This window comes from Antechinus flavipes, chromosome 6, assembly GCF_016432865.1.
Source record: "Antechinus flavipes isolate AdamAnt ecotype Samford, QLD, Australia chromosome 6, AdamAnt_v2, whole genome shotgun sequence".
NCBI classification, from domain to species: Eukaryota; Metazoa; Chordata; class Mammalia; order Dasyuromorphia; family Dasyuridae; genus Antechinus; species Antechinus flavipes.
The window spans coordinates 113,726,838-113,798,926 of NC_067403.1; the positions used below are offsets into that span (position 1 = coordinate 113,726,838).

At 32.8% G+C, this 72,089-nt stretch overlaps 1 pseudogene; it reads right to left on the bottom strand.

Annotated features, from left to right (window-relative positions):
* Positions 1-3,249: 3,249 nt before the first annotated feature.
* LOC127541430 (R3H domain-containing protein 2-like) lies at positions 3,250-35,881 on the bottom strand (annotated as a pseudogene).
* Positions 35,882-72,089: the final 36,208 nt, after the last annotated feature.

A 72,089-nucleotide genomic window follows, 5' to 3' on the forward strand; every position in this document is an offset into this window, starting at 1 on the left:
CGCAATGGAGACCAAACTTATAATGGAAATGTCTCCATGTTATCCACAAGCAAAAGGGAGTTAGTTGTTGAATTTTATTGGGGTAATAAATAATCGATGCTTCAAGGCACTATTGTGTCACAAACATTAAAAGGAAATATTGGACACCAGTGTGATTTTAGATAAATTGAAATATGAGAATTTTGTGAAGTATTTTCAAGAGAGTATACTCAATGTAAAATATAATATACAAGCTATTCAAAATAAATTATTTGTAACCAATATAATATAAAATATAAATGAAATTTATGTAAATTCGTTAACTTTTCAGGGAATTTAAGTATACTTTTGGACTTCAGAATTATTTAGTTTATTAAATCCAGATTTATGATTTTGTGTTATGTTGGGGATTCCCTTTACAAATGCAGATATCACACCATCTTTGCAATTTATAGCATTGGAAAGCTACTTGGGGTACTCAGAAGTTAAGTTACTTGTCCAAAGCCATATAGTTGGCTTCTGTCAGAGTCATGACTTTGTTGGAGTTCAAATGTTGGAGTTCTTGTTCTTCTCAAAGCACAGCCGATTTAGAGGCTTAGAGCCCTTTGGATGTCTCCAAATCCAAAGGTTCTGTCCTTCAGCCTCTGCCTCTGCTTTCTTCTGTCTCCAACCAACACAGAGATGGAGTGTCTCTCTTGACTCCTTCTGGGGAGCCCAGCCACCAACTACAGTGGTGTGAGATGAAGATGAATCTGGTTGTCCACTGAACTCTCCACTCGTAGCTTTATCCTCTGAAAACCCTTCGTCTGCCACCAGAGTCTCTCCTCTCGAGTCCAGCTGAACTTTCTTCTGCGACCAGCCAGCCAAGAGGAAATAATGTATTCTGCCATAGATCCCTCATTGCTGGCCTTTTATCTGACTCTTCTGAGAGAATGGGATTATGGGTTTTCTCCCATAGTGCTCTCTGGCCCAACGAGCTTTAAGGAAGGTGTGGACTCCCTTGAAGTTAGAAAGTGTACTTTGTGAAGCTTTCATACTTGTAGACTCCAATGAGTAAAGGTGTGAACACAAGCCTTGTATTAATTAGTTCTACTTAGTACCTTGTTTCAGGTTCTGCCCAAAACATCTTCTTGTAAGATTAGATCAACTCTAATTAGTTAGCAGTTAGTAAGGATTCCAACATGACTTGACTAAGATCTTTTGGTTTCTATGACCAACTCTAATCAATATACCATTTTTCCTCTTTTTTTGGTCAAAAATATCACACAACTATTTATTCAATTGGCATGGATGTACAAATTATAAATACTATCTCATCATTTAGAAATATAAACAGTTCAAACTTAATGAATTTCATCTGGTGACTCGAATTATTTCATTTTATTTATTTTATCTTTTTAAAAATGTTTCCTTTCAGTCTTGTATTTGGAGATCGATATTTTTATTCAGCTCTGATCTTTTATTTAGGAATCCTTGAAACTCCTCTATTTCATTAAATGTCTACTTTCTACTGAAAATTTATATTCACTTTTACTATATAAGTGATTTTTGGTTGTAATCCTAATTCCTTTGCCTTTCAGTATATCATATTTCAAGACCTCTGATATTGTAATGAGGAAGCTGTCAAATTTTGTATAATAGTGACTGTATATCCAAAAGTATTTGAATTGTTTCTTTTAGCTGCTTGGAGTACTTCAAAAGTTTGTGAGCTCTAGAATTTGGGTACAATGTTCCTGGAAATTTTCATTTTAATATCTTTTATAAGCAGTGATCAGTGATTTTTTTGAATTTTTATTTTGTTCTCCAGTTTTAATCAAATTAATATTTATTTAATATTAGGGTAGTTTTCTTTTATAATTTCTTGAAAGTTGTTGGCCACGAGTTGTTTTTTTTGGGGGGAAAGGGTGTGAGGAGTGTGTATCATGGCTTTCAGATATTCCAATAATTCTTATCTTTCCTGTATCTATTTTCTAGGTCATTTGTTTTTTCAATGAGGAATTTCACATTTCTTCCTCCTACTACTATTTTGATTTTCGTATTATCATATCTTGATGTTTCAAAGAGTCATTAGTTTCCACTTGCTCAATTCTAACATTTAAGAAATTATTTTCTTCATTGAGTTTTTGTACTTCCTTCTCTTTTGAATCGATTTTATTTTCTTATGGAGTTTTATTTTTCTCAGAAAATTTTTGTCTATGTTTCGCCATACTATTGATCCTTTTTTCCCCCATGATTCTTTTTCATTACTCTCATTTATTTTCCCAATTTTCTTCTACTCTTCTCTTTTGAGTCGATTTTATTTTCTTATGGAGTTTTATTTTTCTCAGAAAATTTTTGTCTATGTTTCGCCATACTATTGATCCTTTTTTCCTCCATGATTCTTTTTCATTACTCTCATTTATTTTCCCAATTTTCTTCTACTCTTCTCTTTTGAGTCGATTTTATTTTCTTATGGAGTTTTATTTTTCTCAGAAAATTTTTGTCTATGTTTCGCCATACTATTGATCCTTTTTTCCCCCATGATTCTTTTTCATTACTCTCATTTCTTTCCCCAATTTTCTTCTACTCTAATTTGCTTTTTAAAACTTTTCAAAGCTTTCCAGGAATTCTTTTTCAAACTGATACCAAATTACATTTTTCTTTAAGCCTTCCCATGGAGTCATTTTGACATGATTCTCCTCTTCTAAATTTATGCCTTGATTCTCCCTGTCACAATAGAAAATTTCGTTACTCAAATTCTTTGAAACTGTTGTTTCTTACTCATTTTTTCTTGCCTTTCCTCGTGATTTAGTGTTTTTATGTGAGACATGGACTCCAGGCCTGCACTATCCCAAGCTTTTTGCACTGGAGCTTCGGAACTTAATACTGGTTTTCATGACTGAGCTCTTTGATTTCCCTGGAGCGTAGACCTCTCTTGTTTATAATGGGGAGATGGGGCCTTCCTGTAGGCCTTCCCTGGTGTCTGGTTAACTGCTAGTGTCCCAGGGGTAGAATTTTTCTGTTGGATTTCTACTGTAACAGAATCTTTCAGATTGCTGACTGTAAAGGAGTGATTTTGTTACTCGTTTGCCCTAGGTTGGAACACAGTGTTGCTGCATTGCTAGAGAAAACAGAATCTCTCTGCTGGCAAAACCCAGGAGAGGGTTTTTGCTAATTGGACAGCCCTACCATGGGCTTCACTATTTTCCCACAATGGGTTCAAGACCTGGATGGTAATTTGTGCTGGGGATAGTGTATGGGGGTGGGAACTTATTGTGCTGCACAAAATGTTCACTTGCCTAGGAGGCTGTTGGGCTTAGATCTTTGCTGCAGTCCTCCAGGTGTAAGGCTGAATATTGCTGCTACTGCTGCTGTTCTTGCACCTTCCTCTGCTCCCATCCCAATGAGACAAATTTTTCCTACAATCCTGGTAAGCTGCTTCTCTACTCCTAGATCAAGTCTGAAGTGGTTTTTAGAAAGAAAATTCAGAAGAAAAACAGTGAAGTTCTTTTAAATTATATGCGCTAATTTTAAAAAGTATACTCATAAAGTATGATGAGGATACACATACATTTCACTAAGAAAAGAGTATGTTTCATTCCTATGAAACACAAAGAAGAAACATGATGGTTTCTTAGTCAATGCAATGTGAAGGGAGAAACCAAAAATACTTGAATTCTTCCCATCTTTTATTTAGATATTACAAATGAAAATACCTATATTTTTCATTTATTCTTCATTTATTTTACACTAATTTTCACTTGTTCATCCCTTATTTTTAGTAAGGCTCAGGAATGTCTCAATGAGAATATAAAAGAGTAAGTGAATGAAATAATAACAACCATAATGATAATATGGGGCAAACCATCAATCCTTTATGAAAAGGACAAAATCCATACCCTAAAAATATTTACATATGAATATATACAAGAATATTTGTGTATGTGTGCATTTGATCAAATATTAAAATTTTCTTGTGAAATTCCAATGGAAAAACCTCTCCTAATGAAGATAAGTGCACTTGATTTGCATCTTATAGTCTTATAAATTGGTTTAAAGAGGATGAGGAGGAGGAGGAGGATGAAGATGATGACTATGATGATGATTTTTTTTCTAACAGAATTGCAAGGTATATAGTAGCCTTCCAAATCTACCAAATGAAGAGGTCCAGGAAAATGCAAAAAGCCCTGAAAGAGAAACCAAGTGACCCTGTCATAGTAAGACCAGAAATAATGATTTAAATATAAATTAGCCACTAATTTTCTCACCACTATCTCCAGTCCCTAAGTAGATTCCTTGCTTCTTTTGACCCCAAATCTGATGTTGTTTGACATATAAAAATCCTAAAGAAACCTATTTCATTTTACCCATGCTAAACATGGGTACTTGACTTCACTGAGAATTTTAGAGGATAGCTCTGGAACATTCATTTTGATCACCCCATTCATCTTGTCAGTGTGTCCTTTCAATAAAGTTAGCTTCTTTTTTATACACAGCCTATTTTGTGCTGACTTTTATGTTATTCACTATGCCAATTTCTCATTTATGCCAGTTCTCTCATAAGAAGCATGAGTTACCATCTAAGGTTGTAACTGAGAATTCAACAGCCTTATCTGTATGAAAAATTTTGTTTTGTTTTATTTTGCTTTAAAACTAGAAATCAAGGACTGAATAAAATCTCTCATATCTTTGCAGCCTCTCCCTGACCACACATCCATAATTAGGAACACACCCTTATTACATACTACTTGAACTTTTATCTTGAACTATATATTACCATAAATAGTAGATACTGGTTCTCTCTATGGGACATTGGTGTCAAGAAAAATTATTATTAAATAACTCATTGCTAATATTAGAGAGAAATTAGATTCATCTTTATCTGAAACCTTATTTTCCACTGGGCCAAATCAGTGTCTGAAGGACTTCACTAATAATCAGATTTGACTGATTTTTTTTTTCCTAAATCTTGTTCAGACCCTATCACTTAGGGAAGTCCATTGTGTTCTATTCTGGTTTGGGTGGGGATAAATTCTTTAATTAGATTGTCATAGGTTAGAAGTGATTTGGAAATAAATAATATGATCAAAAACTCCAACCTCTAATTAGAATAGGTCCACTTCTCTTTATAATATTCATTCTCTCTCATTACTTGTTAGCCATAGTAGATTGCCTTCCTCAGGAACACCCACTTATTCAAAGGCATATAAACATTAGATTGTATGAGAGATCTTTGACATTCAAAAGTATCACTGACCACTTTAATTAATAATATACTACATTAATAATACAATGATTAATTTCACAGAAATTATGTCTCTTGAACCTTTTCTACATTTACAGTATTCTAAACCTGAGTTGGAATTGACAGATTAAAGTATGAAAAGCACTTTGAAATTATCTCATGTGATTCTAAGAACAGTGTTCAAGCAACTAATGAGAACATTTTATTTAAACACTATATGTCAAAAATAGTGCGGGGTGCTAGTACTATGTAGATAAAAAAGGATTCAAAACCACTTGTAGAAAGGGCTATTATTTCTCTATTATTTTAAAGCTTGAGAAACTGAGACTCAGAGATATTGATTTGCATTAGATCATAGCCTACAATAAGTGTCCAAGGAGGTCTTTGAAGGCATATTTCTTTGACAGTTTAGGTTCAAGACATTAACTAGCTAGTTTTTCACTATAGCAAATAAAAATGCATATAACATAATATAAATAAATAAATATAAATGGTCCCTTCATGCTTTTGATCTATAAACCTTGATATTAACCTATGAAATCACACACAGTCCAGCTCCAAAGTTAAATTTATTTAAATGCATTCTGTGTGTCAGTACATCATTGTTTAAACACTTTTATTTGCTATTTTAAAGCCATTTAAAGTTATTGAAATTTTTTGTCTCCATTTAAAATTTGTCAGCATTTTCCCAATAAGCATCAATATGATCCTCAAAATAATTAAAAGACAATATTAAATACAAAATGAGAGTTTTGCCAAAGAATTATAGAATAAATAAAGTATTTTAAGAAGCTATTACAATACCCACATATACACATTTACATAAGATATTCAAAGACCATTAGTTAGTATCATTCAATTATATGACAATTTTCCTTTTCCTTTCCCAGGAATAATGACTTATATTTATTCTAAAACAAATACACATATACACAGTCTCATTTTTGAAATGAGATTTTAGATTTAGTACCAATGTAATTAATTTTACTTTAAAATAGAATTCAAAAAAAGTTGAGATGAAGCCTTGAATTAAAGCTGCATTGCTCCAGTGAGTGACAGATGACATGAAGTAGGCAAATGTAAATTAATTGGAGAACCAGAGCAGTAGCATTTGGAGAAATTGGGAAAGATTTCATGTAGAAAATGGTGAATTTTTTCAGGGAAAAAGATGAATATTCAATGAAATAAGGGACTTTCAGTTTTTCCTGATGAAAAGACCAGAGCTGAACAGAAAATTTGATTTTTAGATACAAGACTCAAGAAAAAGAAAAAACAAATGCTATTCAATAAGGTTAGACTTGAGATATAATATTCCAATATAATGGAAATAACATGGAAAGATGAAGCATGAAACTCGAGAATTGTATCTTTTTCTTTTTTAGCACAGTTAAAAGATTAAAAGGGTTATGCATAGACAGAAAGAGAAAGAGTGGGTTTGAATTGATTTTGATATGATGATATAAAAAATTTAAGAATGAAAAAAGAATTGTACTGGGAAAAGAGAAAAGGGGAGGAAAAATAAGGTAAATTACATCACATGAAGAGGCACAAAAGACCTACTACAGTATAAAAAAAGAAGGGAGGGGGTGAGTATCATTTTAACCTTATTCTCATTGGATTTGGCTCAAAGAGGAAATAATATACACAGTTAGCAAAAGGTATCCTAGACAATGAAGTCATCAATACTAAATATATATGCACAAAAAGGTTTGACATTCAGATTCTTAGAGGAAAAGTTAAAGTCAGAGTATAGGAAGAAATACACAGCAAAACTATGCTAGTGGGAGATCTTAACCTCCCTTTCTCAGACCTAGATAAAACTAAACAAAAAATAAACAAGAAAGGAGTTAAAGAGGTGAATAGAATTTTAGAAAGGTTATATATGGTAAACCTCTGAAGAATACTGAATAGGAATAAAAAGAATAATACATGACAACTCAAATTCAAAAACAACAGAAATATTAAATACATGTTTTTCAGATCATGAAACAATATAAATTACATGTAATAAGGAGCCAAGGAAAGATATCTTTAAAATATTTGACAAAAAGAAAAAAGCATATAGACACCCATTCTTTTTTCTTTTTCTGACCTATTAATAGATATTAACACAGTACATTCTTATATGTTATAAAGGCTGAGAATCCAAATGTAGAATTAAAATTCCTCTTGAACTCAAGGGGTTTACAATTTATCCATGGAAGACAAAAGAATAGGAAGATGCAGACAAGTCTCTTAAGTCCATGTTATGCAAATTCTATTCCCCTGTGGTCTGCAGGAACTTGTGCTCAGGCTTTAAGAAGTAGTTGACAAGGACCAAGCTAGGGATCCTAGGCTGCAGTTATTCTATAGAATCAAAAAAGAACAAGACCAGATAGAATCCCAAGGAAATAGTGAGGTCTGTTGGAATGGTCCACTTAAGGGAGTATAAGATAGGTTCATAATATCACTTTGGGGAGGTAAGACAATAGCTTTTCTATTGAGATGATACTTAAATCCATCTTGACCAGAAGCTAGTGATTTGGATAGGCAAAGTTAAAGAAAGTACATTTCAAGTATGGGGGACAATGAGAGCAAAGACAAATATGTAGGCAATTCTAGGAACAAAATTTGGTTGGATCACTGTGTGAAAGAGAGTGATGTGTAATAAAGCTGAAAAAGTAAGTTGGGGCACAACTGAGAAAGGCTATAAATGCTAGGCAGTGGAGTTTATGTCTGATCCTAAAAATAACATGGAGCTCCTTAAGGTTCCTGAGCAGGGGAGTGACAATTTCAGATCTGTGCCTTAGTGAAATTGAGGTTTGGATTCCCTTGATTCCTGGTCAGGGAACCAAATGATGATGTTTGGTGCAGGGAAGAGAGTTATGAGAACCCCTTCTGGTTGGTGCAGGTCCTTCATAAAATAATTTATGAACCCAAAAAGTTAGAATGGCAAAAAAAAAAAAAAAATTATTGGCACTGAAAAGTCAGCTTTTGCTAGGAGGTTGACTTCCTCAGTGGCAAGGTCTTGACAGAGAAGTAAAGGTCTAGCAGAGAAATCCTGGCAGAGAGATAAAGAGGGGTTAACTCTGAGAAAAAAGGATGTCTCCTCAGTGGGCAGGAGGTCCTCACAGGTACCTATGCCAAGGACAGGTCTCTTGGCCTGACATGTTCCTGCTTTACACCTCTGCAAAGAAATGAGCCCCCAAATTGCTCTTTTAAAAGATATTTGAGACTGAAGTTCCAATTGAATGAAATTACTGCCCCTAGGCCTAGATTTCCAGCAGAATAAGATAATTTACTGGGAGTGGTCGGGAGCCAATCTTCAGCTCAATAAGGGTCCATAGAAATATAGATATCCAGTTAAATGAGATTACTTAAATTTGAGCTAAGTAGCCAGTGGTACTGGACTCAACTAGCCCCACCAAGATAAAAGAATAAACCACTTTATCTTGATTCCCTGAGGCAAGTCTCTTCCAGGAGAATTTCTTCCCTTCAAGGGAAGCTTTAACTCCAAAATCAGAATGGTTTCAGAGTTCCACCTGTCAAAATCACTTTGGCAGCTCTGTGAGGAAATTTGAATGGGGGAAAAATTACCAAATAACCAAAAAAAAAAAAATTAAATCAATGAATAAGGGGGCAAATGAAAGGCAAACAGAGCCTTCAGGTTCCCTAGCTAAGAAATTGGCTTGATCATGAGACTCTGAGACCTCCAGTTATCTGAATAAATAAATCTATCTTTACTTGAGTCTAAGGCTTTAGGACTAGAATTAATCTGCAAATAGATTCCATTTACACTTTAATCAAATATGATCTCTCTTAATCAGGTGGAGCTTTGGACAAAATTGGAAAGAATGTTCCTGAAGGATTTGGTCAATCTCATCATTATTACCTCTTTCCTTCAGAAACTGATATACAAGGGCTGTTACTTGAATAAAGAAATAGATGGGAAGGAAGGAGAGAGGGAGGAAAGAAAAGGAAAGAAAGAAAGAAAGAAAGAAAGAAAGAAAGAAAGAAAGAAAGAAAGAAAGAAAGAAAGAAAGAAAGAAAGAAAGAAAGAAAGAAAGAAAGAAAGAAAGAAAGAAAAAAGAAAAAGAAAGGAGGGAGGGAAGGAAGGAGGGAAAGAGAGAAGGAGGGAGGGAGGGAAGGAGGGAAGAAGAGAGGAAGAGAGAAAGGAAGAGAGGGAGGAAGGGAGAGAAGAAGGGAGGAAGGAAGGGAGGGAGGAAGGGAGGAAGAAAAAAAAAACTCAGTCTTAATTTTGTTATTAATATAATTCAAAAATAGCCATTTTTTTTCTTGTTTTCTTTCTTTGAGTCTTCTTCAGGCACAGCTCTACTAACTCTGTGGACTTTTTTCTCCTTAGTTCTTCTCCAATCTTCACGTCTCAGCTTGATTTTAATGTTATCTTGTCTTTCCCTACTAGACTGTAAGGTCCTTGAGAAAAGAAACTGTCTTTGTTTTTATATTGCTAATATTTATTGTTCTTGCATTTCCAGCACTTACGTTGAAGTCTAAAACTTAATAAATGCTTAACAAATGCTTGTTGAATTAACAACTTTTGGAATAGTTTGGCCTGCATATAATAAATAACTTATTTTTTCTCCTTCCAAATTTTTGTGTAAGCTGTCTCAAGCATGTTAGATCAATGTATTCATCTTGCCAAACAAACTACACTCCTATTTAAACATAAATTTTACATGAAAGACAATAGCTTTCACACACACACACACACACACACACACACACACACACACACACATATGTATGTATCTTGGCCTCTTTTTCCTCATCAGTACAATAAGTTCAATGGATTATATGATTTCTAAATTATGATTTCAGAAACTATGAAAATCAGGGATTTTTCCTTGCCTTCAACTTCAGAATGGTGTTTAATTGACTAACATCACTAAGGATTATGATTTTCTTAATGGTCTATCAGTGATGTCAAACTAAAATAAAAACTGAGGGCACTAATTCATATAAAGTATCCCTACTGACCATTTAATGATTTATTCCTCAAAAAACAATTATCTGTATTTTATTGTATTTATTTTATTAACTATTTCCTTTTAAATTTTAGTTTGATTTAGCTTGCACTTGGGGGGCCATATTAAATGTGTCTGAACTGTATTATTGGCTAATATATATACAGTGTGTTTGTGTGTGTGTGTATGTGTGTAAGAGAGAGAGAGAGAAAGAGAGGAAATACTTTTTTCTCTAAACAATGTATTTCAGAAAAAAAAATCTAGTCCACTGGGCTATTGTCTCCTTGGCAGAATTTGTCAAATAGGTCCAATTCCACTGACTCTTTTGTAGGTATCTATCATATGAGTCATAATCAAGAAGTGTTGAAGGAAAAATAAGATTTTGTGATATAGAATCAAACTCTTCTAAAAATTAAAATATGAAATGTCACTTATATTTTCTGGAATATTGACACTAGGCTTTGGTAGAAGTTGTGAAAGTTTTGAATTTTTTTATGCACTACTTTAGTTACTGACAAACATTCATTTCTCTTGCATACTATTTACTTCACAAGGAAAAAATATGGATCAGAGCCTTGACTTGGGGTTTAATAATTCTGAGTTCTAAAAAGCCATCTAATCTACTATTTCATTTTTTTTTCTACAAAAGAAGTTGCTATCTGATACATAGCAAAAAAAAAAAAGTGTAGATTCCTTTTTAACCCTAAAAAGTGCTCAATTATGGCTGTTTTTATCTTTATTGCAGGTAGTGGATTCCAAAGACTACTGGACTTTTTGAGTTTCTTTTCTGCTCTGTTGCTTCAAGTTAATTAAAAAAAAAATTGTTTTTTACTTGTTTGGTCTGAATAACAGCATTATCTATAATCAACTCTTTAAAGCATTCTAACTTTAATCTACTTTTGCATAAGACATATATAATATTTCATACAAAGGAAAAATAAACCCTAGACAGGATACTTTTCTAAAGTAAAAACAGAACATTATATGAAAAAAGAATGGAACTGAGTTTCCAATCTTTCCCTGGCTAAGAAAATGTAGACTGCTTAAATTTAAATAGGTCCAATACAGAACAATGAAATCTACATATTAGAATAATATGACGCTTCACTTTTATGTTTCATTATTATGTTTCTTTGGTATATCCATATATATATATATATATATATATATATAAATTTACGAGAACTGATTATCTTTTCAGAAAAGCAGACTACAAGTTCTTAATACCATACTACATCAATGATTCAGTCAAAACCTAGGTGACTTTCTTAAAAGAGACAGAAGCCTTGCTGATTATAATTTATTTCCTTCTTTTTGAGTTTCTTCACTATTATAGACTGTGTAAGAAAAATGTTAATTTCTCTTTTAAATTCACATATAAATTCCTTCCAATTTTAAATTCCCCAAAGAAATGTTTCTTCTGAAAGCAATTGGTGTCAGACCAGAGGAAATGCCTTTTAAGCCATACCAATTCAAAGAAATAAGATTTATTTTGTAGTCTCTACTAATTAATGTAGCCTTGTGGAACTGTTTTTGGTTTACAAACCTTTCTTTTTTCAGTTTGAACACTCAGTTTTATCTTACTGTTTAAGGAGAAAATGATAGAAAAAGTAATATTAGCTTTGAGCTTTCAATATGAATGTACTATAAGTCCTTTTCCCTAAAGTAAAATAGTTCAATTCCCCTTGAAAATTCACTCTGAGAAGTCATTCTCCAATTGATCAATGGTCAAAGGATATGAACAGACAATTTTCAGATGATGAAATTGAAACTATTACCACTCATATGAAAGAGTGTTCCAAATCACTATTGATCAGAGAAATGCAAATTAAGACAACTCTGAGATACCACGACACACCTGTCAGATTGGCTAAGATGACAGGAAAAAATAATGATGAATATTGGAGGGGAAATGGGAAAACTGGGACACTGATGTATTGTTGGTGGAGTTGCGAACGAATCCAACCATTCTGGAGAGCAATCTGGAATTATGCTCAAAAAGTTATCAAACTGTGCATACCCTTTGATCCAGCAGTGTTACTTCTGGGCTTATATCCCAAAGAAATACTAAAGATGGGAAAGGGACCTGTATGTGCCAAAATGTTTGTGGCAGTCCTGTTTGTAATGTCTAGAAACTGGAAATTGAATGGATGCCCATCAATTGGAGAATGGCTGGGTAAATAAAGGTGTGTCGAGAATGGCTGGGTAAAACATATGAATGTTATGGAATATTATTGTTCTGTAAGAAATGACCAACAGGATGAATACAGAGAAGCTTGGAGAGACTTACATGAACTGATGAAATGAGCAGAACCAGGAGATCATTATACATTTCAACAACGATATTGTATGAGGATGTATTCTGATGGAAGTGGATTTCTTTGACAAAGAGACCTAACTCAGTTTCAGTTGATCAAGGATGGACAGAAGCAGCTACACCCAAAGAAAGAACACTGGGAAATGAATGTAAGCTATTTCCATTTTTGTTTTTCTTCCCGGGTTATTTTTACCTTCTGAATCCAATTCTCCCTGTGCAACAAGAAAACTGTTCGGTTCTGCAAACATATATTGTATCTAGGATATGCTGCAACATATTTAACATATATAGGACTGCTTGCCATCTAGGGGAGAGGGTGGAAGGAGGGAGGGGAAAAATCGGAACAGAAGCAAGTGCAAGGGATAATGTTGTAAAAAAAAAAAAATTATCCTGGCATGGGTTCTGTCAATAAAAAGTTACTATAAAATAAAATTTAAAAAAAAAGAAAAAGAAAAAGAAAATTCACTCTGAGGAAAAAATAAGAAAGAAAGAAAATAACATTTAATCTGGTTTGAATAACTGGATAATATTTAATAAAAAAAATGAAAATCAGGTCACTAGTTCAGGGTCAGATGGTTCTTGTTTTAGACCCTCATTATCTTTCTTCACTTTGGCTGATGTCTGCCTTTGAGAGGCACCCGTTTTTCCAAAGTCATTTAAGCATTAACCTCTGAGAGAGATCATTGATCATCACTTTATTGATTACTTGCTAGTTCAATTAATAAATTGATTACTTATTACCCAGAAAGTCTCTCAGGCTTTTCATTAATTTCAAAAGATATTCTGGACCCTTTCCTTAAAACGAAAGTTCAAGAAGAAATTAAATAATTAAAAGACCTTTACAGGTAAAGTAAACTTCCAGAATGAGAAGACTGTTGGACAACATTGAAGAAAGAAAACTACAACAGAGTGGGAAAGAAATTTGGAAAACCTGAAGTGAGCCTTGCAGAAAAATGGAGTGAACATGACTATTCTGAACTCTTTGCTTAAAATGAGTGCTCTTGGAGAAACTTGATCAATCATGTTTACTCAAAAATCAGTTAAGTCTGTTGACAAAGAATAAGGATTCAATACATGATTCCTCTATTGAGGTCTTCAGTGTTACATATGGTCAGCAGGGGAATTTATCCCTGAGTCAGGAGGCACTGATAGAGATAAGTTTAGCTCTATGGTCCCACCCTCTAATGCGGTCTTCCATTCTGAAAAAACAAATTATGTCAAAATTCCTGAGATCCTCTCTCTGTAGAGGTCTGGAGCAGTCTCATCTTGCCATGTCCTGTCAGAAATTCAGGTCATGTCCCTGAGATAAAATTTTATCTATAAAATCTACTTGTGGTTCCTTTCAAAGCTGTTGTGTTCCTTTAGGTCAGTCCACCACAGAACTCTGCCTCATGGTGTCTTTTTTCTTTCTCTTTACTCCAAGTTATATGGTATTTCTCCTAACTTTACTATGCTTCACAATCCCATTTCTTCTCCTCTAACTCTTTTAGGGTGCTAAATCCTTTTCTGGATTTTGCCTGCTAGCTAAGAGCATACCCCAACCTCATGGGGTGCTCTCTTTCTACTGAGAAACTTGTTTTTCATATCCTCTTCCATTCTATTTCATATTTACCATTCCTGATTTTTATTGTATTCCTTCTTTTTTAATTTGTAACCCCTTCCCCTAAATAAATCTATCTTTTGCCAAATAGAATGGCCATTGTGAATTGTTTAAATGACCAAACCTAAACTTTTGATGTCTATCATCATTTGGTGTCTGTCACTCACATCATTTTGGTCCTTGAATCACATGATTGGATGTCAAACACCATATCAGAAACCATATCACTCAAATACAAAATATATTTCATAATTTCAGTATTTGTGGAAAGGATGCATTCAAAATATTTTGCCTAAAAGATCACTTTTCATTTAACTATCAGTTCCCTCATTTGTAGTTTATAGTGCCATTTTTTTTTTGCCCATTTATCTTCCATCATATGGTTAATAAACTGATTTTTTTATAAAGCAAAATATTTTTATTACTCTCTCTAAAATTTACAAGTCTATAATTTGACCATTGCATGATTACTCTTTCAGGTACATTCTCCAGATATTGTAATCTAACTACTACAGGCAGAAAGTGGGATTTTTGAACAGTGAATTCTTTTTTTTTTAATTTTATTTTTATTTTTTTTTTATTTTATTTTATTTTATTTTTTTTAATTTTTTATTTAATAATTACTTTATATTGACACTCGTTTCTGTTCCGATTTTTTTTTCCCCTCCCTCCCTCCACCCCCTCCCCTAGATGGCAAGCAGTCCTTTATATGTTGGATATGTTGCAGTATATCCTAGATACAATATATGTTTGCAGAACCGAACAGTTCTCTTGTTGCTTAGGGAGAATTGGATTCAGAAGGTATAAATAACCCGGGAAGAAAAACAAAAATGCAGATAGTTCACATTCGTTTCCCAGTGTTCTTTCTTTGGGTGTAGCTGCTTTTGTCCGTCATTTATCAATTGAAACTCAGGTCTCTTTGTCAAAGAAATCCACTTCCATCAAAATATGTCCTCATACAATATCGTTGTCGAAGTGTATAATGATCTCCTGGTTCTGCTCATTTCACTTAGCATCAGTTCATGTAAGTCTCGCCAGTCCTCTCTGTATTCATCCTGTTGGTCATTTCTTACAGAACAATAATATTCCATAACATTCATATACCACAATTTACCCAGCCATTCTCTAATTGATGGGCATCCATTCATTTTCCAGTTTCTAGCCACTACAAACAGGGCTGCTACAAACATTTTGGCACATACAGGTCCCTTTCCCTTCTTTAGTATTTCTTTGGGATATAAGCCCAATAGAAACACTGCTGGATCAAAGGGTATGCACAATTTGATAATTTTTTGGGCATAATTCCAGATTACTCTCCAGAATGGTTGGATTCGTTCACAACTCCACCAACAATGCATTAGTGTCCCAGTTTTCCTGCATCCCCTCCAACATTCATCATTATTTGAACAGTGAATTCTAAAGCTAAATGAGCAGAATTGTCTAAATCATGAAATTATTCATTCATATCTATATTACTTAAGTAAAATACACATCAATAAGATTTCTACTATTGAAATTCAATGGTGGTTTTTTCCCCTAATATATTCAATTAGATGATATTTTTAGAAATGTATTAATTTTTGGGTATGAAAGTAATAATGAGAGAAATACTGAAAAATTTAGGCTTCCACAGAATATTGCAAGGTTCAAGGTAATGCAAGATAATACGTATCACTGACCAATGAGTTTTCAGAATGTGAGACAAATAATGTATAAGGCTCTTAGCTTTCTAAAAGAAATATCTTTCAGTCAGCAATGTGTGAGTGTACTAAGGACCAAGTACTAAGTGCCAAGTACTGGAGAAGGAAAGAAAATCTGTTGTCTTTTTACTCAAACATATCCAATAAGCTGATTTTTGCTTAAATTACAAAGAGGGCAGAGTTTCATTAAAGATACAATATTGTTTGTTGTCCATCATTCTGGAAGAGAACCAAAATTACTCTTTTGGGGTTAAGTACCAAGTACTCTACTTAAAAAGTACCAATATTACTATATTAAAGTACAGTACATACTTGAACATACTTTAACTGTTTCTAATCATACCAGTTCAAGCTTAGAAGCCTCTATTATAAGTCAGACAAAAATAGTCCATATGAACATTTGAAGGGGAAATGTCTCCAAATTTGCACATTTCAAATTTCTGTTGAAGTATTTGCAGTTCTGCATTGCTCATAGAGTACACAAGCTTATTTGACGTGGGCATGCCATTCTGGAAGGTCCTGTGTCAGTGTCTTCCATAACTAACAATTCATTCCAAAGTTTTGCAGAGCAACCTTTTGAGTATTTTTGTATTGTTTCTTTTAATGCCCATATGAACAACTGTCTTTTGTATGTTCTTGTAAAATATTCTTTTAGACAAATGTTTGGCCTTCAATCATGACTTGGCTAGCCCATCAGAGTTGCACTCTCTACAATATAGTTTGAATGTTTCACTTTGAATAAAGTGAAATATCTTATGTTGCCAGTTGATCCTTAGAATTTTTTAAAGACAATTCAAATGAAAGAAATTTAATTGATTGATAAAACTCAGGTACACTGCCCAGGTTTAACAGGCATAAAACAATGAAGCTATCACACTGTTTCTGCTTCATTGTTGCCAACTATGTAATGATTCAGCTTTCTCTCCAAGTTAGCAATAAACTCTTCAGGTATGGAGAAGCACTCGAATCTATTGACATTAAGTATTCTGTTAGTAGTCATGCTTTGGAGCTGTTACTTTTTTTGAATGTGTATATTTAATTAGAATTGAAAAGAAGCATAGAAATAATTGAACCACAACTTTTATTTTATAGTTAAAAAAAAATGGAATCTGGAGAGATGATTTGACTTTCTAAGATCAAAGGACAAGTAAATGATAAAAAGTGGAGCCCAAACCTAGATCTACTGAAAATTCCAATCCCTCCTTCCACCTCCTGTTATACACATATCAATAACTTTGGAACCCCTCTTTCAGAAAAAAAGAGATTAGAATCCAGTTGTGTACTCTAACTCAAGTAGACTTGCTCTAGACTATTCTGTTCAGTTCTGGATGTGAAGTTTTATGAAAAAAATTGAAAACTGCAATGTGTCCAAAGCAGAATGACCAAAATGGGGTGGGGCATGGAACTATAAGACCTGAAGGCATGTCATGTTACTGAATTTTTTTTGTTTTGCTTTGTCTCAGAGTACAGAATTAGAGCCAATAGGTATCAGTTTTAGGGAGGCAGATTTTGAATTGGAATAAAGAAAAAAAAAAAAGAAAGAAATCCTAACAATTAAATGTACCTTTTTTTTTTTTCATTCTTAGCTATGTTTGTTGATAGTGATTTTATTTTATTTTATTTTATTTTTAATCACTGGATCTCTTAAGAGGATACTGGCTGATTCTTTGTGATAGATTTTTTTTTTTTTTGAAATGAGATTGTTGTTCAGAAAACAGTTGGATTAAATGATCTCTGAGGCCTATCTATGTGTGATATTCTACAATAAGCAAATAATGAGTGGCATATCTAATGGAGTTTAATACACAGTGACCTTTCCTCTAGTTTCCTCTCAGACAGACATATTTTACAAACTCTTCTTAAGAAATGTCACTTACTAATACAGAGATCATTCCATGGCACTAATTAATATTGTGGAGCAAAAGGTGATCTGCACATTGCTGAGACATGCTTCTAATGAAATTGAGATCATCTGCACCTGACACTGACATCTAGACACAAGATTTAAAAGGAGAATTTAGGTAGTTGGGATGGCAGCAGACTATTCTAAATGATGATATGACTAAGAACTGCCAACTTTTTATGCTCCAACTCAGACAGAAGGTTCTGTACTCTTCTCTATCCTAAGCATACTGTCTATTATGTGCTCAAAGGCCATAATTATTTCAAAAATAGACATTTGAGAGAACCAGATAATTAGTCCAGTGCAGCTGGTATAAAAATATTGGCACAAGGATTGGTATCATTAAAATATTGGCACAATCATTTGTAAGTAATACTCCTGGGTAAGTTAAGCACTTCAAGTACCTAATCATTTTTTTAAAGAAGCAAAGAAAACATATGGAAAATTAATGCTATTTTTTCCTAATACATTTAACCTCCATGCAAAAAAAAAAAAAAAAGCCAAATTTAAATGACTGTATTTTTGGATTTTCTTAAAATGATATCACTACTACAACTCTCAGAAATTCACCATTTACTTCTCTTTCTCTTGATTTTTTTCCCCATAAAAGTAAGTTTTCTTCTCATTTCCTCATGTTCTTTCTTCCTGAGTTCCTTTCAATTGTGCAGCCTTTAACTTTCATATTTTCTTAAATTCATATCCTTAATATTTTCTCTCTTAGAGAATAATTTCCTACCTGCATATTTTGTTGTTATTGTTAATGATGTCCATGGTGTTTTCTTGGAAAAGTTACTAGAGTGGCATGCCAGTTATTTAATGTGGATTAAAGCAAACTGAAGTTAAGTATCTTTTACATGGTCACCCAGCCTGAGACCAGATTTGAAATCAGGGCTTTCTGACTCCAGGTCCAAAATTCTATCCCTTAGCTGGTCTCATATAGGCTGTGCTGTTACTTATATAACTACTATCAATCATAATTACAATCCTCATCATCATAATCAATATAGTCCAAAGATTCAAACTTATTTGTTTAGGAATGTCCTCTTTGTTGAAGATTAATTAGTTAGTCAATAAGTATTTATTCATCACCTCTTGGACAGCTAGATGATACAATGCATACAATACCTGACCTAATGTTTAGAAGATGAGATCAAAAGTGACCTCAGACATCTACTAGGTTTGTTACTCTGAGAAAGTTCACCCACGTTTCCTCATCTATAAAATGAGCTGAAGAAAAAATTACAAACCACTCTATCTTTGTCAAAAACACCAAAATTGGGTCACAAAGAGTTGGACATGACTTAAAATGAACAATAACAAAAATCACCTACTATGTGTCAAACACTGTTAAAGATAAATGCTTTGTGCCTTCAGAAGGGGAAGTTTGAGAGTTTGGAATAACAGAGAGAGCTTCTAACTTCCAGAAAGAAAACATGTTCCAGGGACCTATTGTCTTGGGTTACATTAATGCTTATATAGCACTTGAAAGTTTAGGGGACATGGGAGAAGAGGTGGGAGCAGAGAGATTGTGTTTAACTAGCTTATCCAGGCTAGCTATATGATGTCTACTTGAACCCAAACAAATTTCTGATTGACATGGAGGCTTCAATATATTTTATTTTCAAGTTGAACCTATTCACGTCTCCATTTACAACTTTATTCCTCCCTCCCACTATCTTTTCCCTCTTGGTACTCACAATATTGCTGCCAGAAGACTTCCTATTGACTCTAATCTACAACTCAGAATTTATGAGCACAAGTAATTTACTCCCAGAGTCAGAGATTACAGACATGCACCATGATTCCCACCTCTTTCTAAAAGCTTATGAAACACTTTCTTTACGTTGTCTTATTTAAGCTTCACAACAAACCTGTAAAGTTAAGTTTACTAATTTACTTTTCTAACTTACTATGGTATTATAAAGATGAGAAATAGTAGGAAAATGGAGAAGCTCTGGTTCTGAATGTAGAGGTTCTGATGGATTCAAATACCATCTTTGCCACTTACTGCCTATGTGAACTTCTTCAGGTTTAAACTCTAAAAGTATTAGACTTCAATTACCTTTCTCATTCCCTTGAGTTTTTAATATGTATTTCTATGAGAAGCAGTGTATCATAACAATAAGATTTAGGTTTGAATCAAGATTCTGACTTCCATGTTTGTGACCTCGAATGAGTTGTGTCCCTGATTTTCAGTTTCCTCATTTGTAAACTGGTGAATAATGATTTGATTATCTACCTCCCAAAACCCTTTTAAAGAAGATACTTTGTTAACTTATATATAAATGTGAGGTATTGTGATAATTTCCATTAAATTCTTCCTGTCACTCTAACACTCTGGATGAATTAGCTTTCAGTTATCATCTTCAGGGCAGCCACCAGGAGGTAGAATTTCTCTCAGTGCCTCTGGCAAGGAGACTCAGAATAGTAGCAATGAGACTGAGTTCTATTATTTTTTTTTCCCCTAGCTAGCTTCTCCATCTTCCTTTGACAAACTAGAACTTTTTAATACATGAAGATTTTGTTTTCCTTTATCTGTGATTCACTCCTATATTAATTCACATTTAAGACTCTTTGTCATGAAGGTACCTTCAAAAGATACCATTCTTCCTGGAGTTGCGATGTGCCAGTGGTTTTTCTGTCTGGAGATCAATGACATGCATACTTTGTCTTTAAACTCTAACTCACTTTTTGTTCCTAATAATTTATCATGCAAGCACAGTTGTAAGATAAAAACTCATCAAAGTCATCACTGTTCTACAATTTTCTTCATTGAAATCTCTTTGTCACTTATTAGTCTTTTAAGCGATCAATCTTTTTTTTTTTAATCTAGTCACATTTCCTTTCACTAGTTATTGTTCCACTATTATCTATTTCTGCTTCATTTTTTCTCTTTGCTCTTTGTTTTTCATTTTCAGGAGATTCACATAAACAAACTTTTAACTATCTTCAAAGTTAAAGTTCCAATGGTGTATTTGACTCAGTGTTGTGACAGTTTTTAATTAATGTGTATCTGTATTTCTGTACCCTTTTGGCTTCTAGGAGAAGAGTTGCATTTTTAAGAAAAGCTGCATGGAGTGGCAGCCATGTGCTTTCCCCCTGACTTTAATAGTACACAGGCAGCTGGAGCCTTGAATATGTTTCTGGGGGCCAATTTCTAATGCTATATTTAATGGAGTTGCCACTAGCACAGACATTTGATATTCTGCCCTCAAATGCACACATAGACAGCTTCCATTGATTGTAATAAAATCTGCAGGTATTTGTGCAAATACAGATATTGACATAGAGTCAAACATTCAATATATCTTCTTTTATTTAACTTTTTTGATATTAGTTTCTTAAGAGGTCTCAGGTACTTCATAGGAGGACCACACCTCTTAATAGCTGAAATAATTCAATTCTTTGTTTATCCATTTGTATTTTAATGGAAATAAGCATTTACTTAAACTATTATATGCCAGGCACTGAATTAAGTGATGAGGATACAGGAAAAAATCCGGTTCTATATCTGCAAATATGTCTTCTCAAAAAAAAAAAAAAATATAAAATTTCTCAAGATATTTCAAGAAATTCATATAAAATTTCTCCCAGCATCCTATTTATTCCTTTAAGCCAAGTGAGCAACAAATAGGCAGTAATCACTAATTATTTGATTCTGAGACCTTTCTTTGGGAAAGGAATTAGCAAGTAAAAAGGACAAGAATAGGGGAAAAAAAAAACTGAGATGGAAATAGTGACCAGAGGGAGAATTGAATGTTTCAAAATCACAAAAGAAACAGTCAGAATAAATGAAGGTCTTCTTTCCGATTGTAAAGGAATAGATAGAAGTTTGTGAGAAAATCTTTCCTTTTTTTTTGGATCAAACCACTAAATAAATATGAAAAACTGCTGTCTTTTATTGAACATAGCTCTTAAATGACAAAAACTCTAAGAAACTATAATAATTTGAGAATTTATTTACCACTTGACTCTATGCATTCATATATTTATGCAGATATAAAAAATGGTGAAGATAAATGAACTGATTGGAATTTGTCAGTTCAGATTTTCTTTAAAAAAATCAGAACTGACAAAGTCCAATCAATTTTCTTTTTAAAAATCAGAGTTCTTTTTCATTATATTTTTGTTTGAGAACTCCGTGAGAGTAAGGGGGAAAAATAAGAACATTTTACAGATATATTTTCAAAAATAAAGCCTTTTTTTTTTTTTTTTTAAGATTGTGGCATAACAGAGTTGGAATTTAGAAACCATGGTTGCATTTCCAGCTCTGCTAACGGTAAATCCTTGGGGAACTTGCACCTGAATTTCTTCATTTATATAATAAAAGGATTAATTAAGATCTCTTCTGTGTTTTTTTAATTGCTTTAAAATATTTTATTTTTTCAATGAATATTTATTTTCTCTCCCATTTTCTTTGGGTCTAGTAATTTATTTAATTAAATTTAATTCAACAATTTGTTAAGTACCTATTATAATAGCAGAATGGAATAAGAAGGCAAATATATAATAATATCTGCAGTCAGGAAGCTTGCATACCAGTGGAGAAAAACAAATTTCATGTCTAGGTAAGCATAGGTTAGTATGAAGGAGAAATCATTAACAACAAGGGGCAATAAGGAATTTCCTCTAGGAAATATAGATTTTGCTGATCCTTGAGGTAAGGTAAAAATATTATTTTACAGAGATAAATAAGGAGACCAAAGTATAAAAAAGACATGAAAATGGAATGGAATGCTGAGTTTGGGAAAAATAGATAAATTTGACTGGAATGCAAAGAACATAAATGGAAACAATATGAAGTCTGGAAATATGGGTGAAAGACATATTTAAGCACTTCAAATATCAATCTAGAGAACTTATAATTTATTCCTTCCAGAGGTTATGTGGAGACCACAGAATAACTTTTTCCAGTAGTGTTTGACATGAATATGAATAGAAATAGAGCAGGTTAAAGTAAGATCTTCCTGCATTTTATCAAGACATGAAGAATAATAGGACAAAGGGGGAAAGAGATTCAAGAATAAAAAATAGTTTGTATTTGATTGAATCTACTACTACGCCATCACCATAAGGGTAGAAAGTATAGTCAGAGCAAGTATGATAGACTGGAAGAATTGGGGAAAGTAGAAAGGTCAGAAGTCCTGATGAAGAACAAACAATAGATTTAGAAAGAATTGAGTGGAAAGAAACAAGAAAGATTGGGGAAGGTGTAATGCCATAGAAACTGAGGCAAGATAGAGATTAGAGAGTTTTTAATAATTTATTTGAAAGGGAGAGACTGTGCTGGGGCATGCTGCCCCCAGGACTGAGGTCCAAAGCATCCAGCCACTAATGTGTGCTTCCCAGGAAATATATATATACACACAAGGCTCAGCTACAGGGATAGACCGAGGCAAGAGCAGAGTCAGAGCACTGAGAGCAGGAACAGACTATCAATCCGCTTCTGACAAGGTGGCATTCTGACAGGTTGGGATGGGGAGAGGCACCCAACATTCTGATGATGTCTAAAATATAAGGTCTTTCTTCCTATCTGGATCATCATGATTAGGAGGAAGGGGTGGTGTTGAAGTATTGAGCAAAACAATTAGGAACTGAGGCAGAACTATTCAGGGAAACCGAATCAGGACAATAAAAGGGAACTGTGGCACAATAAGGGTATGGAAGAAAAAAAATCAGAATTTAAAATCATGGAGGTAGCAGTTATATATATGAGGTTAAGAGCTATCAGAAGACTTGCCCTATGGAGTCAAGATGTAGATTATAGATTTGATAAAATTTAACTTGAAGAATAGGATACTTATGAGGATATGAATGTAGAAGTTGGGATAAAGAAGTCTATGAATCAGATAATAAGCTCTTTTTTATTATAGTTTTTACTTACAAGATATATGCATGTGTAATTTTTCAGTGCTGAAAAATCAGATTTGACCCTTGCAAAACCTTCTGTTTCAACTTTTTCCCTCCTTCCCCTCACTCCTTTCCTCAGATAGCAAGTAGACCAATACATGTTAAATATATTAAAGTTTATGTTAAATACAATATATGTATACATATCCATGCAGTTATTTTGCTGCATAAAAAGAATTGGACTTTGAAAGAATGTAAAATTAACTTGAGAAGGAAATAAAAAATGCAAGCAGACAAAAAACGCATTGGGAATGCTATGTACTAGTTCACATTCATTTCCAGAGTTCTTTTGCTGGATGTAGCTGGTTCTATTTATTATTGAATAAATGGAACTGATTTGGTTCATCTCATTGTTGAAGAGGGCCACTTCCATCAGAATTGATCATCATATATTATTGTTGTTGAAGTATATAATGATCTCCTGGTCCTGCTCATTTCACTCAGCATCAGTTCATGTAAGCCTTTCCAGGCCTTTCTGAAAGCTTCCTGCCGGTCATTTCTTACAGAACAATAATATTCCATAACATTCATATACCCCAATTTATTCGGCCATTCTCCAACTGATGGGTGTCCATTCAATTTCCAGTTTCTAGGCACTACAAAGAGGGCTACCACAAACATTTTTGTACATACAGCTCACTTTCCCTTCTTTAAGATCTCTTTGGGAGATAAGCCCAGTAGTAACACTGCTGGATCAAAAGGTATGCACAGTTTGATAACTTTTTGAGCATAGTTCCAAATTGCTCTCCAGAATGGCTAGATGTATTCACAATTCCACCAACAATGTATCAGAGTCTCAGTTTTCCCACATCCCTTCCAGCATTCCACATTATCTTTCCCTGTCATTCTAGCTAGTCTGACAAGTATGTAGTGGTTTCTCGGAGCTGTCTTAATTTTCATTTTTCTGATTAATAATGACTTGGAGCATCTTTTCATATGGTTAGAAATAGTTTCAATTTTTTTTCATCTGAAAATTGTCTGTTCATATCCTTTGACCATTTATCAATTGGAGAATGATTTAATTTCTTATAAATTAGAGTCAATTTTCTATATATTTTAGAAATAAGGCCTTTATTAGGACCTTTGATTGTAAAAACGTTTTCCCAGTTTATTGTTTCCCTTCTAATCTTGTCTGCATTAGTTTTGTTTGTACAAAAGCTTTTTAATTTGATATAATCAAAATTTTCTATTTTGGGATCTCTAGTTCTTCTTTGGTCACAAATTCCTTTCTCCTCCACAGGTCTTAGAGATAAACTATCCTATATTCTTCTGATTTATTTATAATCTCATTCTTTATGCCTAGATCATGAACCCATTTTGACCTTATCTTTGTGTATGGGGTTAAGTGTGGGTCAATGCCTAGTTTCTGCATACTAATTTCCAATTTTCTCAGCAGTTTTTGTCAAACAGTGAATTCTTATACCAAAAGCTAGTCTTTTGGTTTGTCAAACACTAGATTAATAAACTCTTTAAGAAAGAAAGAAAAAAAAAAGACTCAGGTCCAGAAAACTCAAAGAAGCCTCTTCAAAGTCACATGAAGTTAAAGTGGCAAAGCTAACATTGAAGATCTCCAATTGCCCATAGCCCAGGACACGGGAGAAACAGGGCCTACTTATATTTCTTTTTTTACCATTGAAAAGAATGTCTTTAGAGTCAAAGAGTAAAATCAAATTCTTATCTAATACATCCTCTGTGACTTTGTGTGGATAACTTAACCTTCCTACATCTCAGTGTTCTCATATAAAAAATAACAGATTTGAACTAAATGACCTGTGATTGTCCTTCCAGCTGTAGATCTCTGACCAAAATAAATGAATCATTTAACATCTCTTGGCTTTAAATTAGTTATCTAATCAGTGAGATGAACAATTTCAATTAGGAGTTTTTAACCTGGATCTGCATATTCAGAGGGAATGAATAACTTTTTTGTGGGTTTTGTGAACAATAATAATCATAAAAAGTACATTTCAATGTGATTTGTTTCCTTTGCATTTCATGATATACATTTAAATGCCAAAGGAGTCTGTGACACCTAGATTTTCCAGAAAATCCCTCAGTTCTAATAATCTGGATCTGTGAGAGGCAATTTTGCATTTCCTGATAAGAAATAGGAAAGAGTTTCTGACTAGTGGTGTCTCCTTCAAATTGCAATCATATGGTCCCTGGAGGAAAGCAATATATCTAAAACCTCTGACTCATGCATACATCGAATAAATGTATCACAGAGTTCCATTTACAAAAAGGAAGGAAAAAGATTGTTTGTTGCTCACACTATTCTGTAATCATAAGGATTCTTCCTATGCCCTTGACCACACACACACATGAAACTTGTTCTTAACTGGATCTCAGGCTTTGTTTGACTGAGTTTCTGTAAAAGGCATATAAATTGAGCAGCATAGTGGGCTAAGAGCACTTAGTAGAGTTCTTCCAACGTGAGGATACTCACAAAGCAATAGAAGTCTTGGATGAAGGAAAAAAAATTAAAGGCAATTAAGCAGAGACACACTTTGTTTCCTTTCTCTGTTCAGCAGCATATGTATTTACTATCCTCTTGAGCCTGAACAAGATTTGTTTTAATTCACATATTTCAGTAATTGTCGATTTAATATAGAAATTAGCCTAAAGTTAATAAGTTAGCATGTCAGGAATGAAAGGAATATTTTCATGCACTTAGACTAAAAACTGATGTTAATATAACAATCACATTGAATTCTGGCATTTGGAGCAAGATACAAGTTGGCAAAATATAGGAAAACTGAAGCCAATTGGCAAAAGTTAGAGGCAATTTGAATGCATACATTTTCTAACAGCACAATTTACATTGCTATGTTTCTGGCTAGTTTCTTATCTTTGCCATAAACTATTTTCAACTATTTTGACATTGGATATTATGTATAATATATTTACATATTTATCTGTCATCTATTTATCCATCCATCCATTTATCTATGTGTCTATTCTAATCTATAGGTTAAAATGAAACCAAACAAAACAGAAAAGCACTAAAGTTCCATTCTGGGGGAAAAAAAATCCTTGAATACTTACAATCATCATTTCTTCAACCTAAATCTACTCTTAGAGATGTAAAAGTATTTCTTAGAATTAAAGAAGAAGAAATATACTATAGCAATGAAAGAAAGCATAACCTTTTTGAACATATAAAGAAGTTGAAAGATCATTTTTTTTATCTGAAATTCAGCAATTTCTTTTTCCTCTGACATTTTATTTGGAGCTTTGGGAAAGAAACAATTACTTTAAAAGAAATTTACCCCCTCCCTTTCAATATTACACATTGATTGAAACTCAGAAATGGAAGGTATCTGAAAGGTCAGATTTGCTGACTTCACATCTATTAAGGAGGTACCCAAAGGTTTGGACAAGGAAATTCCTGTCCATAAGGTCTAAATAAAACTTTGTCAGATGTCACATGTTTAATGTTTTCATGGTTAGACATAATTTGCTGATCCAAAAGAAGAATGAGCTGTCTCTGTAGGAAGTTTTCTGATCAGCTCATCTGGTAAAGAATTCCCCTATAAAACATCCTTAATAAACAGGCGATCAATTTGTTGAAAAAAATGATAAAATCTTTCATTAAGTGTATGGAATAAGTGTCACAAAACCTGCATGTTAGAAAATTCACTTTAAATATGAGAAACAAACAAAAAGGTTAAACTTCCATTCTATAAAAGGGTCAAAATGTGGATTTATATTTTGATATTAGAATAAGGTGTTTGATAAGAACTTTAAGAGACCTGACTATTAAGCAAACTAAATTGGGAGACTGAGTCAAAAACTTGTCTTAATTCTAACTCCATGCGTACCTTAGAAAAGCATTTCCAAACACAGGCCTAAACATACCCGTTTTTTTTTTTTTTTCCCTACCACCATCTATGAAAAGCAAGATGTAGACTGATTTCTAACCTAATTTATTAAAATTTGAATGAATTGTCCAAGAGGTAGTAACAACATTGGCAATGCAAAGCAAAGGAAAGCTTGGGTAGGAAGGAGGGAAGGGAGTGGAGCTCTTACCTCACTTATTCATGTTCCACTAGATTTGGAAGATCCCTTACTACTCAGAGATTCTGTGATTTTATCAGAATACTCTTTTTCTTGGCCTATGACCTGCAGGTAATTATTTAATAGTTTTTTTTTTTAAACTTGTATCATAAAAATGTTAACTTTACAATTTGCTCAAGCTATATCTTAAAGAGAAGTAAAAAAAGGTCATGTTATATTAATAAAAATGAACCCTACAAAATTAGGAATTGTATAAGAGATTAATTTATCTTAGTTTAACAAATGTAGCTTCTTCCTCTCTTTGAGGTTGCAGTCTCATTTCATTTTTTTTTCAGTTACCAATTTTTTTTAGCAATATCTATAAAGCATAATATAAATTAAATTGGTTAAAATATACATTCAGTTAAGAGAATAAAGAAACATACATTTTGTTCTTATGCTAGTTATAATTACAGATAAAATGAATGCCATTCTGGCATGAACATTTATGAAGAATTCTGTTGTCAAACTTTTCTTTTAAAAATGAACAAGTAGAGAGCAGTTAGTCAGTTGCTCCAGTCTCAACTCCTCCCCAAATATGTTATGAGAAGCAAAACCATTATGTGATCAAATGAGAGCTAAAATAAATAAATAACTCAAAATGAGTGAATCAAAAAAATCCAGAGGAATATATGCATACTAGTTCTTTACATTAAAACAAGGACAGAAGAGATATAGAAACTGAAAGAGGTTCTACTTGAAATCTGGATCTAGATTTTAAACTCTCTGCTAATACGTGTTGATTATTTGATCTGGCCAAAGCATTTACCATTCTCTAAAGTTACACACTGCAAAATGGCATTTTCTTTTCTCTCCAGCATTCCCTCACTGAGCAATCTCATCAACACCTTGTTATCATCTCAATGCTGATCACTTTCCAAATGTCTACGTTGAGCCCCAATCACTTTTTTTTTGAACTATCACTTACACATCACCAACTACATAGGGATCATTGAGAGATCATATCTCAAGCTCAACTTATTGAAAAAAGAATTATTTCAAGTTAGGCTTTATTTTATTTGTTAAATGACCATGTATTCTTTTTCTCCTTTCCAACTATATATCCCCTCATCCCCATATCATACCACCCCTTAAAACAAATAAAGCCCCTTGTTATATAAGAAATAATCACAGTAAAAACATCATATTTTATCACATGGAAACATTGTCACTCATTATATCTAGCTTAATAGTCTAATTCCAAGTAGTATTGAGTATTATTTTTATCATCTTTTTTTTGAATCAGAAAAATTTTTCAAAAATCTTCATTATTATATTAGTATTCTATTCTATTCACTGCATCAATTCATATATTTTTTCAACTTCATTTGAAATAGATAGTATTTATATAGCATTTTAAAGTTGACAAAACTCTTTACAAATATTATCTCATTATATAGGAGTTGAACATCTAATCAAAAAGAAATTTCAGGGGACTCTTGTGTAAACATTAGGTATAGGATTGGGTACCAGTTGGAAACTATGTCACCTATTGCCTAGTTATAATCACAATAACAGACTGGAGAGGAGTCATTGCAGTTGTTAAAGAGCAGGGATCCTACTATACAATGGCTAAAGTACAAACCTCTTTCCACATCACATCATTTCAGAAGTACTGAAAACTTACAGGCATCCACTGAATCATAAAATCAATGGAAACTTATAAAAGACAAAAATTAAGCTCAGACATCTAACCACACATTGAGCGATAAGCATTGCAAAAACTCTAATAGAGTCTAAAATCAAGAAATAGGCTGGAAACATGAATGAACAGCAGAAGAACAAAAGAAGCTCACCATATAAAGTTATGATAATAGGGAAGCTTACCACACAAATTCAGAACACAATGGAATAAAAACATCTATAAGCAAAGCATAAAATAAAAAAAAAAGAATATTGTACAAAAGATAATAGGAATTTCTAAATAAAAGTTTTTTTTTTTTTTTTTTTAAAGAGGTTCAAAAAGAGCAGAGCATGAATTTAAAAATCAAATAAATACAGTAGGGGGGAATTTTCACAAAGAAACAGTTGCAAAGAAAAAAAAAATGGTAAAAAAAAAATCTTGGTAAAGAATGAACCCCCCCCCACCACCACCAAGAAAATAACTCCCTAAAACTAAAATTCACCAATTTCTAAAAGAGCTATAAAACTTTGTAAGTGTAAATAAATCCTGAAAAATTATAATTTGCCAACTAGAAGGTAATGACTTCATGAGAGATTAAGAAAAACAAAAAGGCAAAAGTATGAAAAATAGAATAAAATATAAAATATCTCATCAGGAAAAACAACTGACCTAGAAAATAGATCAAGGAGACATTACTTAATAATCACTGGGCTGATGAAAAATTTTACCCAAAAAGGAGAAGAGGGGAGAGTGTGAACATCATATTAAAGAAAAAGAATGAAAGAGAGGAAAACAACTGAGGTAAAATTATTGAGGAATCAGAAGCTAAACACAAAGCACTCCCCTTAGGAAATATCAAAATGAAAAATTTGGGGATATTATAGGCAAATTCTAGAGTTCCCAAATGAAAAGAAAATTGCTGAAAGAAAACTAGAAAGAAACTATTTGGATATCATGGACTCACAGCCAGGATCAGACAAAATTTAGCACCTACCACTGTAAAGGGTAAGATGATTTGGAATACACTATTCTGCAAAGCAAAGTACTAGAATTATAATAGAAAAACTAAGTATAATCTTATATAAGAAAAATGTATATTTAATTAAAGTATTTATAATTATTTTTCAGTTTTAAAAAGTTGAATAGAAAATTTGATTTTCAAATATGAGAATCTAGAAAAACATAAAAAATGCAAATGTGAATGAGAAACCATAAGGTATTTAATTAATAGCATTAAACTGGTTATTTGCCTTTACTATGAGATGATATTTGTAGGCATCATTGCAGCAGTTAGAAGGAGTCAAGACATAGGTGTGCCCTACAGTGGGATACTCTAAAAAGTAAAATTGATGTGTGAGAAAGAGGAATGCACTGGGGAAGGGGAAACAGAAAGAAAGATTACAGAAAATGATGTTACATAATAGAGGTAATCAAGAAAAATATTTTATAATGAAAGAAATTGGGAAGATAATTTGTTTATAAGATTCACACCTGAAATAGAAAGACACAGTTTATTCAAAATAAAAGGAGAGAGAAGTATCCATTGCACTTTAGTTGAAACAAAAAATGGCAGAAATAATCATCATAATCTGAGACAAAGTAAAACTAAATATTTGCTTGTTCAGGTACTTCAGTCATGTCTTGCCAAATGTACTCGAGTGGTTTGCCATTTCCTTCTCCAGCTCATTTTATGAATGAAGAAAGTAAGACAAATAGGATTAGGTGACTTGTCCAGAGTCATATAACTACTAAATTTCTAAGACCAAAATTGAACTCAAGTCTTCCTCACTTCTGGCTGGGAGCTCAATATATTGCATGACCTAGCTGCAGAAGCAAAAGCAGTTCTAAGTAAAAGATAATCAAGTAAATTACATTTTGAAAAGGCACTACACAATGAATTAATAACCATGCCAAACATATGTTCCATATGTATATGTATAAGTAGCATAGCATCCAAATTATTGAAGGAAAAAATTGAATGAATTACAGTAAGAATTAGTAAAATTATGCTAGTGGGGGATCTCAAATTATCTTCAAACAAATCTAATTGTAAAATACAAGACATAAAAAGAGAAATTGAATTTTATAAAAGTTGGATATGAGAGACATAGGTCTTGAATTGGAATAGAAAGGAATATACTTTTCTCACTTGTGCATAGTACTTTTACAAAGGGTTATTTATATTAGGACATAAAAATCTCTAAAACAAGTATAGGAAAGCAAAATGCATCCTCTTTTGTGCACCCTAATGAAAGAAAGAAAGAACCCCTGAAACACGCATTATAAATTAATTGTAAACTAAATAATCTAACCATAAAGAATGATTGGGTCAAAGAGCAAATCTTATGAACAATCAATTTCATTAAAGAAAATGAAAACAATGAGAAATATACTAAAATTTATGGGATGCAAGCAAAGCAGTACTTAAGGGGAAATAATTCATATTTCTAAATTCTTGCACCCACAAATTGGCATATAACACGAGAGACACCAAGGAGGAGAAAGAGAGAGAGAGAGAGAGAGAGAGAGAGAGAGAGAGAGAGATTAAACACCAAAAAAATCCTGAAAATTAAAAGTTTAAAAAAAATGAAAGTTGGAAAATTTAAACTAATAAAACTAGCAGCTGGTTTTCTAATACACACATATAAAATCAATATATGTATGTGTACACATATATTTAAACATACACACTATATATGTGTACAGTATATATATGTGTATATACATATATATGTATATACATACATATACATGCCAATGGTTTGTTTTATATTTAAACCATAGGATTTTTTAAAGAAGAAGAAATTATGGGGAAATGGCAGAATAAGAATAGGAATTAACTAGTTCTTCCAAATTCCCTTCAAAACAATTTAAAGAACCCCACCTGATTATTTCTGAGTCTGGCTTAACATGGAATTATTAAAAACTAGGACAATTACCTGAAGTAAAAACTGAGTTAAGGATGTTTTATCCTGAATGTGCTTATGTCAAAACCTAAAGGACCAGTTTTGATACTATTTAAATCATGTCCCTGATTTTTCCTCTTATAGCAAATTTCTGTAATCAGAGAAAGTAGTCAGTGGAAGATACGAAGAACAATATAAGTATATAGATGATGTTTTGATTTGCAGCTCAGCCCCAGAGGATTCTCTGCTGCTATAAAATTTTTAACTCTCTTGCTCCCTGAGGTAAGAGTTTCTTTGCCTAAAGGCCCTCTTTACCTAAGTATTTGGAGCCACTTTCCACCTTCCCTTTTGCTCTTTGGAAGAGGAAGCAGACAATCTTTCATGCCCTGATCAGGCCAAAGATTTTTAGGACTCTGAAAACTAAACTAATCTCCTGCCTAGAGCCTTTTACATTGTATGTTGATGAAAGGCAGGGCTAGGTCCTAGGGCTCTCTGGAACCCTATCCTAGACCCCTTGCTTACTTCTCAAAGACTTGAAATATGTTTTTCATGTTTAGCATGATCATGGGGACTAAATGGAAAGAATAGGGATTTTTTTGAGCCAAACAATTCTCCATTAAGTATGCAGGGAAAATGATTACTGCTAGCTGTCCATGGACTTAAAAAGGTTTCTGTTGTTTCCTAAAGGAAGGGAAATTCCCTTCAGGTGAAGGGAAACAGGCTTACAGATAAGCTGCCCATGGTGCTACCTGTTTGCCTCTGACCATGACATCTTTAATTCCCCAACTACTGACTCCTGCATTCCCTCATAGCTCCCAGGCAAGTAAATTCTGAAAGAATTGTTAAAAAGGCCTGCACATGTGCCCCCTTGCAGGGGCTTTAAAATACTTTCAGTTCTGTTAACACTTGTACTAATTGTGTAAAAGCCTTCCCTTAGAAATTTCTAGGGTTTTTGCTAAGGAGATTATGCTCACTGAAGGATAAAATGTTCCACCCATTACTTCTAACTCCTTTGAGGAAACAAAAGCAAGAATTTGGTAAACACATTTTTTGGTATTTATCCTAAGAAAAGCTGTTTGGAGGAGAGGCATTTATGATAGCCTTATCTTTCTCCCAGCCTTCCTCTGGGTGGGATTTCTGGTTACTGTCCTAGTAATCTCTATATTAACTACACTTTTGTTTAGTCTTTCTCTTTTGCTCATATTTAGTTTTTGTATTTTTAATATTCTTGGGAGAGTTACTTCTTCCATACTCCGAGTCATGGAATTTTAACAACTTGGTCCACCTGAAATCACTTGATTCCTTATCCTGACGCTCAGCACTTTGGCTGCCAGATGCCAATCTGTGTGATGACTAGATTTCCAAGACAGATAGTAGGAGTTGGTGGAAGCAAGGTCTCTGATTCCTGCTCATTTCTTTAAGCAGCAATATCCTGCCAACTGCTGGCTTATGCACTTAATCATTAGAATAATTCAAGATTTCTTAATTTAAGTGATTCCTGAAACAAAGAAAGGAGAAGAACAAGCTGGAAGACCTAGGTAACAAAGATTCCCTAGAAATATATTAGGATTAGTGTGAAAAATCTTCAAATGTATGATAGAGAGGTGACTGAGTGAGATAGACAGGTGAAGCTTTCTCAAGAAGACTTTGAGACTAGGCCTAAATCATGTAATCCCTATGCCCAGAAGTCTGCAGAGTTCGAAGATCAGGTCTTGGGCCCAGGTTGCAGGAAGTCACATGATTTTCTAAACCTAGAGGTCTCTAAAGGCTAAGATTATAGGTCAGTGACAGGAAGTGACAAGAAGTGATGTGACCCACAGGAAGCAGACCACATTAGTGACCACTGATCAATCTTGGTTACTTCCTTCCAGTGGTTCTCAAAGTATGGTCTAGAGAATCCTGGGGATCTCTAAAACCCTTTTAGAGGGTCTACAAATTCAAAAATAGTTTTTATTTTCAATATATTAAATGTCTATAAATATCCAGATAAACAAAAACGCTTTGGAGAGATCCTCAACAATTTTTAATAGGATAAAGATACTGAAAACAAAAGTTTGAGAACCACTGTTTTAGTCTATCCAATGAAAAGGCTTAGATCTTTTGCTATTTAACCAGCTTTATGGCTTCCAGATTGTCAGGTTGAGCACATGTTGGGAACTGAGATGCTTCCCAGGTATGCTTGGGCCTCTCCCTGCAGAGAATAAATAAATGCTTTTTATGTGTACTTGAAGATACCTCTGATTAGTTAATTTGAGAAAGGGGGTCTAGCACTTGTCCCACAAAATATAGTCTCTAACCAGAAGCCCCTCCCCCCACTTTTTTTCCTTTGTCTGAGGGAGTCCCGGCTTTTACCCTAAACATGGAAATCTATCTCAGAAACAACAACAACAAAAAACTACTAAATAATAAACTCTTTACCCATAAAATAGTTAAATTCTAACTAAAAAGGGGAAGATAGGAGGGAAATGCTTATCTAAGATAATCAAACACCTGCAGCTTTTAGCTATGGCTCAATTTTGTTGTTGTTGTTATTTTTGCAAAGTCTCAATTAGGGCATATGTCAAGGCTACATTCTTATGAGAGGTCTTCACTCATGTTATCCCAATTCACTCTCTATTGTCTCCCTCCAAACTTGGCCTGCCAGTTCTTCCCCTCCTTCCCCCCCCACAACTCCCCACCTCCACCTACTTGCAGTTCCTGAGTATCCTTGAGCTACTGGATCTTGGCACTGGATTTGGTGAGCCTAAAGAAGAGGTTTGTGGGCCTTTGTAGGAATGATGCCCCCAGGGAAATCTGTCACCTCCAATACTAGCCCTAAATCAATACTGTCCCAGCTCAGTGGAGGCAGATCTGAGTGCTTATTTCTTCCCTTGGTTTCTATGCTTCATTCTAGTCTATCCCTGGTAAGCTACATAAATCAACTGGCTAAGGAGCTGAGGAGGACAAATAGACAGATTGTACTGTAATTATTTCCTGAGAAAGGAGTAGCACCCATTGCCCTGGCAGGGTGAATAAGTCAGGGGAACTGTGTAAAGTCAGAAAGAGGGCTGAATGCTGTGCAGATGCTGCTGAGGCTGGTGATGGGAAATGAGATTGGGGATTGAGTGAGAGATTTGATAAGGCAATCTTAGTGTCTTTACACAGATATGCTTTGGCCTGGGAGCTGCTTTCCTTGTTGTTCAGGTCTTCAGGTCCATGTGGTAGCATTTACAGTGACTTCATTGAATCATTGATTCTTTGGGGCCTGGGAAGCACTGGGTACACTGGGAACATTCACTTTCATTACTATCACACCTAGTCCAGAAGGGGATACTCTTGAGTATTGTTGTAGCATCTGTGGTGAGCTGTAGGAGGAAGGAGATTAAGCTGTCTGGTAGTATTCAGAGCCAAGAGGTTGCAGAAAACCTATTGAAGAGCTAGTGCCATTCTTCTGTACTGATGGGATCACACTATGTCTGTGTATTACAAAACATATACAATTCAATACAATACAAGACCACCTTCTAGGACTCATTTCCCATTGGAATATGGTATGGAGGTAGTGGAGCATACTGGACCCTGGGGCCTTGCCTCTGCAATCTTCTCCTTCTCCCCTTTTCCCCCCAGCAATACTGTTCCTTTTTCCTGAGAAAGCTTTGGTTCTTTAGCGGCTGGAAATTCATAAAGCTCTGATAAGGTGCCTGCTTCTGGTTGGACATGATGAGCTGTAATCCAGGTTGCTGAGATGGCTGAGGCAGCTGTTGAGAGTGCTGGGGATTGTAGGCCACTGGGTGAGAAGGAGGTTGTTATTGCTATTTGGAGTTGGGATGCTGCCCAGGAGGATAATAAGAAACCTGTACCTATTGATATAATGTAGTAGGGATTGTATGTAGTCCTGAGGTTGCAAAACTTGTTGGATCAGGTGAGCTTGGGTGGAGATGGAGTAGTTGGAGATGAGAAAAGCTGGTCCATGGAGATCATGATGAAGCCACTCTTGAGGATATTGGGACTGGAATAGGACCGAAGATGGGCCAGCTATCTCAGAGGAATATTGTCAGCTAAGGCTCATTTGCCCAAAAGGGTTGCTAAGATCATCAATCTGTGAAATCATGTGATTTACGCAAGGATGGCTGTTCCTAGAGAGTGGGTGAGAGAGTTAGATGCTGCTACTGTTCCTTAGTGCAATGGAGAAAGCCCCAGACAGGCTAGGATGAGGTGACCTGGTTGGGGCACATAGTGCTAAACTTTTCCTAAATATTCTTCCTACACTGCCTCCTTTATTTCTTCCAGTGTTGTCATGTCAAGTAAGATTGGAGATCCCACTGAAGCTCCTAGCTTTGGTTACAGATAGCCACCTACTAGAGATGAAGCCTTTTGGGGCTGTGCTGCTCTGGTGCCTACTTAAGATATGGTCCAGTCACTGTTGCCCTGATGCCATTTGGATTTCCTTTCTGGCCAAGCTCTCAGACAAATATTCTTTCTCAAATCCTTTGATATTCTTTCTCTCTCTCCTCTATTGAAATGTTCCTCTTTCCATCTAGAAATAAAACTCTGATGTGGTTATCATCCTGGTTCATGTTGTTGTCATCTCTCTTCAGGATAAACTTCTGTTGAAATTCTACATTCTTCTTATCTTTGATATGCTCTTTGAACCTCTTTTATCTCACACATTGCCAGACTGCACCAGCCTTAGTTTAGAACTAGAACTGGCTCTTTTTTTGGCATGCCCATGATTGGAAGCCTGTTCATTATTTTCCTTCCAAACACTAGTATCCTCATCCTCTTTCTCAAGCTTTCCTTAATTGGTGACTTGGATACATTATTCTTGCTTATAGATTCTTCCAGGTTCTTTCATTATTTGCAGGGTGTTTTGAGTTGTGTTATTGCTAATTATCTTAAGTAGAATATAGATATCAATAGACATTCTGTAGCTTCAGCCCTTCTAAACTATATATTCTGAAAAAGGTTATTCTAGGCTGAGGGGTATTTCCCCTGGGGATCCAAAATGAGAGAAGAAGCCAGGGGATGGGACAGAGAAGGGGTTGAGGAAAAAGGAGGGGAAAAGACACCAAAGAAAAGAGGCGAAACAAACCAAGAAAGGGTTGTGGTGGAGAGGACCAGAAGGGGAATAAAGGCCCAGAGTTTGTCCCCTTCTCCCCTCTTCTGTGCGCAGCCTTATGGCTTAGCATCCAGATTTTTTAAGAAAAAGTAAATGAATTACAAATGAAAATATATAGCAAAACTATAATGCAAATGATTTCATTCTACCTTCCCCTCTTAGAATTAGATAAACATAAATAAATAAGAGAGAATTCAGGTAGATGAATAGTCTTACTTAAGCTAGACATCTGGAGAAAATTGAATTGAGACAAAAAGGAATTTCAGTGACAAATGACACCTGTTCAAAAATTGACCTCTCAACTTCAGGGCCAATGCTCTATCCATTGTGACATCTGGTTACATGCTAATAAGTTTGACAATTTAAATGAAATGAAAGAATACTTACAAAAATGCAAACGGTCCAGATTAATAGGGGAAGAAATAAACTATCTGAAGGAACCTACATGTGCATGTGTGTGTGTGTGTGTGTGTGTATGTGTATTGATTAGCCCATAAAGGATTTTTTTTTTTAAGCATCAGGAGTAGGTGCATTTACAAGTCAATTCTTCAAACATTTGAAGATATAAGGAACTTTTTTCAAATTTATAAGAATATGAGTAATTGCTCAAATTATAAATGGTCAAAGAATATGAACTAGAACTGTTTTGAAGAAAGCAAATATATATAGTTATATGAACTAAATTGATTATTTAAATTATTGTTCAGAGAAATGAAAGTCAAAACAACGTTTAGTTAGTGTCTCTTAGATGATAGAAAGAAAAAATGACAAATTTCAGAAGAGATGTGGAAAAATTGAGAAAGTAATATAATGTAATTGTGAGGTAACCTAACCATTTTGAAGATCTGGAATGATACTGAAAGAGTTATAAAAACTTTTTTTTTTACTCTTTGACCAAGAAATGTCACTATTAGTTCTGTTCTCCAGAATGATCAGAGAAAAAGGAATAAAAACTATGTATTCTAAAATATTTATACCAGCTCTCCTTGTAGTAGCAAAGAATTGGTTCATCTATTGAAGCATGGCTGAATAGGTTATATTATATGATTACGATGAAATACTATTGTGTTGTTAGAAATAATGAGCAGGTTAATTTTAAAAAAACATGAAAAGATTTGCAGGATAAAAGGAAAAAGGAAATGCGAGCATTGTATACAGTAACAGCAATTTTATTCTAATAGTAACAGTAGATGACTAAGTTTTTTTGAAAAATATAAATATTAAGGACTTTTGCAGGAAGATGCTATTCATATCCAGAGTGGAAAAATTTGATATATGGAACTATGAGTTATATGGTTTCACATATATTGTTGTGAAAAATTGACTTTCTTTAGTATCAGTTTAGGAGGAAATGAGGGAGATAGTCTAGAATTCAAAATGTAACAAAAAGAAAAAGAAAATTAAAAAAAGAAAACCAGTAGCATACCCAATTTCAAAAACAAAAAGGGTGAATGCTCCACCAATCAAGATAAAGTAAAATAAATCAATCATCTGAAGCTATTTTGCTCAACTATATGCCAATAAAACTGATTATATGAAGAAATTCACGAATATCTTTTGTGTATATAAAATTATGTCTGTGTGTATATCTACATATGTATATATCTTGTGTACATATATATTTTTATAGATCTATATATACTTATAGATGTATATGCACATATACAAGTATACATATACTTGCATGTGCACATAACACATACATGTGTGTATGTGTTGTGTACACACACACACACACACACACACACATAAATTGCCTTCATTAGCCAAAAGGGAAATAATAAACTTAGAAAATTCCATATAAAGAGGTAGGGAGAGAGAGAATTTAGAAGTACAAATGAAATTAAAATAAAAAACAAAGAATAGCCCTTAATCTTACCCTTATTTTTATTCCTTTCATTTCTTTTTATCTTATTGTATTCATATCTTTTTATCTTATTGTAATAACGAGCAATTCTACTTCCTTACAAAATAAGAAGTGAGAAAATGGGCATGCTCATATGGTACTTGACCTTATTTTAAAGGACTCTATATCCATTTTATAGAATGGAGACCGTATTTGCTGTTAAAAACAATAGCAATAAGGTGTTATTTTAAAACAAATAGTGTGTGAATAGAGAAAAGAAAAGGCATTGTGTAAAGTCCGGGTTAGCTCCCTGGAGATCTCAGAATCAACTGGAGTCAGGATAAGCAAAAGTCCTTAGTTTTTAGGGGGAGAAGTGAAGGAGATGGGGACAAAACTCCCAGGAGTTTTGCCAAGGATTCTTCCTTGATTCTAGAGTCCAGAATCTCCGTGAATTTCCATACTTTTCTCCTCCCCATCCTGAGGCCAGGTGAAGTTCTCTCACTTCTCTGACTCCAGCCCTAAGCCTTACCTACAATTCTCTTAACCCCAAGCATTAAGATAGCATCAACTGTGAGAAGAGAAATTCCAAACATATGCTAATAGAGTTATTGTCCAATAGGTAATTAGCCTTAAGTGCTCAACTGTCTGATTCAAGCACACCTTTTAAGAGTTTCAGCTCTTTACTGGATTGGGTTAGAGATTCAGAAGAAGCCTATAGCTAATATGGAAGATGAATAATGATACAGTATAAAAATTGAGCAAAAGTGACCAAGGCAAGATAAAACAATGTTACAGCATCCAATGGAAGAGAAAGTACCCAAGAGAAACAATAGGGGTTAATAGGAAGAAAACTGCACAAAAGTCGACTTATGAAGGGAAAGAAAAAATGAATTAACAAAAAGTTAATTCATAACATTGATGGAAATAGTCAATTGATATCAGATTACAAATTGCAAGGAGATGACAAGTGAGATGGATATAAAAAAAAAATCATTAACATGAGCTGTGGTCTTGGAGACTGATAATAAGGAAGCTCTTCCATTTACTCTAATTGGGAAAACAGCTTCTATTGCTTCTGTAAGAGCAACAAAAAAATAGACATACAATTATCCCTGAAGACATGCAACAGTGATGATTTCTTCTTTCAGAAATTACTAGTTAATATCTTGCCTGATGATATTTGTTAATTCTTATCATGATCATTGGTCTCTTCTTTTTTTCTTCTTTATTATCTTTTTGAGCCATATTTCAAGTATATTGAATTCTCACTCATAATCCAAAAAATAAAAATATGCTCCTCCAATCCTTTCATCTTTTCTTTTGGGTTGCAGGCAAGTTTATACCTTGTTAATAATGCCTACTTAACTTCAGATACAGAACACTTTATGGCAGTAATTGCAAGTTTTATCTTGTCCTCAATTGGGATAGTTAGAAAGTGGGAGAAATTGCCTCAAGGAACATCCTTCCATGGATCTTCCTCTCAACCTCATTTTCAGCCCCTTGTCTCATAGGCCCCTTTGGAGAAAATTTCCCTCTTCTTTAATCTTTGTTACTGAGTTTGACTTTTAGGCTGCTCAGAACCATACATGAGGAAGGGATATAGGACTTCTCACAATGCTTACAATAAACTGGTTTTTACCAATTCTAATTTTTTTGGTGAAATAAAAACCTGCTAGGCAAGTTCCAGTTATTTTCATATGGCTTGTTGATTCCTAGACTCTATTGTATGCCTGTCCTCTTAAGGAATCGTGGTCTTTCCATACTCCTTGCAGCTAAACATGTTTTCTCTTAACTCCTTGAAAGCAAAAGTTATCTTACTCAATATTAACTGTACTTAGAAGAGTACCTTCTACTCTTCTACCTTCCCTTCTTCCCTCCTTTTCTTCCTTTCTTCCTTTTTTACTTCCTACTTTCAGTTATGGGCCAGAACTCTGAACTTGAAACAAAGGATTCTTACAAGGTATTAAGTCAGTGGAATTGATAGAGAATTTAGCATGGTTCAGTATGATTGATTTAATCCTACAAGATGTTATGGGCCAGAACTTGAACCACAGTACTAAGTGGAATTGAGGAGACAATAGGTAAATCTAGTTTAGCATTGATTTAATCCTACCACAAATAATGGTTTCCTAGTGATATAATGATTGGTTTGTACTCAGTTTGGAGGATATAAGCTAGAAGCCTCAGCCAGGGAGATTCTGAGACAAATGGACAGAAGGCTGGAGGCTGAAGGTTAGAGCCCAAGCCCAAGCCCTTTGACTCAGATAGATTCATCCCATCTCACACCACCTTGATGGCAGGCTCTCCTTCTTCACTTCTCTGCTGAAAGTAAGACTCCGGAAAGTTTCCAGAAAACTAGCTGAGCCCCAAGTGAAGGAGATAGGACTTTGAAAGAGATAATAAAGGATTTGGACTTTAACCCCTGGCTACTCATGTGGTGATTACTGAACTGAAACAAAGGCTGCCTCCAGAGACCCCAAGAAAACCTCAACAGAGAACATTACATTTTGGAGAAAACACTATACTTTCCTTTCATCTTTCATTTCCTCTTTTTTTCTCTCCTTCCTTTCTTCCCTCTAACTTCATCTTGACTTTCCACATTGGACAGATGTTTCAAGAAAGCCTCAAGCACACTTTATTTCCATCTGTCAAGTCACCCATTATGGAGCCTTCTCATTCACCTCGCTGATCAACTCCTTCCCTTCCTTCCTTCTTTCCTTCCTTCCTTCCAATCAGACTCTTACTTCTTATTGAAACTGTTGGTTTCTTCTTCTTTTTTTATTGTTCAGGGTAATCATTCTTTGTTCAGGATCTTGTGTTCTCACTGAAAAATTTCATCTTATTGGAACAATGGAAGGATTCTGTAGTGATCTCATTGTTCTCTGTTAGTATTCATTTTATATTACTCAAACATCTTTCCCTACTATTTTTTCCTCTGTTCCTTTGTATTTACCTTCTTCATGACCTCCTTGCCAACTAGCCTCAGAGACGACTAGAAACCATTTCAAAATAACTTTCATCTTGACTTTCCACATTGGAATACTGTTTCAAGAAAGCTTCAAGCATGACACTTTACTTCTTTCTGACAAATCACCCATTACGAAGCCTTCTCATTCACCTCCCTGATCAACTGCTTGACTGTTAACAAGTCTCTCTACACACTTGCAATCCTTGTAGCAGGAGCTACAACCAAATCAACTATACCATTGTTGCTAGTGAATGTATATTAATGTATAATGCAGTGGATGGATTCATCATCCTAATTACTTTTTGGATAGAAATGTTCTTGCCTGGCTGTGGTTCCCCCATGTTGTTTATTCCATTAGAAAAATGATATATGTGATCTGTTACAAAATTGTATTATTATTATTATTCTGCATTTATATACTTGTGCTTAACAAAGGTTTTGGTACATGATGTCCTATTTTTCAGTCACATTTGATTCTTTTCTACTTCATTTTGGAAAAGAGAATAGTGGTTTGCCACTTTATTTCCAACTCACTTTACAGAGGAGAAAATTTAAGCAAATGAGTTTAAATAATTTTCTCAGAATCATATAGCTATTAAGTGTCTGAGACAGGATTTGAACTTGGATAGATGAGTCTTTCTCACTCTAGGTTCTGTTCTTGTTTGGTACAAGTAACTAATTAGCAAATAATTTAAATCCCATTTTATAAATTCCTTCTTTAATTAGACTTCTGGAATTGCTTTTGGCACCTTTCCTTTCTAATCTTCTTGCTGACTTACGTGACAAAAACATTTTTGTTTTCTTATGTCATGGATTTCTTGGACATGACATCTGTTGATGTCAAAGGAAATTTTAAAATAATATTTTTAGACTGAAACAAAAAAAAAAAACCAGAATTACAAAAGAAGCTAATTATCATACTGAAATAGTCATATCTAGCTGTGTATATGTGTGTAGATACATAGATACATACACACACATATACCTATATATTTAAATATAAATAATAAAATGTGACATATAATTCTATATACTTATATATAACTAAATTCATTGATCTTTAGAAATATATGCATGGAACTTTTGGAGGTCTATTGATCTTAGGTTAAGAACCTGTGCTCTAAAATAAATTGTCCCTAGTGACCCCTGATCCAAGCTTCTTTATTTAGGACAGACTTTCTATTTTTTTTTTTTTCTTTTTTGAAATTTCTAAGCTATCTTGCTTGGAAATTAGGAGATTAATGCCAAGGTCCAATAAAAACAGAAGTTGTTTCACATGGAATCTAATTTTCAAGAGGGCTCAATATTTCAAAATCTAATTGCCCATTTTTTACTGTCCCTGACTTGATTTTCTTATTGCAGAAGTTCGGATGTTCTGTACATGTTTCTGGAAACATTCTCAGTAAGAAAGACTCAAGTCAAGAAAATTCACTAAATGGAAAGTTAATATCATTTCTCACAAGTCTGTGAAAGCAAAAACTACACTTCAGAAGTCCCATACATTTTTCAGTGGTTTGGAAGAACTACTTTTTTGTTTTAAAAGGTATGCTCTAATTTTATATGAATAAATGAATAAGAATAGATAGATATCCTTTAGAAATAAACAAAAACCAAAAGTCAGATCAAACAAAAGGCAACAAGTTTTGGAGAATTTCATACAAAGAAAAATGAATTATCAGAAAAGAAGAAGCAATATATTCAGATTTCAAAGAAGAATTGAAATGATTTGAGATAGAAATAATTAATTTATTTTTCTTTTTTGAATATGAAAGGGGAAAATAATTCTCTTTTGATTGAAAAACGATTTCATACTAATATACAGATATCAATTATGAACATGTGCCATTTCTGACAAAAGAAGAAAAAGGAATTTTTAGATTAGAAAAAACATTTGGAAAGACAAAATAAGAAAATATTTAAAGTAGAAAGTAGATTAAAAAAGTAATTAATTCCTTAATTATATCAGGTTAGTTGACAAAAACTATAAATTATTCTACTACCCAGACCATTTGACCTATAAACTTTTCTAAAAATCATACTGCTTGTTATAAGGACATATTATTTTTAACTATACTATTATTAGGATTTGAATAGGAATCATAAAATACATGGCAAATAAGAAGGATACTAAATTATACCTGGTTTTTAATCTTTGCTCTTTTGTAGATTAAAAATATATTAATTACTAGTAGTTATTTCAATAATAATTTTTTAATATTTTCTGTATTTTTTGAATTTTTTCCCTAGAAATAATGGTTTCTTTTTTTTCCCCTATTTCTACAATCAGTTAGAATCCTTGGCTTCTTTAATTCTTAGTTTTAGTGATACAATTTCCAGGAAACCTTTTCCCATTCCCCACAGCTATATTTGCTATCCTCATTAAGTTTACTTTGTTTCCCCTCTATATTTTTTCATGACTATATTAATTTATGTGTAGTTTCCTTTCTTCTTTAGAATACAACTTCTTTAACATGGAAAATTAGCTTTTTCTTCATATTTTCAGTTTAGCACAGCTAGGATCACCAATGTAGAGATAAAAAGCACCTTAGAGGTCAACTTGTGCAACTCTTTCATTTCTAAAAAGGAAGAAACTGAGGGAGAAGAAAAAAGACTAAACAATTTATTTAGGTCACAAATTTGCTAAGTGTTTGAGACAATATCTAAAACTAGGTAGTAATCATTTATTGATTCTTACTGAATAATCAATTTTTATATATAAAAAGAAGATCATGACTAAAAGTTCATGATTCTAATCTGGATCACATGATCTCAAAGGATTCCAGAATTTAAAAAAAATAAACAAAAGCATGTAGTTTGTCAGACTCAAAATATCAAATCCTTGAGAAACAATCTGTGAGGATGATTTCAGAAAGGCCTGGAGAGACTTACAAGAACTGATGCTGAGTGAAACAAGCAGGGCCAGGAGATCATTATATACTTCAACAACAATACTATATGATGAGCAATTCTGATGGACCTGGTTATCCTCAGCAATGAGATGAATCAAATCAGTTCCAATGGAGCAATAATGAACTGAACCAGCTACTCCCAGCGAAAGAACTCTGGGAGACGACTAAGAATCATTACATTGAATTCCCAATCCCTATATTTTTGCCTGTCTGCATTTTGGACTTCCTTCACAGGCTAATTGTATAATATTTCAGAGTCCGATTCTTTTTGTACAGCAAAATAATGGTTTGGTCATGTATACTTATTGTGTATCTAATTTATACTTTAATATATTTAACATCTATTGGTCATCCTGCCATCTAGGGGAGGGGGTGGAGGGAAGGAGGGGAAAAATTGGAACAAAAGGTTTGGCAATTGTCAATGCTGTAAAATTACCCATACATATAACTTGTAAATAAAAAGCTATTTAAAAAAAAAAGAAACAATCTGTGAGATAACATTGAAAACAATATTTAAGAAAAAAAGGTGATCTCGATTTTAAACTACATGAACTTGTAAAATGTTACCAGTGATGTAAATTATATATTTTATTCTCTGCCATCTTAACCTGGATGAAAATTCCAAGAATCAGTAACTAAGATTTCAATTCTTTTTTACCCAAACTTTATTTTTTTTCTATTTGTATGACCTATATTTTATACACAGTGAATTGGAAAATGTTGAGTAAATAGAATGGTAGCTAAGACAGTTTTGCAATATTGTTGAGACCATTTTATTTACATATTTCCAAATATGGATTCCTTTCTTAGATAGTATGTTGTTGAAGTTTTAGTTTCATCCATGGCATAAGAATGCTGTAATGTAAACCTTATATTTATAATCTCTGGCAAAAAACTTCAGATGAAGTTTAAAGATATAATCAAATTTCAATAGTTATGCCTAAGTGTGTGTGTGTATGAATTTCTGTGCATGTTTGTGTGGTCATTAGAGTCATTGATACAAAATCTATTATGGACTTAATTTGCTAATGAATAAGATAATAATTCCTACTTTATAATCATAGATAAGAGAGGAGGGTCCCAAGAGTGAACTTTTTCAACTTAAGAATGAAAACAACAGATGAAGACAGTAGTCAAGGATTTAGGAGAAATACTCATTCACATATCCTAGAAGGGAAATTTCTTGACCTTGTCACTATTGAAATCTTATGTTTGATTTAAAGAAAATGAATTTTCTAGTTAGTATGATTAAAGAATATAATGAAATAATGAATATTTCTTGATCTGTAGCATACTTATTTATTTACTATACTGGTAGAATGTAAGTTGCTTGAGGAAAGGGGATTATTTTGACATTTCATTGTACCTTTAGCTCATCACAGTTCCTGGTACATAATAAATGCTTAATAAATGCTGAAGGCTTAAAAAATATGCTGGAAAAAGGTTACCAGGAAAAGAGATAGTATTACTTGTATCATTTTTTCCACATCAGTGTTTTTATTAATGGACTAAAATCATTTTTTAGAGGGAAAAAAGGTCTTAACTTTATTCTCTGCCATTAAAGCAAATTATTAGGATAGTACAGATTCTATGGAAAGATGAAATGCTCATCTAGAATTTCTAAAGCATATTTCTATATCAATGTGTAAAATCCTTTCAAGGGGGAATAGTTTCATTAGCAGAGGTGCTTAATAAATGTTAGTTGATTGACTAATCAATTTCATTTACAGGTGAAGTACAAACCAATGGCTTGCATTACAAGTCTTAAGAAAACCACATTATGCAATAATGGGATGAATGAGAAATAACACATTAATTTTTGTTCCCTGTCCCCTCTGGAAAATCCAGGTTAACTTGTCTTCTAAAAATATAGAATCCATGTTGTAGCACTGAATTTATTGCGCTGTGGAAAACTGTAACCAACAATATAATGGGAATTCCATTCAATATGTGTAAAAAATTGAGAATCTCATTGTATATGTGTTTGTACGTGTGTGTTTTTAGTTTATACATTCTTTTAAAGAACTTATTTATATTATCATCATTTTCTGTGGAGTAAAATAAAAGATGTCCTGACTCAGTGCCATTTGTGACTTTGACTGATTATATAGGAACAAGAGATCCTGTTCTCCTTATCTATGCCAAATCAGGCAGGATCTATGTAAAATGTATAAAAAGAAAAATTTCCATATAAATACTAAATGTCATTAATTATGAGTCAAAAAATAATCTGTGAGGTAAACAACCAAGCTCAAAGAAAGTCTGAATTCAGAGCTAGGATAACTTGGACATACATCCAACTCTGTCCTTCAGAGTTTGTTAAAGGACCTCTGTGATTGAACAAATTAAATCAACATATTTGAAATATAAGAAAATTGACATGTAGCTTCTGCATTTGATTAATTATAGCTAAAACATTTTGCACCAATTATTAAAGCTGCTTTCTATCGAATATCATTATGTTTGGGGGGGGGGGGAATTTATTATATATATATAGGTATTTATAAAGCTTTACCAAACAAAATATTTAATTAACACTTGTTTGATAGGATCAGTATATTGTATTTCCACCCTATTCAGCAGATTTTCATTTCATTTTAAATATAGACTATTTTAATATGTATTTTTATATAGAATATATGTATATATTCTTTTAAATATAGAATAAGTTAATTTGAGTTCTTTGTACATTCATAAATGTTTGAAAGAAAAATACATAATTTAGGAAGTTATCTTTTTTTTCTATCCCACCTATAATTTTATTAAAAGCTGTCTGATAGTATCACAAGTTTTTTTTTTTATATAATTTATTTTTTCTATAATGCATAACAGTCTAAAACTATAGTCTTTTTTTTTTTTAGATGTCAAGTATCTTAAGGCTCATTCAATCTAACTTTGTTATTTAAATATAAGAAACCTTAGACTCAATCTAATGATTTATCCAAAGTCACACTGGCAAAAAATGGTACACTGTTTTGTTTTTGTTTTTTTCCCCCACTTTTTGATCTGCATCTCACATCAAATCTAACTTCCTCTACTTCTCTTTCACAATTTAGAATTATCATTCATTTCCAGATATTCACTACTACTTTGAAAATACAGGCCTTACTTTTTACCAGATTGCTAAATTTCTATTCATCTTAATTGCACGCTATTTTTTCCCCCTGAGGCATTTGGGGTTAAGTGACTTAGCCAGGGTCACACAAGTAGGAAGTGTTAAGTGTCTGAGACCAGATTTAAACTCAGATCCTCCTGACTTTAGGGTTGGTATTCAACTGAGCCACCTGGCTGGCCTTATGTCATACTTTTTCTCATGATCCTCCATCTACCTGTGATCATTAGATTTCAAGGATTCTGAGATTCATCACAAGTCCAAATTGGGAACAAAAATATTTAAGATGATTACAATAAGAACAAAATATTTTAATTAGGGCACCTCAAGTCTGATTTGTAAGAATGTTTTAGTTTGTATCAAAAATGTAAATGATTCCAATTAGTTATTGTTATATTCTTATTCAAAAATTCAGGTAATTTGATAACAGAACATATAAAAATTATTTTCATATGCCATATTTCATAATTCCAATGTAAAATATTAATATTTTAAGTGAAAAGATTACAGTTGGCTAGTATTATTTGGAAAACCCCAAATTTTATGAAAGTTTTAGAAATATATGGGTCTTTGTAAGATTTTCATTTATCATATACAATGTACAAAATAAATCCAAAATTGGACAACAACTTCTATCTATACTGAAAGGCCTTTCTTATCCTCCCAAACCGCTTCAATGTATTTTTCTGAAACCTTAATTTGTTTAGGTCCATTATTAAATATGCTGCCATTATTTTCAGGTTTAGAATGATAATTTAAGAAAATGTCTTTTTAAACATGTTCATGAAAGACTGTTGCCCTTGTCTGGGATTTAATGTTGTCAAGTAGAGGGATCATACAGCTCCTGGAAATTTTCACAGAAATCCAGGTCACTATGTCTGGCTTATTTTCAATTTATGACTAGTTTGTATTATTGTATATTTTATTTTGTATATTATACAATTTATATATTGTATTTTGCCAAGTGGATTTAGTGAGGGCTAGAAACAGTATTTTCATCTTGAAAAGTATTTTAATTTTATTAATTTGATCCATAATTTGAGACAAAATTCTTTGTATTAATCAATTAAACCCAAAATCAAGAAGACTTGTGTTCAAGCTCTATTGAAATATGGAAACATAGTGATTCTGTAAAAATTGTTTAAATTTTCAGAACACTGACCCTGACACAGTGACTCAGTAACTTTGGTTTAAGTTACTTAATCTGTTACTTAACCCCTTTCTACTCCCCAAACAACTTTGCAAAATTATCAGGGCAGAACAATTAGTGACTTGAACTAGGAAAAAGGAGTTTCCTCGTGTAGTATTTTTTTTAAATACCTAAAACAGAAATTAAAGTCAAAATAAATAACAACCTTTTTAATATTTCAATGAAATGACAGATTGAATTTGTCAAAAATAAATAATTATGAATTTAATAATTATAATGATAAAATTATAATAACATTTTATTATATGCTTTATGGTTTATGAAGTACTTTCCTTTCCAATATAAATATTATCATCCAGTTTTCTAAATCATACAAATAGACTAACAATTAATTCATACATTCCATTAGTTTATCATGATGGTATAGAATTTAAACTAGTAATTTCATCTATTTATTTATTATATTTATCCATCCATTCATTTATGCATTTATTTGTCTATTTATTCATCCATTTACTTATTTAGTAAAAAGCAGATTTTATTTTTTTGTTTTTGTGAGTATGACATAATGACTTTGGGTTTAGGAAATATGACAGTAGGTCAATAATTGGAGTTATCCTGACATTTCTCTCTCAGTCTTTAGCCACTAATTTGTCTTGTTGGTTCTACTTCTAGATCTGTCTCTTATTCATTCCTTCTCTCTTCTCCAAAAGCCATCATGTATTCTTCTTCCTAGTCTCTTAATTCAAGACTGACAGAATAATAGAAAATAATCAAGTGGGAGAAGACACTAAAATTAAGAGAGATTAGGGAAGATCTGCAGAAAATCAGACTTCAATTGGGTCTTAAAGGGAATCAGAAAAGGTGGAAAGCAGTATCCTATGTAAGAAAAAAAAACAGCATTGCAGATGTAATGTGTAGAAGTAAGCAAAGAAAATGCTTGGACTCATATGATAGCAAGTCTCTTAAGGAGAGCAGGAATGTTGTTATCAAGAATAAATGAGATAATACATAAAAAGTATGTAGCAATATTTAAAATGCTATGTATACAGTTAGTTGGTTCACTCATTAGAATGTTAATTCCTTGAGAGTAGAAACTCTTTTGTTCTTTGTATTTGAATCTTCAGCAACTAGCCAAACTCAGAGTTAATTAGGTTTTAGAATGACCAAAATTAGCTATTTTGTAGTACTAAAAAAATCAGTATCTTAAAAGAATGATACTTGGCCAGAGAAGCAAATGAAGAATAAAGACAAGGAAAAGAAATAAAGGGAAAGAGAGACAGAAGGGGCAATTATTATTAAGTAGAAACATAGAAGGAAGCACACAAGAAGGAAGAGATCTAAATTGGTATTAGCCTTTTCAAAAGAATTTTTCAAAGGTCCTTCCATTGATCCCATCATGATGTTTTCCTGGTAATTAAAGTAAAAGTCTCTTCAGGTATCTATGATGCTCAGAAATCTCCATCTAGGATTTAAGTGGCTTCATGGGTGGTATATAGCATGTCTATATTGGAATATAAATAACAGAAAAAAAAAAGAATGCTACCATTGGAAAAAATAAAATGGCTTTTATATAGTGTTAATTTTTTCCCCCCTATACCAAGAATAATTAAACTTTTATCTGAGGCCTTCCATATTGGGAAGAATTCACATCATTAGTATTATATATGAATAGCTTAATCTTAAAAAAGAAATTGCAGGTCCTGATCAGAACTGCCATTTTTCTTTTTAATATTCATTCATCAGAAAACAAACTTAAATAGCTAATAATTACTTTAAACAATTTTCTACAAGTGACTTTGTGGTTTATATCTATTTCCATTAATCAATGACAAACCACAAAATTTGCCATTTTTACCATGACCAGCCTATTAAATCAGTCATCCTTCTTTAAGATTTATATGTGTTCATTCTTATTAATCATTTCTATTCAATGACAAAAATAATTAAAGGTACACCATAAACAACTTTTATTTTATATTTGTATGTAAGGTCATCTTTCACTAAAATAGCATATGTTAACTTTATTCTAAGTTGGGGGAAAATATAAAAATTATGAGAAAGGAAAAATCAAGAGAATAATATCCTAAAGGTAGGGTTCTTAAATGCCAAGTGCCCTTTCTCAGCTTCAACCATTCATTCTGAAAATGGCCTATCAAAAAGGCTTAGAGGGAGCAGTTTAATTACTGTTCCTTTGACATCTGTAATATATTTTCAGTAGCAAGCCCATACATTTATTTAAGGCCAAATGTTGTACAACAAAATGTCCTCTGAGGTATTTCATTCTTCCATTTTTTTCTTCCTCAGACTGACCTATACAGTCATTTTTTCCCAATAACTGCTATTTCTGAAGATATTTTAAAAATGAACTTTAAATCATAATTTTTTCTAGAACATATAAACCCTCCCCTAGAAGAGGAAGTAGGAAAAGCAAAAGTTTATCTTTTTAAATATTAATAACAAATCAACACTTATATAGTGCTTTAAAATTTGCAAAGTGATTTACCTATGTTATCTCATTTTATTTTGATAATAACCATGTGAAGTAGGTGTTTACCTCATCATAATAAACTTAAGGAAACTGAGACTCCGAGAGGTTAAATGAGTTGCCTAGGGTCACCTAGCTAGTAAGCATTTTGGCAGGATCCAAATTCAGGACTTCCTGAATAAATTCAAGACTAGCTACTATACTTTGTACTCAACAAAGTTATAATTTGTTTAAAAAAACAATATACTTTCATAAGAACAATTAATTTCTTCCTACTCAAATATGCATGGGTTTGAGACATAAGACATTCTACTCCATTTAAAAAAAAAAAATTGAGCTACTTCTTCACGGAAAAATACTGTGCTTAGTGGTGAGTATATAACAAAAATACTGCCTTCTGCATCTTGTTTATTTTTATATAGGAAAAGACAGTGAAGAACCGCTACTATTTCATACTGACAGAAAGATATTTGCTGCAGTAGATAATGAAGACAACATAATCACCATCTTACAAATAATTGAGTATATTATTTCTTATTCTACATTTAAAAATAAGTAAGGCTCTTTATGCTAGAAACAATAAAAAACAACATTTTATAGTTTCAAAGTAAAGCAAAGTTGGAAAGTTATTTTAATACTGAAAATATGGTGACTCATTATGTGCCACAGCTAATACAAATGGAAAGAAAATATTAAGTGGTTATAATTTTTCTCTGTCCTATGAACTTGCTCATGAATGAGTTTAAATAAATTGGATATATTGCTGCATCTGACATGCAAGCACTCTTGTGACCTAACCCTTTTGTAGCTGTTTCTTCAGAATGAATTTTTTATCCTAATGGGCTTTTTTAGGCTATTCAGCTACAAGCAAAATTATTTTCCTTTGACAAAGTCAGTAGGTGAAAATTTGTTATTGACATTATGCATTCATCAACTGATTTTGACATCCCTTCATCCAGTTTTTATTAACAATGTTTGAATAAATAAGAGTTAGACCACTGAATTTTAGCATTAGAAGGAGTCTTATGTGTCACTCCCTTCTTAGTCACATGATGAAACTGTGGACAAAAGAGGTGAAATGACTTATCCAAAGTGATATCATTTGCTAGTTGGATAGAAGTCAGCTCTCTTGTCTTTTAGTCTTGTGTGTCTTGATTTGTTTTATTTTGTTGCCAACTAAATACATAGAAGTGACTTATATAATAATTAAGAAATGATTTAGGGTCCACTGAATATGTAGAGAAGCCAAGTGACTTTTTATTTCTTGATTTAAATAATCCCTATTTGATTTAATAAGACTTCAACAAACTCTAAATATATGATACTCTTTAAATTTTGAGGAGCTTAGAATCATGGTGTAAATTAGCAAGGTAGCAAGAAGAATGAGAAATTAAAATCAATTTCCATGTTTTACATTTTGGATTTAGCTACCTCCAAATACAAAGGCAGACTTCCTAAATCAATGAATGGCTTCATTCCTGACTCATCAGACTTTTCCCAAGATAAGATTAAATATCCCATAACCTCTGGTGTAATTTATGCATAAGAAATGAAACAATTTTCCCTAACATATTCTCTATCAGATCTACCACCATACCTTAGGCATTTTTCTGGTTTCAGAAATTTCAAGTATAACTTTTCATTTTTGGTCAGCAAATGAAAATCTTCAAGTGGATATTGTAGGAGGGGAAGCAGGAATATGTTTTGATAAAATCCAAAATATCAAGAGATCATATATCTTAATGGAGTATTAACTCAAGGTCAAAGAAATATTTAAAATAAGCTGAACCCCACCTCTCTTTCTTGATCTTCTTTATAGCCTCTTCTCATCCAGGTCTATTTAATGAAAGAAATCTAACACCCTAATAAAGTTTGTTGAGGGTCAGCTAATATTGTTTAGTCTTTTTGTCATTCTGCATTGGCCTAAAAACTGTTGACAACCTATATGATAAAAAAGAGGCTCTTAATCTATTGTATTTCATAAAACTCACTGACAGGCTGTTGAAACTTATTGAGTGCTTCTCAGGACCATGTTTTAAATATGAATAAAATATATAGAAAAACAAAAGTAAAGCAATTAATTGAGATGTTATTGAAATTATAATCGAATTATATCAAGCAATGTCTGCAACAAAGTATGTTTAATAGATGTTTCTTAATTGATTTATAATAATGATCAAAAGATCATCTTGTTGTCATCTTGTTGGATTTTTACATAAGCATGGTAGTGACCTTGTTAGAGGAGAAAGTATAATATGCTGTCATTCCCTATTCATTAAAAAAAAAATTAATAGCTCAATAAGTGATAAGTCTAGAAAGATCTATATAATGTATAGCTTGTTCTCATGTAATTTTTCATAGATAGAAAAAGAATCACATGGATTAGTAGTAACTAGTATTTTCTAAGATTTCACACTGTTTTCACTTTATTTATTGGTAATAATGAAGTCTTTCACTAGAAATAAATCTCAGTGCCTTCAGATGTGTGCAGATTCTTATATGAATCTTCATTCAAGCCCATCTGCAGCCATCCTAATAGGAAAGTGATGCATGTGACTTTGCACAGCCTTCCTTCACTCAAATCCAATTCCTTTGCATGTTATGCATGACTTCCTTGCTATCATGGTTCTCTTTGAGAACCACATAGATCTCCTCTATGGTCTCTGTCTCATTCAGTGTTCCTTTACTTTCTTTAGTATTATTTCTGTTTCTTAATGTAACAATTTATGCTTGCTATTATTAAAAGAGGGAAAAAAGTTATAGATAGCTTGAGAAATTCTTTCCATTTTTTCATGCATATTTGAATAGATGTGTAAGTATGCATATATATTTGTGTGTGATTCATAAACCAATGTGTATTATAAAAATAAATTTCCTACTATAAAAATAAATAAATAAATAAATGTTTGTATAAATGGATTCATGTAAATCAAATTATTTCAATATGCATGTATATGTACAAAATTGTTGAAATAATGGAAAGAATTCTCTATTTGGAACTTGAAGATCTGAATTTTAATTCTGCCTAGACCATTTAAGTATCTGAATGAGAGTAGATGAATCATTTAACTTCTCTAGGTCTCAGTTTCTTCATGTGTATAATGAGGATATGAAACTGTCTTACATCTTAGCTCCATTACAGTCATAAATTTATAATCCTATGATACTTTATTATTATTTTTTGGGGGAAGCAATTGGGGTTAAGTGACTTGTTCAGGGTCACACAGCTAGCATTAAATAAATGAGGCAGGATTTGAACTCAGGTCCTCCTGAATTCAGGGCTATTCTATTTACTATGCCATCTAGCTGCCTCCCTACCCCCCCATAATCCTTTAAACAAATATTTGTAATATATTTAAATTAGTTTAAAAGCAAACTATGTTTTATTCTATTTCTAATTATCCTTGAAGAATACAGAACATTAAAGACTGTAATTGATTATAATCTCTGCATTGCAAACTATATATCAGTATATATATATAAACATTTTGACACATTTATATAGATGTGCATGTACATGTAGATGCAAAGTTTTCCTAATAAATTTTTTTTTTTACAAATTTTACAAAAATACAAAAAATGTATTTTTTTGAAGTGTGATTATGTGTCATTACCATAGGGGAGGGGGAGTCAAAAGGGCCAAAGTGTTTTCGTTTCTTTAGCATTGATTGAAGTAAATTCTATTACTGTTAACAAATTAATTGTTACTATCATAGAGACATAAAGTTTCTTCCACATATTAAAATCAAGTACTATTAAAGGATATTTCAAACATGAAATTAATTTCAAAGTCAGATTAATAATAAAAAAGACAACTATTTTTGTTTTCTTCAAGTTAGCATTATTTTCTTGATTTTTTGATATTTTTTTTCTTACAAGAACCACAACATTCTTTCACATTTCCAGAACTGACAAGTAATAAAAACTGTTTCTATACTATGGGATATTTGTGATGATAATCTTTGGGCATCTGACTCCATCGAAATTGTGCACAGATTTCATGGTAATCTCTGTCTTTGTCATTAATCTAGATGAACCGATTTGTTCACGAATCTTCTTCCTCCACTTTTGAAATATTTGAGGAGCATAAATTCAAACTTGCCCATTTTCTCAAGCTTTGAGGATTGATTTGTAACTGTCTTCAAAACTTGAAAGAAAAAAAAAAGATAGGGAAAGAAAAAAATAGTTTAAACAACTGATAATCAAAGAAATGTCAAATATTAGTATTTGAATGGACCATAGAAATTATTCACAAGTTATCCAAACTCTAATTCAAGGCAACAATCCTTTTTAGAGCACTCTTGCAATATCCTTATTATCCATATATTCAAATGTTTATAATAATGAAGAGGTCCCTAGCTTTCAAAGCAAACTGTTCACTTGTTAAACATCTTGTTAGTCCAGTTTTTCTTAGGCACAGGGGAAATTATGTGTGACATCATGGAATGTTTGAGTTATAGAGATTTTAGAGCCCATTAACTCGAAATTCCCAAATCATGTAGTTAAATTTATTCTATAAGAATCCCGGCATAGAAGCAACAAAGTTTTATGGTACAAATTCAGTGACTGGAAACATTCTAGATAATTGATTCCATTTTGACAGCTATGCTAGAATTTTTCATTGAATTGAAGACTATACAGATAATCTTTTGCTTCAAGGATAAAATATCAATTCCTAGATTGCTTTCAAAGCCTTTAAAAACTAGACCCCAATTTATCTTTTATAAGAATCATCATTTATTGCTCTTTAATTATACTTTATGATCCAGCCAGACTTGTCTTCTATCTCTTTTTCATAAATAATATCACATTTCCCACCTCTTGTGTCTTTTATTCTGTCTGCTCTTCTCCTCCAATACCTAGAATGCATGCCCTCCTTACCAATTCATAAATTCCCTCTCTTTCTTCAAGTCACAGATCATACACAACACTTCATGTAAAACATATCCTGATCTCTCAAACTGCTAATGCTCTTCTTCCTAGTTGCTGTTATTTTATTTTGTACTTATTTTGGTCAAGCTAGGGGATATAGTAGTTAGAAAGTCAATCCTGACAACCAGCAGGATGAATACAGAGAGGACTGGCGAGACTTACATGAACTGATGCTGAGTGAAATGAGCAGAACCAGGAGATCATTATATACCTCAACAATGATACTGTTTGAGGATGTATTCTGATGGAAGTGGACCTCTTTGATAAAGAGAGCCTTAATTGATCAAAGATGGACAGAAGCAGCTACACCCAGAGAAAGAACACTGGAAATGAATATAAACTGCTTGCATTTATGTTTTTCCTCCCGGGTTATTTATACCTTCTGAATTCAATTCTCTCTGTGCAACAAGAAAACTGTTTGGTTCTGCACACATATATTGTATCTAGGATATACTGCAACCCATTCAACATGTAAAGGACTCTTGCCATCTGGGGGGAAGGGGTGGAGGGAGGGAGGGGAAAAATCGGAACAGAAATGAATGCAAGGGATAATGCTGTAAAAAATTACCCTGGCAGCATGCGTTCTATCAATAAAAAATTATTAAAAAAAAAAAAAAAGAAAGTTAATCCTGGAATTAAGAAGAGTCAAAATCCAACCTTTAAAACTTACTACCTGTGTAACTCCAGACAAGTTGCTTAACTCCTCTTTGTCTTTCTTCATCTGTAAAATAGGTATAATTATGACATGAATCTCCCAGAGTTATTGTGAGAACCAAATTAAATAATAATAATTTGAAAGCATAATATAATATACAGAACATAACCATATAAATGTTTGCTAGTAACAATTGTATATATTTATTCTGTATATGGTATGACCTCCTGTCCCAAAAGCAAGGTCTTTGAGATAAAGGATTGTTTCATTCTTTATATCCAGATTTTATAGTGTGGTTCTTTCTTTATGTATTAATTTCTTATTGATTTATTGGTGAGAGGCAAAAGGATACAATAATGAAAGAGCTGGTCTTGAAGTAAGAAAGAACTAGGTTTTTTTCCCCATTTTTTGTTTATACAACCACATTCTTTTTTCTCCTTTTTTAAACAATATTTTTATTGTTTCCCAGTTACATGCAAAACTTTTTTTTTACATTTTTTCTGATTATACAGTTACATAATTTTTTTAAATACACATGCATAAGTCCAGTGGGGAGAGAAAAATCAGAACAAAAGGGAAAAACCGTGAAAGAGAAAAAAAGAAAAAAAAAAAGTGAACATAGCATGTGTTGATATACATTAAGTCTCTGTGGTTCTCTCCATGAATACAGATGACATTTTCTATCCAAAGTTTATTGGGATTATCTTGGATCACTGAACCTTTGAGAAGAACCAAGTCCGTTATAGTTGATGATCACACTATCTTGCTGTCACTGTATACAATGTATACCTGGTTCTGCATGTTTTACCCAGCACCAGTTTCTGTAAATTTTTTTCTAGGCCTTCCTAAAATCAGCTTGTTCATCATTTTTTATAGAACAGTAATTGATGGGCATCTACTCATTTTCCAATTTTTTGCCACCACATGTTACACATGTGGGTCCTTTGCCAAAAGATTTGAAAGGTAAACTATTCCTTGCTCTCCTAATTTGCTTATGGTATCACCCTTTACACCCAAATTATGTATTTATTTTTATCTTATTTTGGTATGTGGCATAAGATGTAGTCTATGCTGAGTTTCTGACATATTATTTTTCCATTTTCCCAGCAATTTTTGTGAAATACTCTGATCTTATCCCAGAAGCTGGCGTTTGGGGGTTTATGTTTGGGGGTTTATTAAATACTAGATTATTATATTCATTGATGATTGTGTCATGTGTATTTAACCTATTGTACTGATCTATCACTCTTTTTCTTAGCTAGTACCATATCTTTTTGATGACTACTGCTCTATAATAGAGTTTTAGATTTGTTACTTGTAGGCTCCCATCCCTTGTGTTAGTTTTTTTAATTAATTACCTTGAAATCCTTGACTTTTTGTTCTTTCAGATGAATTTTGTTATTCTTTTTTCTAGCTCTATAAAATATTTTTTTTGCAGTTTCAGTGGTATGACACTGAACAAGTTAACCAATTTTGGTAGAACTGTAATTTTTATTATACTAGCCCAACCTATCCATGAGCAATTATATTTTCCCAATTGTTTAGATCACATTTTATTTGTGTGAGAATTATAATTGTGTTCATATAGTTCCTGGGTTTACTTGGCATATTGACACCCAAATATTTTATTTTGCCTACAGATATATATATATATATATATATATATATATTATATATATATATATATATATATATATATATATATATATATATATATTTGTTTGTTTTTTGCTGAGGCAATTGAGGTTAAGTGACTTGCCCAGGGTTACACAGCTAGGAAAGGTTAAGTGCCTGAGGTCAGATTTGAACTCAAGTCCTTCTGACATCAGGGCTGATGCTCTATCCACTGCACTACCTAGCTACTCCATGCCTATAGTTATTTTAAATGGGATTTCTCTTTCCATCTCTTGCTGATAGGCTTTGTCAGTAATATATAGAAATACTGATGATTTGTGTAGGTTTATTTTATATTCTTCAACTTCACTAAATCTGTTAATTGTTTCAAGTAGGTTGTTGGATGATTCCTCTAGGATTCTCTAAGTATATCCTAATATCATCTGCACAGAGTATATCTCTCCTCACATAGTATAGTTCTTGACACATGACACTTATTAACTTATATTAAGTTAATGTTATATTAAGTATTAGATTATATATAAGTATATTAAATATCAATTGATTAATTGCTCATTTATTATTTTAGATTTAGAAATGTGAAGCATAGCTTTTTATTTTGGGTCAGCAGGTATAAAGCTTCTAGTGCTTTTGCCCATATCTAAGGCTGATATAAATTGACAATATTTGTGAAATTGCCTTAAGCAAATTTATCAACTCTCAGACTCAGTTTTCTTTGTCTTTAAAATGAGATCGAAGCAAATGATTTCAAAAGTGCTTTCCACCACAAAGTCCATTGCTTCTGTGGATTATAATATGATCCTCTGAATTGTGTTAACTGCCAACAATTAGTCATGGACAGAACAAAAAGTGGATTTGATTCCATTAGAAATTTGAATAAGGTTCCATTTTGACAGGGGTGCAGGGATATTAAAAAAAAGGGGAAAAATAAATGTACATACCAATTTTATTATATATTTATAAGAAATAGCAAGTTGTATTTAATAAGTTTTCAGTTGTTACATAATCATTCCTTTTATAATACCATATTACTAAAATGCTATTTTTTAATTCAATAAACTTAAAATAAAATATTTTTAACAGAAAAAAAAACCTGTGGATAGATGCTAAATAGTGAGCTGGAGTTGTTATAGTTATTCAGTCCTCCTAAAGCTGAAGTTATTTCAAAATATTTAACATAAAATAATTTGTGCAGTCACTTTATTGTACATATGCATTAAACATGATAAATATGCATAAGAAACATATATGATACACCAAAGACAATATTGTTTTTTCTGGAGTGAGAAAGCTGGCCTCAGAATGAGGAAGACTTAAGGTCATGCCTTGGATTTGATGCATATTAGCAGTCTCTGATAAGTCATGCACCTCTAATTGCCTTCCTGGAAATTCTCTAAGATTATAAATTGCAGAGAAATGACATGTAGTTTGCTTTTGCAAAAAAAAAAAATCACATGGAATTATAGTTTCAATACAAAATATATGTGTTTGTCATTTTTTCTTTGCATAAATGTATGTATTTCACCAATTTACTCCCCTAAATATACTGATACCTTTCTAATTTCTTTAATAATATAGAAAGAATTGATAAAAGAAATCAACTATTAAGAGATACAGTATTCAATTAAATTCTCATTGACTGCTGTGTATCTTTGGGAATACTTTTTTTTTGTTTAAAAGATAAGAGATTTTCAAATATTAATGAACATTTCACAATATACCAGGAATCAGTATAAAAATGTTATAGGTCCTTTCCTTCTTTCCACATTTTAGAATGAAAAATTGAAAAACAAATGTGATAGTGATAGATCTGAGAATAAAGATAACAATAGGAGTGAGGCCGAGGATCTCAACTTTCTTTCAAGAAAACTATAGTTGTCAGATTATTGCATTCCTCTTGCTTTACAGTTCAAGCAGAATAATTGTTTACATGTGATGGTTTCTGACCATTACTAATATGATTAATAAATTTAATTGTATATGATTTTAGAAGATTTTACTTAAAAAAGCAAAATAATCTATTTCTTTAGAAACACACTTGATCAATATACCAAAAATGATTTAAAGGAATAACACTTGAAAAGAAATTAAGCCCAAGAGAATTTTTGGATTCTCTAATTATTCTTCTCTTCTGTATTTATTAACAAGCTTACATTCATTAGAAGGAATAAGTATAGTTTTAATATTGAAGTATATTGGAAATAGTATTAGATTTACATATAAAGGACTTGTGTTTAATTTGTGTCTCTGTTTGATCCAAGACTAGTTACTTAATCTTTCTAGGTCTCAATTTTAGCTTAAGTAAAATGTGGTGATCGAAGTAGTGGCTCCCTATAGCATGATCTTTCTCTTTATTTAGGATTCTAAGATTCTCAGTTTCAATAATTATAATCCTCAGAATTAATGGGTGTTTGAGAGAATTATGAAAACTGGTACTGGGATACATAATTAAGGTTTTACAAGTTTATTAGCCCTGGTAGAATTACAGAAAAGCCAAATACATTTCCATAACAACAAATATCTTCTCCTTTTTGGTTCACAGAATAAAGAAACTCTTTTAAAGTGGTCAGAACTGGTGGAAGGGCTGGAGAACCAATGTATGGTAACCTGACCCTAAAATATATCTTCTAGAAAGAGATGCATGTGTATGGTTTTTATAGGAAAACTGAACTTCAACTAGACAAGTAATTTTATAAATAGCTCATTGAAATATCTAAATCCTTGAATCTGATTCAAGATTAAGTTTCATACATGCAAATTTGAATTATAACTAGAAATTGTAACCAGAGTATAATAAAAATTAGTGGATACATTTAATCATTTTAGAAAATTTATTTTTAACAAAAACTAATTTAATCACTATTAATGTTAGAATTTTATATCCATAAATATATAACACTGACATTTTTTATTGTTCCTAAAGAAAAATTCTTAATCAGATATTTCATTCCAACTTAAATTTTACCAAAACAATAATCTACTTCCTTCCTTTTAAGACACATCACATTTTAGTAGTTAAAATTTTACATGAGGAAAAGGGAAACACCAATGATTTTCGCTTTGTGTTGAACTCAAGACATATTAACTGTTTATAGATTCAGGTCAGCGAAATTACTCCAATTTATATAGAATTAGAGAATTCCCTGAAGCATCAAGAAGTTATGTATAGTGTCTAGAGTCAAAAAGCATTTAAGCATAAGTGATAGGACTTAAAATTTCAAGTTTGACTTCAAAGCTAATTAACCCTCTATTCATTAGAGAACTCTGTCTTTCTATGTTTTATTGAAAATAAGTGAGATTATTATATTTCAGAGAATGTGAAATGTTTGTTTTTTCCAAAGAAGACTGCATTTCTTTTTTATTTCTTTTAATTTTCACATCACAAATATCTATACATTTGGGATTCAGTCAAAAATTTTTTTTCTAGTTTTTAATGGAAGTGCCAAGAAAAGAATCTTAATTTCATTATTCCATTTTTATATTATTTTCTATTATTGTTATCTCTTTATTTCATTAAAAATTTATTTGATCTAAGATAATTATGAAAGGGAATTAGTAAATGGAAATTATTGTTGACTACTATGACAACACATAGCAAGAGTGGGCAATAAATGCATGTGAATACATGTATATACCTATGTGTGAATGCATATATATATATATATGTGTGTGTGTGTGTGTGTGTGTGTGTGTATATGTGTGTGTGTGTATATATATATATATATATATGTATATATGCATGTACATATCTATACAATTATAGATAATTCACACATGTATAAATATATATGCATATGTAGATATACATTTATACACACATTTAATAAGTGTAGTGTCCAGACCAGCTTTTGGGAAGATCTCTGGACAGGCCTTGGTTTTAGGTGGAGAAGTGAGGAAGGCAGGAGAACCACCACGAGTTATGGTCCAGGATAGAGTCTGGAGTCTATAGTATGTGTGTCTTTGAGTCTCTGAGTTTGAGATAGAGCTCAAGCACACACTTTCATCTCTAGTCCTCTCAGCCCTTAAATACCTCAGTATGATTACATCATTACAGTACACTGAGCATGTGCCAACTGTAGAACCATTACATTACCATATCACATTAAGTATAAGCCAATTAGAGTGATTACATCATTACATCACACTAAGTATATGTGAACTAGAGAATATTATCTTATCAATCACACTAATTAAATACCCTGTTGTAAGTTTACCCTGTTTCAAGTATACCTTTCCCAGAGTTCCCCACTATTTGTGGTTCTCTACAAATATGTGTGCATATTATGTGCCAGAATCCATGTGTATGTATCTATCAAGTTGCCATAGTGGTCATATGTGTGTATCTATATGTGTACACACATGTGCATGCACATATTCATTTGTGCACATATACATGTATGCCTGTATGTGCACATAAATCTACCATATTTGACCTGTAGAGCACATGGAATAGAATAAAATTTAAGACAACTGGGAGAGAGAATGTAAAGCTCTGGAAGTGCCTTCAAAGGATCTATCTTTCATTCTGAAGGTAAGAGGAAGTCACTGGATTTCAACTGACATGATTTTCTGGATGTGGATGAAAGGAAATAGAATAATGGATTGCACTGAAGGGAAAGTTGTAGAGATCATACATGAGGCAATTGCAAGGACCAATCAAAAGATGATAAAGTCTTGAAACAATGTGATGACTGTGTACATTCAGGCAAAAATGTATAATGAGAAATATTATAAAATTAGAAATTATACAATTTGGCAATTGTCGAATGCTTATCATTGAGAGTAAAGAATTATAAATGACAATGAAGTTGAAAAGCTGGTTACTTTGGAAGAATAGAAATAGAGAAGTTTAGAAGAGAGAAAAAAATTTTGGGGAAGGAAGATAAGTTTTGTTTGGGACACATTGCATCTTATAGGGTGTCCTATAGGACAGGCAATTTGATTGTTCCAATAGTCTGTCAGAAATATATGACTAGAAATTTGGAAAGAAAGAAAGAAAGAATTATGGCTATATAGATCTGGAAATTATTTGCAAGGAAATGATAATTAAGTGCTTTAGAATTTATGAGATCATGTGAGCACATATAAAGAGAAGGAGAAAAAGGTTTAGAATAGCGTCCTAGGGTAAGTTATAGAAGGAATGATATGAATATAGAGATGATAAGTCAGTGAATGTGATTAAAATGAATAGGAGTCATAATGGAAAGGTAAAAAGAGAGAGAGAGAGGAGAGAGAGAGATTTATAAAGATATAAAACGAGGAGTTTTAAGATTATTTTATAATAACTTGTAGCTTTGTGAAAAAGCAAACTAAATTTTCAGTTTAATAATGAGGTCAGAAGTCAGAGAGCAATGGTTTATAATGGAATGATGGTGAAGAAAATGGAGGTACCAAATATATAGATGTCTTTCACAAAAGTGAAATTTTCATTTTAGTGGAATGATAGGATTATTACTAGTAGGAATAAGATAGCATGAAGTTTTTGTTGTTGTTTTGTTTTAAAGAAGGAATATATTAATGTATTTGTAGGCATCATGTAAAAAACTAGTGAATGAATGATTGACTATGGACTATGGTATAGACAATTTGTTAGAGATGGTGGATGGGAAGGGGATCATGATTATAGAGAAGCTGGCCTTAGAAAAGAGAAAGGCTACTTTATGATCAGACTAGGAAGATAGAGGAGATTGTGGGACAAGATAAGAAAGGAAGAGGAAGCTCAAACACAATGACCATTTTTTTTCCAGTTGTATATGAGGTGAGGCTTTCTATATGAGATGGGAAGAGGAGTAGTATCATAAAGAACCTTGTTGAGAGATAAAAGGTTTATAATAACTGTTTTGTCAAATGTGATAGAGGAAGTAAAGAGGAAGAAAAAAAATGTCAATGATTTAAGAACCCAGTTAAGATTTTTGTTACTGTTTTTTCTTCAATTTTGAAGAGAACCAATGGTATCATGGGGTGATGTGTTAACAGTCACATTAATTAGATTTAACTTCAAGAAGCTGTCAACTTCATGCCCTCTCATAGATTCATTGAAGTCCAGTGGAAAGGCAAAAGTCAAAATGACTAGTAATAGCCCAGGATGCATTGTGTCACCAAGGTGTCTTTAATGTCTGATCAACTTTTAAAAGGCCCACAGTCTGCTTCACATTCCATTATGTTCATTTTAACAAATTATTCCTTTTGACCCATTCCATAGAGGTGAGGTGTAGAGGGCCGCAGATAGCAGGGGGAACACTGGATAAGGTATAAGACCCTTCAACCCAGAGGGAACCTGCTGACAATGTCTGATTTGGCTCCTCTCCCTTTGGTGCTCTCACCCTTCCTAAGAAGTCAAGGAGGGCATGACCACTTGTGTTCTACTGAAGCAAGGGAGATTTACAGTAAGAGGTATTTACACAGCAGGGTGCTTATAGCTAGCACTTGCACAGTGTGACGTGGTGATGTAATGGTTCTCTAGTTGGCACATGCTTAGTGTACTGTAGTGATGTAGTGATGTAAAACACTACATCAGTATTTAAGGACTAGTCAAATATGGAATATCTATTTCAAGTCTTCTCAACCCTTAAATTATCCCTTGCTTCAAATTGAACACAGATTGTCACTGCCTCCTGACTTCTCAGCAAGGCTGAGAGCCCTTAGGGGAGATGGGGAGCCAAACCAGACATTGTCAGCAGGTTCCCTCTGGGTTGAAGGTCTTATACCTTACCCAGACTTTCCCCACTGTGGCCCTCTACAGTGAGGGAGTAAGGAGAAAGTCCTCTCACATATACCCTTTGATCCAGCAGTGTTACTACTGGGCTTATATCCCAAAGAGATCATAAAGAAGGGAAAGGGATCTGTATGTGCACGAATGTTTGTGGCAGCCCTCTTTATAGTGGCCAGAAACTAGAAACTAAGTAGATGTCCATCAATTGGAGGATGGCTGAATAAATTGTGGTATATGAATATTATGGAATATTATTGCTCGGTAAGAAATGACCAACAGGATGATTTCAGAAAAGCCTGGAGAGACTTACACGAATTGATGCTGAGTGAAACGAGCAGGACCAGGAGATCATTATATACTTCAACAACAATATGTAATGATCAATTCTGATGGACCTGGCCATCCTCAGCAATGAGATGAACCAAACTAGTTCCAATGGAGCAGTAATGAACTGAACCAGCTACGCCCAGCGAAAAAATGATTAAGAAACATTACATTGAATCCCCAATCCTTATATTTTTGCCTACCTGCATTTTGGATTTCCTTCACAGGCTAATTGTACAATATTTCAGAATCTGATTCTTTTTGTACAGCAAAATAACGGTTTGATCATGTATATTTATTATATATCTAATTTATACTTTAATATATTTAACATCTACTGGTCATCCTGCCATCTAGGGGAGGGGATGGGGGGAAGGAGGGGAAAAATTGGAACAAAAGGTTTGGCAATTGCCAATGCTGTAAAATTATTCATACATATAACTTGTAAATAAAAGACAATTTAAAAAAAGAAAGTCCTATCATACTTAGAGTAGACATTAACAATAGATTTGAGGCTTGTCAGTGGCCTTCAACCTGGTTTAGCTCATTTTTGGAGAAGGCTTTTGCCAAGGTGTGATGACTGGGCATGTCACAGCTTCTTGGAGACATTGGTGCCAGGTAAACATCAAATATGAATGGACAGCCTTGAAAAATCTTGGTACCCTCATACTAGGGATGGTAATCCTCCCTGAACAGCCCATACACAGTTTGATGAATAATGACATAACAAATGATAAACTTTGAAAATCTCAACTCTGGAAGAAGGGACAAGATGTCAGAATACAGGCAGCAGTCCTCTGAAATCCCCAAACATTTACCTTCAAAAAACTTAAAAATAAAACTCTTTAAATCAAATTTTGGAATGGCAGAGTCAATAAAAGATCAAACAGAGACATTCTTCCAATGTAAGACAATTTAGGAAGTTTTGCATTAGAAATCTAAGATTTCAGGGTGGGCACTGGTCAGGAATGCTGAGAATAGCATCAACAATAGCAAGAAGCAGCAGTTTCAGGAGCTCTTATCCCAGAGATGGTAAGAAGATTGAATAGTTTTTCAGAATGAGCTAGTATTGGAAGCAATTGACTCAAACTGGTGATTCTGTTGCAGTCATCAAAGTTCTGGTTTGCACTTCTAAGGCAAAGAGGAATTTTTTTGGAAGCTCAAAAAAGAGAAAGAAAAGAAATAGCATTATTATTACTTAGCTCCCAATTCATTTTAATCTGCTTTTCCAACCATTCATTGAATGAAAATTTTATTGTATTATGATCTGAAAAAATTAATTTAATATTTGGGTTTTTTTTTTTTGCATTTGGTTGCAAGATTTCTATGCCCTCATACATTGTCAATTTTTGTGTATGTGCCATGTACTGCTGAGCAAAAAAGGATGTTCCTTTCTATACACATTCAATTTTCTTCAGAGGTCTATCTCATCTAACTTTTAAAAATTCTATTCATATCCTTAACCTTTTCCTGCTTTACTTTTTGGTTAGTTTTATCTAGTTCTGAGATTTTGTTCTTATGACTCATTTAATTTTTCCTTTAAGAATTTGGAATTAAGAATGCTAAGCCATATTATATATGCATGTTTAGAATTGATGTCATTCCATTATCTATGGTACCTTTTAGCGATACATAGTTTTCCTGCTTAAATCTTTTAATTTGGATCTATTTTTGCTTTTGCTTTGTCTGAAATCATAATTGGCATTATTGCTTTTGTATCTGAAGCATAATTATTCTGCTCCAACCCCTTGGTTTACACTGCGTGTGTTTCTATGTGTTTAAGTTTTTAAACAATATGTTGTAGGATTTTGATTTTTAAATAATGTATTATGGGATTTTAATCCACTTTGCCTCCATTTTATGCATGAGTTCATCTTTTTCATATTCATAGTTATGATTACTATGTATTTCCCTTCAAGTTATGCTCCCATTAATCCTCCTATCCCTTCTTCTAACCTTTCACTGTTCAAAAGTCTGCTTTTGCTTCTGACCCATCAATTCCCCCAAACTAAGCTCCCTGCTCCTATTTCAATGTAGGGCACGTAGATTCCTATACCCAATATAATTTGTGTAATATACCCTCTTTAAATCAATTCAAAGTCTAGCATTGTCCTCCTCATCTTTCTCTCCATGGGGGGGGGGAACTTTTTTGAGCCTCTTTAATGAGAAATAACTTTCCCTCATTCTCTCTCTCTTTCCTTTCCTTTCTTCAAGTGGATCCCTCTTTCTGACCCATTAATATTATTTTTGATAATACCATATCTTTTAAAACTTCCTATGTATATTTCTTTTATTCCTTCGATTTATATTTATTTTAATTGCTTTAATAATAATGAAGTTTTTTGGGCTTACAAGTATCATCTTCCCATCCCAAATGATTTCTCTTTACAGTTTACCTTTATATACTTCTCTTGAGTATTGGATTTGAAAGTCAATATTTTTATTCACCTCTAGTCTTATCATCAAGAATGCTTGAACTTCCTCAATTTCATTAGATTTATTTATTTTTCTTAAAGGATTATATTCAGTTTTACTGAATAGTTGATCTTTGTTGTAATTCTTATTTCTTTATCCTCCAGAACATCTTATTAAAAGTCCTCTTATGCTTTAATGTAGAAGTTTCTAAATCATATGTGGTCCTGAAGTATTTCTTTTTGGTTGCTTGCTATATTTTCTCCTTGATCACGGAGCTCTGTAATTTGGCTGTAATATTCCTGGGAGTTTTCATATTTGGATTTCTTACAGGAAGTGAACATTGGATTTTTAAATTTCTATTTTACCCTCTGAACACAAGTATTCTTTCTTCTGGAACTGAGAGCCAGAGTTACATATGAATAATTGGGTTGCTTATTAGTATAGCAAAAGATTCCTATTATCTCTTTCTGACCAGTTATCCAACTTTCTTACCATTTCTGGGCATCAGTCTCTGTACCAGCCATTACTAGGTACCTTCCCATACTGCTGGTATTGCTGACATGTACACTTCAATTTGGTGCTCATCCTGTTCTGCTGAATTCTTAAGTTCCATTAGTTTAGGAGAATGTCTCTGATTGTTTGTTAATTATGCTTCTCCAAAATTTGATTTGAAGAGTCATTTTTAAATTACTTGGAGAGCAATGTTGTGAGAATTTAGCTGGGTTGTTTCATTTAATCCACCATCATGACAGCTGAAGTTAAAAAAAAAAAAAAAAAAAAAGCTGGGGTAGCAACCATGGTCTTAGAGAAAACAAAAGCAAATTTATATTTAATTTTTAAAAGATAATCAGGGAAAATGCATCTTGCATCATAGACAATGAAGTGATATCAAAAGAATTTAAGGTAATTTTCTTTTATGCTAAGTTTCATTTCTCAAGAACATAGAGAAGTGAGTTGAATGTGTAGAAATGATAGCCATTCCCAGAAGATATGAACAGAAAGTTTCTGGAGGAAGAAATCAGGGCTATCAATATTCTTGTGAAAAATGTTCTCTATCACTATTTATTCGAGAAATTTAAGTTGGAGCTGCTCTGGAACCATATCATACTTATCAGAAATGGCAAATACTAAAGGAACTGGGGTAAGATGAGTAACTTTGTGAAATTTTAATAGAATTGTGAACTTGTTCAACCATTCTGGAGAGTGGTTTGGAATTATGTTCAGGGGACTATAGAATCATGTCTGGCCCTTTGGTCTAGCAATAACATCTCTTGGCTTATATATTCAAGGCTAACACACTCTGAACTTAGTCTTTTGAGTCCATGATATTGCTAGTAAAAGCTGGCTTTCAGACAGTAGAGGCTAATGAAACATTGAGGGCAATAATATCAATTAATGAATCAAGCCATAATAAAATAAATGGGATAAGAGATTCCTTTCAAAATTGAAGCAGAACATGAATTATTGATGATAATATTAGCTGGAAAAAATCAGGATATTATTTTACTTTTTCAAGGCTGGGGAAAGGAATTATAAATTTTACAACATATTCTAAGCCATTGGATATCACAGATCTGATGGAGCAAGGTGACGATTAGAAATTATGTTATTTCACTTTATCTTGTTATTCAAAAGCATATTTATGAAACTAAAAATTAATAAAGTTCTTTTAAAGCAGTTTATTTTGCAGTTCAGTTTCTTTTAGGCCTATTCCTATATTATCAAAGTTGTCAAAGAATGTAAGATAAAATAAATTCAACTAACATGGACAGAGCATTGGATTAATGAACAGAGGAAAAAAATAACATTGGACTGGACTTTTCTCAGTTAGGAATAAATAGGAATAAAAAGATTTCTGTTAGAAGAATTTAATTCAGATCCTAGTATTTAACCCAATTCTGTTCAATAAATAACATATGGGATCCATGATCTTTTTCTGAATGAGAAATAATGGAATAAGATAGAAACTCAGTTTGTGTATCTTGGAGTTAAGTTGAAAACTGCAGGTTGATATGGATTAATGTTGAATCTCAAGTCTTTTGTTAAGAGAATTTGAAAAAAAATAAAAGAACAAATGAATGCTCAATTGAACTATACTATTGTTAGAAAGATTTAAGTATTATTGTTGTGAAGTTGTAAACCCCTCAGACCATAAAGTTCACAAGATGTCAGAGGAAGACAGAGAAGACTGGTTCCATTGATATGAGAATACAATATAAATCAAAGTTTCTTGTGTTATTGTTATAAAGGCACTATTTAGATCTTACTTAGGTCATCACATCCACTATTGGTCACCATTTTTTTGAAAAGCCAGACAATAATTGCTCTTTGGGGTGTAAAGAAAAGTAACAATCTCAGCAACATGAATTCTGAAGGAAGTCTGATAAAGATGAGTTTATTCTCAGTGGGAAAGGAAGAAACATTGAGTGACCTGACATAAATTATGAAGGTTATAGCTAAAGATTGATTGAAACAAATCCTATAAGATGAAGAACTACAAAGCAATAAGATATGATTTTAAATTCAAGAAATGGAAAAGACTAATAAACTTTTAAAAATTGTGTCATATATAAATGGTGAAATAAAAGGCAATTGAAACTTTAATTAGAAAATAGTACACTTATCAATTTTGAGAAAAGGTAGATATGGAAGAAATGTGAAAATGCAATGAATCAAAACAAAAAGAAACAGAGAAAATGACTTTCTCCTCAATAAATTTCTATATTTTAATGAAAATGACTAATTTTCATTTTTATTTTTTCTTTTCATAAATATTCTGATTAATGTTGATTCTACAGAAAGTTTCATTCCAGACTCAAAAGAAATAATAAAAACTTTGAAAAATTGTATGCTTTATTTAATTATGAGTCATATCTGAGCTTAAAAATGGAATATGTTTCTAATTATCTGGTCCAGTGATGGTGAGATTCTACTGTTTCACAAAGTAGTTGACATAACATTTTTATTGTTATTATTGTTGCTACTGTTATTGCTGTTGTCATTTTCCCTATTGTTGGAAATGATGTATGCAGTATGCATGCATGTGTATTTATGAGTGTATGTTGTAGAGGAGTTCTTTGTTAATCAGACAAATGACTTAATCTATTAGAATATTAGGAAAAAACAAACAAATATGTTAAGACAGACCAAGTCAAAATTAAGTTATTATTGAGATCAGAAAGACAGGAAGAAGACATGGACATAATCAGTTTCAAAGACTGTCCAGAGATAATAGTTCAAAAGGATGTTGGTGATATCTGTTTTCTTCAAAATTCAGCTAGAATTCTATCCCCAATTTTATAACAGTTCTAATTTCTGAAACTGCTAATTCTTCCTGTTAAGGGCCAGAACTCTGAACTTGAAATAAGGATTCTTACAAGGTGCTAACTCAGTGGAATAGATAAATATGATGGTTATCTAATTTAGCATGGTGATTAATAAGTACTCAAAGTTCAGTATGATTGATTTAATCTCACAACAAATAATGGTTTTCTAGAGATATAATGATTGGTTTATACTCAGTGTGGAACATATAAGCAGGGATTGAGAGCCACAGAGGAGAAGCTTTCAGAGGGCGGAGAAGACAGGTAGGAGCTCAAGCTCTCAGAACCAAAGACAAAAATCTATTTGATGTTCAAAATGGCCACTGGTGACAGGCTCTC